General features: G+C 45.5%; 1 protein-coding gene across 1 annotated transcript; it reads right to left on the reverse strand.

Moving 5' to 3' along the window:
* Positions 1-8,678: 8,678 nt before the first annotated feature.
* LOC144484374 (NACHT, LRR and PYD domains-containing protein 3-like) lies at positions 8,679-51,883 on the reverse strand. The gene is made up of 7 exons (XM_078202896.1): positions 51,731-51,883; positions 46,528-46,623; positions 37,525-37,691; positions 25,685-25,856; positions 25,516-25,581; positions 19,625-20,818; positions 8,679-8,713 (listed from the first exon to the last, which is right to left on the reverse strand). The coding sequence occupies exons 2-7, from the start codon at positions 46,589-46,591 to the stop codon at positions 8,679-8,681; spliced, it is 1,698 nt and encodes a 565-aa protein (XP_078059022.1). The 5' UTR covers positions 46,592-46,623; positions 51,731-51,883.
* Positions 51,884-72,089: the final 20,206 nt, after the last annotated feature.

Below are 72,089 nucleotides of genomic sequence, written 5' to 3' on the forward strand. Positions count from 1 at the left end.
CCATCAATCCTTCACTAACAACAATCCCGCCCAGGCCCTATAACACTAACCCTACATATTAACTCTGCAAATCCCCCTGACATGAAGTGTCAATTTACCATCGCCGCTCAAACTAGCGTGCACATCTTTGGCATGTGGGAGGAAACTGGAGTAACTGAAGGAAACCTGCGCAGACACGGAGAGTACATGCAAACTCCACACAATCTGTCACCCAAGGCCGGAATTGACACGGGTCTCTGGCGCTCTGAGTCAGCAGTGCTAACAGCTCTACCACCCTGCCGACCATGATCAGCCGTGGTTCGTCCCAATTGCAGCGAGTATAGGACGAATAATTTCTATATTTTTTCATAAGATAAGCCTGGCATGCTATGAGAGACTCAAGCCAACATTTTCTCAAATGTTTATAAAATACGTTCATAAGGTGACCAAAACTATATACGTTACTTCAGCTGTGCTGTGACCACAAACCTATCAGATTTGTGACTGGCGACCTTTGCTCCCAGGCGAATTGTCCCTCATTGCCTTTTCTGTTGATTTGTCAAAGCTGTCGGATCTTATAATATGAAGTCATGTGAATGGATCAGGTTGGGGATTCTGAGAGTCAGCACACCCGAAGGTAGAAATTCAATACAGTTTGCAGTTGCCAATGACTGGACCTCAGAGGGTGAACCATAACATTATTCCCCCACTCCCTCAACATAAGGATCTGTGGGACTGACATCCCATTGCTCAGAGATCAGAGAGAGAAGCAACAGGAGTCAGAGGAAAAGCAGTTTTCCTGATTCATAACTGACGCCAATAGTAATGGGCAGTGTTTTTGATACAAATACCAGTGGTGAAATTATATTGTTGAATATTCAGTTATTATAAACACAATCTCACACAGTCTGCTACTTACGACAGTTCCTGTATTTTACATTCCGGATTCCTCAGAGCCACAGACAGCAGTTTCACTCCGGAATCTCCCAGTTTATTGTAACCCAGATTCAGATCTATCAGTGAGCGGTTTGTACTGAGAGCAGAGGCCAGGTCCTCGGCACAAGAATCGGTGAGATTGTTACCACGGAGACTGGAGATCAGAGAGAGAAAAATAACAGGAATCAGGGTAAATCCACAGTGTTTTTAAGAATAAGATCATTAACAATAATAATGTACAGCGCGGGACATTCAATGAGTCTTCTGAGTGCAGTTAGACAGGGACACCAGGAGATGGAGACAGTGAGTATTCTAACTGAGTGCAGTCAGACAGAGACACCAGGAGATGGGGACAGTGAGTATTCTAACTGAGTGCAGTTAGACAGAAACACCAGGAGATGGAGACAGTGAGTATTCTAACTGAGTGCAGTTAGACAGGGACACCAGGAGATGGAGACAATGAGGGGGTAACTGAGTGCAGTTAGGCAGAGACACCAGGAGATGGAGACAGTGAGGGGGAAATTGAGTGCAGTTAGACAGGGACACCAGGAGATGGAGACAGTGAGGGGGTAACTGAGTGCAGTTCGACAGGGACACCAGGGGATGGAGACAGTGGGTATTCTAACTGAGTGCAGTTAGACAGAGACACCAGGAGATGGAGACAGTGAGTATTCTAACTGAGTGCAGTTAGACAGGGACACCAGGAGATGGAGACAGTGAGGGGGGTAACTGAGTGCAGTTAGACAGAGACACCAGGAGATGGAGACAGTGAGTATTCTAACTGGGGCTCAGGAATGGAGTGTGTGGTGGGGTTGAAGATGATGCGACAGAAACCTTTCTCACACTGCCAGTGGTTCGGGTCTGGAATTCACAGCCGGGAAGTGTGGTGGAGGTCGGCTGCATCGAAGCAGTCAAAAAGGAATTAGATGATATTTTGAAGATAGGCAATGAGCTACGAAAATGGATACGACAAAAAGTCTGGAGAATGACACGAATTTCGAATGTCAATTTGGTGAGCTAGTGCAGACTCGATGGGCCAAATGGCCTCATTGTGCTCCGTAAGAATTCTGTGGAGACAGTGGTTGAAAATGTTATCGATATTTCAACTGGAAGTTGGTGATGTTGCCGTGTGGACAGTGTTAGTAGCCACAGTCCCCAATGAAATCTCTCCAATAGAAAGAGACACAATTTGGTACATGTCGCTTCAGGGATACAACTTAGTAAACGTGGGGATATGGGAAGAGTTGGGACTCCATTAACCCCACAGCCAGTACGAGGACCAAACCCTCAACAACAGCGTCATTCTACATCACGCTGGAGACACCGAACCAACTGCACACAGAGCCAGAACGGGCACAGTAAATGTCTGACAGGTTCGGGAAATCCGTCCACTCAGGCAGCACAGGCAGAATCACAGTATTGTTAGAGAGCAGAAGGAGGCCACTCGGCCCATCGTGTCTGCACTGACTCTCCGAATGAGCAATTCACTAAGTGGCATTCCCCCACCTTCCCCCAAATCCCTGTGCATTCCAGAGCTTAACCACTGGCTGCAGGGGACAGCACAATTCTGGCAATGCTGGCACCAGATTTAAAGGCAGCCAGCAGCACTTTTAAAGGCTCTGAAGGGAGCAGTGAGGGAGCCCTGGTTAATGAACAAAGGGCTGAAATGGCAGAAGGCAGATTAAACCCAATTCAATGACCCTACCCTGGAAATTCTGAAGGCTATTTCCGTTTGGAGGGAGGTTCTGTTCCCTCAGGACCGGAGAAGGAGACCTGTCACATCAACCCAAGCAAGTCTGGATAGACACTGCCAAGGGTCTGAGCAGTGGCTGCAATGAGGCAAAAGATGAATAATCTGATATGTTCTGACAAGGTGAGCGTTAAGCCTACAGGCTGATATGTGAATAAGGATGAAAGAGAAATTGTGGAAAGACCATCTCCACCCAGACACTGGCAATGTCCAGACAGCAGCATCAATCTTCAGGAACTGTGCTGTACTGTTCTATGTCCTTTGTTCCATGTAACCCTTCACAGAGAGGCTGACATGTCAGCCTCTCTGTGAAGGGTTACATGGAACAAAGGACATAGAACAGTACAGCACAGTACAGACCCTTCGGCCCACGATGTTGTGCCGAGCTTTGTCCAAAACCAAGATCAAGCTATCGCACTCCCTATCATTCTAGTGTGCTCCATCTGCCTATCCAATAACCGCTTGAAAGTTCCTAAAGTGTCCGACTTCACTATGACAGCAGGCAGTCCATTCCACACCCCAACCGCTCTCTGAGTAAAGAGTCAGTCAGAGATGGCTGCTGCACTGCCGACACTGAGTGACCATCCTGGTGGTCCCATGATGGGCAGTCTAAATTAGCGTCAGGTTTGTGTGTGTCTTTGATGGGTGAGTAACAATGGAAATTTATGTTCTTGTAGAAGAGGGCACAGAGCGTCAGAGAAGGAGCCAAGAGTGACAGTGTCTGGGTTGTGTCATCCTTATGCCAATGGAAGATGCAGTGCTGGAGCTGGGAGACCTGGAGGCTGGGTGGGCAATCGCTGATGGTGAGATGGGTTGTGGATCCAGAGAGAGTGAGTGAGTGAATGGATGGGTACAGGAGAGGCTCTGCTGCTGAGTCCAAAACCTGGTGCTTGTGTGTCTTCCATTGGTCACATGGAGCTCTGGGTTAGGAACAGTCTGCAGGACATGTTGGAATGTGTATTACCCTCTAACATTCTTCACTCTCTCACAAATCAACAGCTGCGGTGAGCGGGAGACAGGCGTGTAGCTCTGAAGATGGGGAGGGGTCAGAGGATGGATTGTCACATTATACTCTCTAACGTCCGCCAGAGCAGATAATGTCTCTCACGATTAGCAAAGGGGTTACAATCTGGCAGCACAGGAGAGCACACACAAACCCGAGCAGCTGATGGAGGCAGGAATAGCTGAGTTCACTCACACTCTCGAGGGGACAGGTCATTGTCAGCTTCAGGAAGATGAAATGTGACTGGAGTCTTTAACAATGCAGCAGATACTGGAGCTGCAGCGTCGGATACTTTAACATCCGGTGGAGTTTCCAAAGGCTGTGTGTATCCATACACAAAGGATGGAGGAGTCAATCCAGGCCAGCAGTGTTACCATGTCTCAGGTCTGAGCACAAATAGCATCCTCCACAGAGAGATTGGTGACCTTCATGGAGAGTCACATCCAGCCTATCACCCACAGGAAATACACATGAACCTGCATGTTCTCACCACCTCCATGAGCTCTGTGGAACACGGGCTGTGGGAGGGGTGGGAAAATGTGCCTGGAGTAACTGTCAGGACCTCCCCAGCTGAGCAGGGAGGGTCCAGTTTGCCCTGAATGGATAGAGGAGCGGCTGCCTGCAGTATTCGGGAGCTCCTCTCAGGATGCCTCTGGTGTGGGCAGTGGGTCCCCTTCTGCTCCGACTGTGACACAAGCACCTCACGAAGCTATGATGTCAGAGACAACTCCAGCATCTGTGCAGAGGACCCGCAGTTGGCCGGATCCTTCCAGGACTCAGGAAATCCGAGGACAAAGGCCACGGTCATCGAAATTCCCAGAGAGGAGAGGAGAGAGGTAAGATGCTGCCTGCAGCTCAGCGGAAAGTGCGGGGATGGCGGTGGTTGGCATGGTGGGGTTGCTTCCTTGGGTTTCACAGGATTATACTTTGTTGTTACTGGTCACTTTGTCTGTATTTTGAGTAAATTCAGAGATGGAGCACCACTAAAAAACTCCTTCACCATATTACTGGGTGTTTAACAGTTCACTGGGAATGTGAGATGGGAAATACAGCACTGAATCAGGTCAATACAATTCCAATACCTTTGTTTCATGTCGTGACGGCTCCAGGGAAATTATAAAACATTCACAGAAACAGCAACAGTGCTGGAGATGATGAAGATTTATTACACTGAATGGCTGAGAGAGTTAAGGTTCTTGGAAAACATGTCTGCATTACTGAATCTCCATCCTCCCTGACACATATCCCATGTCCCTGGCCTGTGGTCCATGGGGTTCCTCATCATGAAGCATCTGGTCAACATTGGCGGCACGGTAGCACAGTGGTTGGCACTGCTGCTTCACAGCTCCAGGGACCTGGGTTCGATTCCCGGCTTGGGTCACTGTCTGTGTGGAGTTTGCACATTCTCCTCGTGTCTGCGTGGGTTTCCTCCGGGTGCTCCGGTTTCCTCCCACAGTCCAAAGATGTGCGGGTTAGGTTGATTGACCATGCTAACATTGCCCCTTAGTGTCCTGGGATGCGTAGATTAGAGGGATTAGTGGGTAAAATACGTAGGGATATGGGGGTAGGGCCTGGGTGGGATTGTGGTCGGTGCAGACTCGATGGGCCGAATGGCCTCTTTCTGTACTGTAGGGTTTCTATGATTTCTATGATTGTATTGCATCTAATTTTCTTCAAAGCTTCTCCACTCTAGATCCAGGTTGTATGGAACACAGCACAACACCTGGACATTTGAGACCCTCGCTGAGTATATTAAATAGTTCCACCAGATCTATCTTTAGAATTCCTCTGGCCTGTGCAATGGTCACACTATTTGTCCTGTCGCAGCTGTTTTTTCTCTCTTCCGTGACTGTGTTTGGGTTACACACAGGCACAATTACCCATCCCTACAGTGGGTAGCGCTTGTCTTTATTAATTCTTTCAAGGGATGATGGTATCACTGGCAATGCAAACACTTGCAGCCCATCCCCAATTGCCCTTGAGAAGGAGGTGGTGAGCCATCTTCTTAAATTCTGCAGAGCATCTGGTACAAAACCGTTAGGAAGGGACAGCCGGGATTATGATCCCGCATCAGTGATGGAAAAGCAACATATTCCAAGTCAGAATGGCGTGTGGTTTGGAAAGAAATCTGAAGCTGGTTGGTGTTCCATCCTTCTGATATTCTTGGCCATCTCGGTGATGGATAGTGCCTGTTTGGATGATGCTGGCTCAGGAACCTTGGTGAGCTGCTACATTCCACCTTGTATGTGGTAAAATACTGCCACTGTGCGTCAGTGGTAGAGACAGCCAATGTTTAGTTTGGTGAATGGCCAGCTGATCCAGTGGCCTCCTTTTCCATGGATGAGCTTCTTCAGTGTTTTTGAAGCTGCAGACAATCCAGCAAGATGAGCGGATTCCATCACACTGCTGACTTGTGCCTTGGAGATGGTGGGAAAAATTTGGGAGACAGGAGGCGAGTTCCTCATCTCCGAATTCCCAGACTGTGATCTACCCTTGGAGCCATAGTGTTTACAGTTCAGTGTCTGTTCAATGGTCCCAGTGCGCCCCCACCACTCAGGATGTTGATGGTCGAGGATTCAGCGATGGTGCTGCCATTCAATGTAAAGGGAATGTGGTTAGATTCCCGTCTGTTGGAGATGGTCCTTGCCTGGCATTTGTGCAGTGAAACATTACTTGCCATTTATCAGGTTAAGCCTGAAAGTTCTTCAGAGCTTAAGACGCTCGCTCTGTCGAAGAGTCATCCAGATTCGAAGGGTTAGCTGTTCTCTCTCCACAGAAGCTGTCAGGCATGCTGAGCCTTTCCAGCATTTTCTGTTTTGTTCAGGTCTTGCTGTTTATGGACATGGACTGCTTCAGTCTCTGAGGAATTGTGAACAGTACTGAGCATTGTGCAATCATTAGTGAGCATCCTCACTACTGACATTATAATGGAAGGCAGGACATTGATAAAGCAATTGAAGGTGGTTGGGATTTGGACATCACCCTCAGGAACTCCTGCAGTGATGTTCATGAAGCACTGGAAGGATGACACTTTTCTGACGTTCAAGAGCAAACTGATGGAGCAGCAATTCATCAGATTGGATTTGCCCTGTTTTTTTCCACATTGTCCGTTAGATCCAGTGTTGCAGCTGTACTGGAACAGCTTGGCTAGGGGAATGGCTAGTTATGGAGCACAATTCTTCAGTACCATTGCTGGGGTACAGCCAGGCTGACAGAGTTTGCAGTACGCAGCGCCTTCAGTCATTTCTTTACCTCACATGCAGTGAATCAAATGGTCATCTGTAATGTTGGGGACCTCAGGAGGAGGCCGAGATTAATCATTCTACTCAGCACTTCTGGCTGAAGATGGCACTGATGCTCTGGGTTCCCTCATCAGTAATGATGGAATTCTTGTGGCATGTTTTTAGAATCATAGAATTCCCACAGTGTAGAAGGAGGCCCTTTGGCCCATCGAGTCTTCACCAATTCTTTGAAAGAATATCATATCCAGGCCCTATCTCTGTAACTCCACATATATGGCCCACTAATCCCCGTAACCTACACACCCTGAGATACCAAGGGACAACTGCGTATAGCCAATCAACCGAACCTGCACATCTTTGGACTGTGGGAGAAAATTGGAGCACCCAGAGGAAACCCACACAGACACTGGGAGAACGTGCAAACTCTACACATCAAGTCACCCAAGGCCGGAATTGAACCCTGGTCCCTGGCGCTGTGAGGCAGCAGTGCTGACCACTGTGCCACCTTGTTGCCTAATGTAACCGGCATGTCCAACATTTTGTGGCATGCCTAACACTAGTTATGACTGGATATGGCAAGACAGCAGATCTCTGATCTGATCCATTGGTTTTGGTGTGATTGAGCTCGGTCTATCATATGCTGCGTCCGCTCTGTGGTCTGGTGGCCGTGTGCTGAAGCTTCACATCTCATCTTTAGATAAACCCAAGTCTCATTTGGTAGTACACATAAAGAAAATTAGTCGGAGTAACACAGTACTGGTTGCTGGGGAAAGCCACTGTCAGCTTCCGATAAATGAAAAGGTACAGTTCACCTCTCCTGCCTGTTTCCTGTCACTCAGATAACTTCATATCCAGGCTGCCTTTGTCTCTTTTATTTCATGGTCTCCAACTTTGCTCCCAAGCTTATTTTGTGTCTACTAATAGCGAACAGTGTTTTTAATAACACAAATACTGACAGCAATGGTATATTTAGTATCATTATTTGTGTTCTTAAAAACAATGTCCATTATTAATAGGGACATCATTCAGACTATTCTGCACTGTGATTATTGCCAGCTGAGCTGTGCCTTGAACTGCTGGGCTGTAAGCTCTGGAATTCTCTTCATAACCCTCCCCACCTCCATCTCTGCATTCTCTTTTCAGATGCTCCTTAAGCTCCGTTTAACGTAAATTTGAGAGTGGATCCCTCGGGATAAAACTCATCAGAATTCCATGTAGTTTGTAATCTGCCTTACCGATATACAGCAGTTTTCTACGTTTAATCAAACTGAGAAGCCGACAGACATAAACATCTATAATCTGAATGACAAATTAAACTAAATTGAACATGCGACCAGCCATATCTGGGAATTCTATAAACATTTAATTGTTTTGTCCATCTTTTTTATTCTCATGAATGGATTTGAGAATAATTATAAATGATTAGTTAATTCTTTCACTCCTGAATCTCGCAGTTTATTGTAACTCAGGTTCAGACACATCACTGACGGGTTTGTACTGAGAGCAGAGGTGAGAATATCTGAGGCTGTTACTCTCCAAACTGGAGATCAGAGAGAGAAAGATTTCAGGAATCAGAGCGAATCCGTGGTGTTTAACACGAATACTGACAGGAATGATGTGGAATGGTTATTAATGACACGATTACTGACACTGATAATAATTTACAGTGTCAGACATCCACTGATTATTAACACAATCTCACAGTCTGATACTTACTCCAGTTTCTGTATTTTACATTCTGGATTCCTCAGAGCCGCAGACAATAGTTTCACTCCTGAATCTCCCACTTCATTGTGATGCAGACTAAATGGAGAAAGTGAGAAACACATTAAATTCAGATTAATGTTCAGCAGAAAAAATAGCTGGATCTATTTTTGTGTCAGAAACGAGTGTTGACCTGATTCAAGTTACGATCATAGAAATCATAGAAACCCTACAGTACAGAAGGAGGCCATTCGGCCCATCGAGTCTGCACCGACCACAATCCCACCCAGGCCCTACCCCCACATATTTTACCCGCTAATCCCTCTAACCTACGCATCCCAGGACTCTAAGGGGCAATTTTTTAACCTGGCCAATCAACCTAACCCGCAAATCTTTGGATATTGTATCTCATCCAAGTTGATCTTTCTCTGCACCCCAGCTGTGACTGTGACACTGCATTCTGGACTCTTTCCTTGCCTTCCCTATGTGCGGTATGCTTTGGCACGAATAAATGTGACAATATTAAATTAGATAATATCAAACCTTTTCTGTTGAATGGAAAAGGCAATAGTCAGCATTGAAAAATGATGAACAATTAACTCTTTTACACCTCTCAAAATGTATATTTTGTTTAATTGTCCATGGGATATGGGTGTCGCTGGCTAGACCAGCATTTATTTCCCACTGCTAATGGCCCCTAGAGGAGGTGATGCCCACATCCTGTGAACAAGCAAGTAACGTTTAAACATGTCCCACATTCTGGTCTCATTTCCTGATCATCAGAATTACCCTCCTGAATCTCACTGACCCTGCCAAGATTCCAAAAATTCAAATCATTTCTGCTGTTACATAAATCCAGGATTTTATGAGAATTGTACATTTCACAGAGGGTTAAATGATAACGATGTGAGAGTGGATCGCTCGGGATTCCCGGTGCTTCTTAACTATTGACATTGTATCATCTGTATAATATCTCAGGGCGAGTTAAAGTGTGAAACTGTGCTAACTGTTGCTTTAAGGTCCATCCCCTAAATTTTATACAACAAGGAAAGAATATTCTCCCATTAGAAAGTTGAAATATTTCTGTTTGATGAGTTTATAGGGGAGGGGTGTCGCCCGCTACATTCCACAGTAAACAGGCTCTACATTTTCTGCAGGTCTGGCTCGTGTTCTATCTCCGGGAATTACCATGAGTTCTTACTTCCAGTCGATCCTCACATTGAATCATAGAAACCCTACAGTGCAGAAGGAGGCCATTCAGCCCATCGAGTCTGCACCGACCACAACCCCACCCAGGCCCTACCCCCACATATTTACCTGCTAATCCCTCTAATCTACGCATCTCAGGACTCTAAGGGGCAATTTTTAAACTGGCCAATCAACCTAACCCGCACCTCTTTGGACCGTGGGAGGAAACCGGAGCACCCGGAGGAAACCCACGCAGACACGAGGAGAATGTGCAAACTCCGCACAGACAGTGACCCGAGCCAGGAATCGAACCCGGGACCGTGGAGCTGTGAAGCAGCAGTGCTAACCACTGTGCTACTGTGCCGCCCAGGGAAAGGGTTATCCGCAAACCCGGTTTCATATCACTGACAGTTTGACTGGAGATTTTCCAGCAGCAGGTTTCCTCATTCAGGAAATTCTGGTTTCCTCGGCTCAGATGTAAGCTCTGCAGTCCTGCCACATTTAGCTGTGAATGGTAGTGGATGATGAAACAACAGAAGGAGGAGGCTCCACAAATATCCCATGCTCATGACGGAGACGACTCATACATCGTTGCAAAAGATATGGCTCAAATATTCGTAACTAACTTCAGTGGCTAAACCGTTCAGAGGTCCCCAGCATCACAGATATTTATCAGCGAATTCGATTCACTCCACATGATGTCAAGAAATAGCTAAAGGTAATGGATAATGCAAAGACCACAGATCTTGACAATATTCCAGTAACTGTACTGAAGATTACTGCTCCAGAAGCTGCTCTGTTCCTCGCCAAGCTGTTCCAGTAGAGCTACAACACTGATGTTTACCTAAAATAGTGGGAAATTGCCCAGATATGACCGTAAACAAAAAGGAAAGAACAAATCCAATCTGTCCATTTACCACCCCATCAGTCTCCTCTCAATCACCAACAGAGGAAGGCGTCATCGAGACTATCAAGCAGCATTTAATTAGCAATGACCTGCTCGCTGACTCTGAGCTTGTGCTTACTCAGGGTCACTCAGTCCCCTACCTCATTACAGCCTTGATGCAAACACGGACAGCAGAGCTGAACTCAGGATGTGAGATGAGAGTGTCTGCCCTTGACATCATGGCAGAATATGACCACATGTAGCAAAAAGGAGCCAGAGAATAACTGAAGTCAATGGAAATGAGAGAAAAAAAACTATCTGCCGGTTGGAGCAACACCAGCACAAAGGAAGTTAGTTATGGTTGTTGGACCATCTGCATGATGCAGTGCAACAACTCACCATGGCTCGTTACACAGCACTGTCCAGTCTGTGATTTCTATCCCTGGAAGGACAAGGGCAGCAGATGAATGGAAACATCACCACCTGGAAGTTCCCTTCCAAGATACACACCATCCTGACTTGGAAATATATCACCGTTCCTTCACAGTGACCGGGTCAAAATCCTGGAACTCTCTTTCTCACAGCTCTGTGGGTGCACCTTCACCACAGGAGTCCCTAAATGCAATTCCAGTGATATAATTGTGAGCATAGTTGCTTTCCAAGCAGTTGATAGGGGTTTAATTCCCAGATATCTCAGTTTGTTGGGAGTGTGTGAAGAGAGGGTCATCTCAACTCCAGGAAATGACAGCAGGAAGTTCTCAGGAGAGTGCCCTCGTCCCAACCATCTTCAGCTACTTCATCAATTAAATTTCATCCATCATAAAGTCAGAAGTGGAGATGTTTGCTGATGTCTGTACAACGTTCAGCACCATTCTCGACTCCGCAAGATAGTAATGCAGGACCTGTCCATATTTAGCAAGGCTTGAAAAATATTCAAGGAAGGCTGACAAGTGCCAGGCGATGACCATCTCCACCAAGAATGAATACAATCAACTCCCTTCACATTCAATGGGATTATCATCACCTGAATCCTGAGTATCAGCACCTTCGATGCTACCATTGGCCAGAAACAGACTAGACATATCATTACTGTGGATTTTAGAGAAGATTGAAGGCCAGGAACTCTGCGCAGAGTAACTCCCCTCCTGACTTCCAAATACATTTCCACCATTGACAAGACACATGTCAGGAATTTAATTAAATACCATCCACTTGTCTGCATGAGCGCAGCTCAAGATTCAGGAAGCTCGCCACCATCCAGGATAACTCTGCTTGTTGACTGGTGCTCCACGTTCAACATTCATTCCATCCACCACAGAGGTACAGAGCGAGCAGTGTGTACCATCTACAAGATGCAGTGCAACAACTCCCAATGGCTCGTTACACAGCACCTTCCAATCTTGTGATTTCTATCCCTTGAAGGACAAGCAGATAAATGGAAACATCTCCACCTGGAAGTTCCCTTCAAGATACACATCATCCTGACTTGGAAAGATATCGCTGTTCCTGGGTCAAACTCCTGGGACTCTCTTTTTCACAGCACTGTGGGTGCACCTACACCACAGGAGTCCCTAAATGCAATGATGGTGATATCATAGCGAGCATAGTTGCTTTCCAAGCAGTTGATACAGGTTTAATTCCCAGCTATCTCAGTTTGTTGGAGTGGATGAAGAGAGGGCCAGGAGGCAGTAACCACAACCGAAAAGACTGGGTCAATCCAATTTAGTCAAGTCTGCGGCTCCAGCCTGGAGCAGTAGTGTTAAACTTAGCTGAGGGTTGGAGGGTCAGTTGATCATTCAGCTACTCTGAGCCGGCCCTCGCTGAGTTCAAAAGGGAAATGGTGAATCTAATAGCGACACAGAGGAAACTAAATTCATTGGTTGGTTAAAAAAAAATGCCGTTTGCGACTGGCTTTATATTGCTGTGAATTGGAGGAAGCAACTGAAAGGGTCAATGTTGGTTCTGCTGTTGATGTGGTGCACATGGATATTCAAAAATCATCTGATGCAGTGACACAACACACTTGTGGCATACGCTCATAAAATAAATGGGAAAGTAGCAACGTGGATACAAAATTGGATGAACAAAGAGTAATGGATATTTTTAAGGCTGGAGGATGTCGGTAATGGAGAACCCAAGCAGTTGGTATTGGGATGCTTGCTTTTCCCTGATATATGTGAATGATCTCGGTGTTTGGGCGGCACGGTAGCAGAGTGGTTAGCACTGCTGCTTCACAGCTCCAGGGTCCAGGGTTCGATTCCCGGCTCGGGTCACTGTCTGTGTGGAGTTTGCACATTCTCCTCGTGTCTGAGTGGGTTTCCTCCGGGTGCTCCGGTTTCCTCCCACAGTCCAAAGATGTGCGGGTTAGGTTGATTGGCCAGGTTAAAAAAATTGCCCCTTAGAGTCCTGGGATGCGTAGGTTAGAGGGATTAGCGGGTAAAATATGTGCGGGTAGGGCCTGGGTGGGATTGTGGTCGGTGCAGACTCGATGGGCCGAATGGCTTCCTTCTGCACTGTAGGGTTTCTATGATTCTATGATTTCAGGAATCAGAGCGAATCCGTGGTGTTTAACACGAATACTGACAGGAATGATGTGGAATGGTTATTAATGACACGATTACTGACACTGATAATAATTTACAGTGTCAGACCATCCACTGATTATTAACACAATCTCACACAGTCTGATACTTACTCCAGTTTCTGTATTTTACATTCTGGATTCCTCAGAGCCGCAGACAATAGTTTCACTCCTGAATCTCCCACTTTATTGAAACGCAGACTAAATGGAGAAAGTGAGAAACACATTAAATTCAGATTAATGTTCAGCAGAAAAAATAGCTGGATCTATTTTTGTGTCAGAAACTTAGCACGAGTGGTGAACTGATTCAAGTTACGATATTATATCTCATCCAAGTTGATCTTTCTCTGCACCCCAGCTGTGACTGTGACACTGCATTCTGGACTCTTTCCTTTCCTTCCCTATGTACGGTATGCTTTGGCACTAATAAATGTGACAATATTAAATCAAATAATATCAAGCCCTTTCTGTTGAATGGAAAAGGCAATAGTCAGCATTGAAAAATGATGAACAATTAACTCTTTTACACCTCTCAAAATGTATATTTTGTTTAATTGTCCATGGGATATGGGTGTCGCTGGCTAGACCAGCATTTATTTCCCACTGCTAATGGCCCCTAGAGGAAGTGATGCCCACATCCTGTGAACAAGCAAGTAATTTTTAAACATGTCCCACATTCTGGTCTCATTTCCTGATCATCAGAATTACCCTCCTGAATCTCACTGACCCTGCCAAGATTCCAAAAATTCAAATCATTTCTGCTGTTACATAAATCCAGGATTTTCTGAGAATTGTACATTTCACAGAGGGTTAAATGATAAAGCTGTGAGAGTGGATCGCTCGGGATTCCCGGTGCTTCTTAACTATTGACATTGTATCATCTGTATAATATCTCAGGGCGAGTTAAAGTTTGAAACTGTGCTAACTGTTGCTTTAAGATCCATCCCCGAGATTTGATACAAGGAATGATTATTCTCCCATTAGAAAGCTGAAATATTTCTGTTTGATGAGTTTATAGGGGAGGGGTGTCTCCCGCTACATTCCACAGTAAACAGGCTCTACATTTTCTGCAGGTCTGGCTCGTGTTCTATCTCCGGGAATTACCATGAGTTCTTACTTCCAGTCGATCCTCACATTGAATCATAGAATCATAGAAACCCTACAGTGCAGAAGGAGGCCATTCGGCCCATCGAGTCTGCACCGACCACAATCCCACCCAGGCCCTACCCCCACATATTTACCTGCTAATCCCTCTAATCTACGCATCTCAGGACTCTAAGGGGCAATTTTTAAACTGGCCAATCAACCTAACCCGCACATCTTTGGACCGTGGGAGGAAACCGGAGCACCCGGAGGAAACCCACGCAGACACGAGGAGAATGTGCAAACTCCGCACAGACAGTGACCCGAGCCGGGAATCGAACCCGGGACCCTGGAACTGTGAAGCAGCAGTGCTAACCACTGTGCTACTGTGCCGCCCAGGGAAAGGGTTATCCGCAAACCCGGTTTCATATCACTGACAGTTTGACTGGAGATTTTCCAGCAGCAGGTTTCCTCATTCAGGAAATTCTGGTTTCCTCGGCTCAGATGTAAGCTCTGCAGTCCTGCCACATTTAGCTGTGAATGGTAGTGGATGATGAAACAACAGAAGGAGGAGGCTCCACAAATATCCCATCCTCATGACGGAGACGACTAATACATCAGTGCAAAAGATATGGCTCAAATATTAGTAACTAACTTCAGTGGCTAAACCGTTCAGAGGTCCCCAGCATCACGGATATTTATCAGCGAATTCGATTCACTCCACATGATGTCAAGAAATAGCTAAAGGTAATGGATACTGCAAAGACCACAGATCTTGACAATATTCCAGTAACTGTACTGAAGATTACTGCTCCAGAAGCTGCTCTGTTCCTCGCCAAGCTGTTCCAGTAGAGCTACGACACTGATGTTTACCTAAAATAGTGGGAAATTGCCCAGATATGACAGTAAACAAAAAGGAAAGAACAAATCCAATCTGTCCATTTACCACCCCATCAGTCTCCTCTCAATCACCAACAGAGGAAGGCGTCATCGAGACTATCAAGCAGCATTTAATTAGCAATGACCTGCTCGCTGACTCTGAGCTTGTGCTTACTCAGGGTCACTCAGTCCCCTACCTCATTACAGCCTTGATGCAAACACGGACAGCAGAGCTGAACTCAGGATGTGAGATGAGAGTGTCTGCCCTTGACATCATGGCAGAATATGACCACATGTAGCAAAAAGGAACCAGAGAAAAACTGAAGTCAATGGAAATGAGAGAAAAAAAACTATCTGCCGGTTGGAGCAACACCAGCACAAAGGAAGTTAGTTATGGTTGTTGGACCATCTGCATGATGCAGTGCAACAACTCACCATGGCTCGTTACACAGCACTGCCCAGTCTGTGATTTCTATCCCTGGAAGGACAAGGGCAGCAGATGAATGGAAACATCATCACCTGGAAGTTCCCTTCCAAGATACACACCATCCTGACTTGGAAATATATCACCGTTCCTTCACAGTGACCGGGTCAAAATCCTGGAACTCTCTTTCTCACAGCTCTGTGGGTGCACCTACACCACAGGAGTCCCTAAATGCAATTCCAGTGATATAATTGTGAGCATAGTTGCTTTCCAAGCAGTTGATACAGGTTTAATTCCCAGATATCTCAGTTTGTTGGAGTGTGTGAAGAGAGGGTCATCTCAAATCCAGGAAATGACAGCAGGAAGTTCTCAGGAGAGTGCCCTCGTCCCAACCATCTTCAGCTACTTCATCAATTAAATTTCATCCATCATAAAGTCAGAAGTGGAGATGTTTGCTGATGTCTGTACAACGTTCAGCACCATTCTCGACTCCGCAAGATAGTAATGCAGGACCTGTCCATATTTAGCAAGGCTTGAACAATATTCATGGAAGGCTGACAAGTGCCAGGCGAAGACCATCTCCACCAAGAATGAATACAATCAACTCCCTTTACATTCAATGGGATTATCATCACCTGAATCCTGAGTATCAGCACCTTCGATGCTACCATTGGCCAGAAACAGACTTGACATATCAACACTCTGGATTTTAGAGAAGATTGAAGGCCAGGAACTCTGCGCAGAGTAACTCACCTCCTGACTTCCAAATACATTTCCACCATCTACAAGACACATGTCAGGAATTTAAATACCATCCACTTGTCTGCATGAGCACAGCTCAAGATTCAGGAAGCTCGCCACCATCCAGGATAACTCTGCTTGTTGACTGGTGCTCCACGTTCAACATTCATTCCATCCACCACAGAGGTACAGAGCGAGCAGTGTATACCATCTACAAGATGCAGTGCAACAACTCCCAATGGCTCGTTACACAGCACCTTCCAATCTTGTGATTTCTATCCCTAGAAGGACAAGCAGATAAATGGAAACATCTCCACCTGGAAGTTCCCTTCAAGATACACATCATCCTGACTTGGAAAGATATCGCTGTTCCTGGGTCAAACTCCTGGGACTCTCTTTTTCACAGCACTGTGGGTGCACCTACACCACAGGAGTCCCTAAATGCAATGATGGTGATATCATAGCGAGCATAGTTGCTTTCCAAGCGGTTGATACAGGTTTAAATCCCAGCTATCTCAGTTTGTTGGAGTGGATGAAGAGAGGACCAGGAGGTCGTAACCACAACCGAAAAGACTGGGTCAATCCAATTTAGTCAAGTCTGCGGCTCCAGCCTGGAGCAGTAGTGTTAAACTTAGCTGAGGGTTGGAGGGTCAGTTGATCATTCAGCTACTCTGAGCCGGCCCACGCTGAGTTCAAAAGGGAAATGGTGAATCTAATAGCGACACAGAGGAAACTAAATTCATTGGTTGGTTAAAAAAAAATGTCGTTTGCGACTGGCTTTATATTGCTGTGAATTGGAGGAAGCAACTGAAAGGGTCAATGATGGTTCTGCTGTTGATGTGGTGCACATGGATATTCAAAAATCATCTGATGCAGTGACACAACACACTTGTGGCATAAGCTCATAAAATAAATGGGAAAGTAGCAACGTGGATACAAAATTGGATGAACAAAGAGTAATGGATATTTTTAAAGCTGGAGGATGTCGGTAATGGAGAACCCAAGCAGTTGGTATTGGGATCCTTGCTTTTCCCTGATATATGTGAATGATCTCGGTGTTTGGGCGGCACGGTAGCACAGTGGTTAGCACTGCTGCTTCACAGCTCCAGGGACCTGGGTTCGATTCCCGGCTTGGGTCACTGTGTGTGTGGAGTTTGCACATTCTCCTCGTGTCTGAGTGGGTTTCCTCCGGGTGCTCCGGTTTCCTCCCAGTCTAAAGATGTGCGGGTTAGGTTGATTGGCCATGCTAAAATTGCTCCTTAGTGTCCTGAGATGTGTAGGTTACAGGGATTAGAGGGTAAAACATGTAGGGATATGGGGGTAGGGCCTGGGTGGGATTGTGGTCGGTGCAGACCCGATGGGCCGAATGGCCTCTTCCTGCACTGTAGGGTTTCTGTGGTTTGCAGTGTCGAGGAAAATTTCAAAGTTTGTTGATCACAGAACAGTTTGAGGCATTGTAAACTGTGAGGAGAAGAGCTTGGGACTGAAAAACAGACTATGGTGGAGTGTACAGATAGGTGGCAGATTAAGTTCAATGCAGAGACGGGTGAGGTGATACTTTCAGGAAACATGCACATGAGGAAGCAATATAAAATAATCGGTAGAATTGTTAACGGATTGCAGGATCAGAGGGACTGAACACATTGTGCATCGATCATTGCCATTGGCAGGGCAAGTGTAGGTAGCAATTAATAAAGAAAACAGCATCTTGGGCTTCACTGTTATGTAATAACATGTGTTTGTGGGCATTACACAGTAATTCATGAGTTTAAGTTTAATTTGTGTTTCTGTGCTTGTGAGCTCAGAAAGGGCCAAAACTTTAATTTCACTTCATGTTAAACAAAGCTGCCTGCCTGCGGGTTTTTTGTTTCAATTTAAACTGTCCCTACATTTTAATTTAAGGTTTACGACGTTGTAAGAGTTATAGAGGTTTAAAGAAATGGTTGCTTCTATTCAAAGGCCCACAATGAATGATAGAAGCTCTGAGTTTCAGTTACAACCAGTTAATCCAAGAAGCAAGACGGAGTTCACAGAGGCTGCCAGTAGAGGCAGCGCAACGCAGGCATTCAGAAAGCAACCCGAACTGATGATGTCACCAGTGATCACGTGACTTATAAAGGGACATTGTCCCAATATAACACACACCGACTGTAATACATAACACAGGTAGAGCGCAGTAAAATAATCCTGATCTTAATTAAACACAAACTGTAAGCTGTACCGAACAAGACAAACTAATTTCTGTATCGCATCGTACAGAATCAGATGGTTTCTGTTGGGAGAGGGAATGATCCTTTTTCAGATTTTGGAGGGAGGCCTTTACAGCTCTAATTATTTAAAATTCATCCCAATAATGTTATTATTCATTCAAGGAATGTGGGCATCGCTGGTTATGCCAGCATTTATTGCCCACGCCTATTCCAGGAGAATCTGCCTTCTTGAAACTATGTAGTTTTATCAGAGAATCTAGATTTATTACAGGTTCAGAAGGAGGCCAATCGGCCCATCATATCTGCATCTGCTCTCAAATGAGCATTATTACTTTGTGCCATTCTCCCACACTTTGTGACCATTGGACATTGTTTCTCTCTTGACGTCCTCGAATGAACATGCCTCTGTTTTATTAGAACAAAGGAAATGGCTTCTCAACAATGAAAATATCCGCTCTGAGACCAAACAGTTACCTCAACTCCTGACACTTGTGCAGAACGGGTCCCAGCCGCTGGAGCCCTTCACACTGAATGTAGCATTCCTCTAGATCGAGGTGTTTTATTGTGTCACAGAGTCCAATGACATGAGACAGGACCGCACAGTCAATCGGGGTCAGTCGCAATCCGCGAAATGAAAGTATTTCCATAGATCCCACTGTGTTCCGAGCCAGTGCTTTATTCTGAGTCTCAAACAGGTAGTGGAATGTGTTCAGGAGCTTCCTCTTCCCAGTTCCAGTCTGTGTGTCTCCAATCTGCCCTTCAACCTTCTCCTTCACCCAGTCAATCACTCGGCAGGTTGTTTGATGAAGAAATGGACCCAGAAACTCCACCAGGGGTCGAGCTGACTGTGGGGAGGACAGACCAGCAACAAAACGGAGAAATATCTCAAATCGCCCATCTTCCTCACTGTGGGCTTCACTGAGGAGTTTCCCGATCTCCCCAGGATCTGGAGTCAGGAATTGTGTGAGTGCAGCTACAAACTCTTGGATGGTGAGGTGTGGGAATGTGTAAACCACACTCGGGGCAGAATCATCTCTCTCCAAAAGTTCCATCAGGAACCCAGACAGGAACTGGGAAGATTGTAGATTGTACTCAATCAAATCTCCATTTCTAAACACAATCTTCTTCTTGGAGACTCCTGTGAAGGCCATCTCACCAAGCTTCAGTAACACATCACGGGGGTTTTCCATCTCTCGGCCATGGTTTTTCAGAATGTTGTAAATATAGTAGGAATATAGTTGGGTGATGGTCTTGGGAACTTGCTGCTGTTTCCTGTTTCTTTGTGTAAAGAAGGGACCCAGTGACAGACCGAGGATCCAGCAGTAGGAAGGGTTGTAACACATGGTGTACAGGATCTCGTTCTCCTCCACGTGTTTGAAAACAGCTGCTGCCACCGTCTGATCTTCAAAAAACTTGTTGAAATATTCCTTCCGTTCATCACCAACAAATCCCAGGATTTCAGCCCAGACACTGATCTCAGCCTTTTCCAATAAATGTAATGCAGTGGGGCGGCTGGTCACTAGCACTGAACATCCTGGGAGCAGCTTGTGCTGTATTAAACTGTACACAATGTCAGACACTTCACACCGGAATTCGGGATCTGTGCACATGGACTGAGGTTCTGTATTTCTCCGATTGTCAGCAAAATCAATACTGTCCTTGAATTCATCCAAACCATCGAATATAAACAGCAATCCCTCTGGGTTCTTCCAGAACTCTCCCAGAATATTCCCAAAGTAAGGATAGAAAAACAGTATCAGATTCTTCAGGTTTATTCTACAGTTAATAGTGTTCAAATCCCGGAATTTAAAACTGAAAACAAATTGAAAGTGTGGGTATATTTTCCCAGTGGCCCAGTCATAAACAATCTTTTGTACCATTGTTGTTTTTCCAATTCCCGGCACTCCGCTCACTGCTGCTGAATTCCCAGATTTGAATTTTCTCTGGGAAAAGCTGCTCTGGAACAATTGATCAGTTCGGATTTTTTCCAGTTCTCTCCGGAGATGTTTCTCTCTCCATTCTTCATGGTCTCGGCCTCTTGCCAGCAGTTCATGTTCGACAAGTGTCCGATCTCGAACAGTAGAAATAACCGTTAGCTCAGCGTATCGATCAACCAGCTGGAAAATCTTAACCTTCTCCTTTATGAGGATAGTGTTCACTCTCAGTGTTTCAGTTTGTACCCGGAGTGTCTCCTTGTGTTTCTGTTGGAGATCTTCAATAAGAACAGAGAGAAAATGTTAGTTGCATTAAGACACTGTCTTTGCTGAATTGAGAGATTTATTTTACAGTGTCAGTCAAGGTTTGAGTAGGATATAAAATTGAATTATTGAAAACCTCATTTGACAATGATTAATTTCCACTTAAAGTTTCAGGTCTTAATCATAGAATCATAGAAACCCTACAGTACAGAAAGAGGCCATTCGGCCCATCGAGTCTGCACCGACCACAATCCCACCCAGGCCCTACCCCCATATTCCTACACATTTACCCACTAATCCCTCTAATCTACGCACCCCAGGACACTAAGAGGCAATTTTAGCATGGCCAATCAACCTAACCCGCACATCTTTGGACTGTGGGAGGAAACCGGAGCACCCGGAGGAAACCCACGCAGACACGAGGAGAATGTGCAAACTCCACACAGACAGTGACCCAAGCCGGGAATCGAACCCAGGTCCCTGGAGCTGTGAAGCAGCAGTGCTAACCACTGTGCTACCGTGCCGCCCTAGGTCTTCACTTAATTCCAATATTTCTATCACATGTTGGGGACGATTCTCCCGAAAAGGAATCTCGGTGTCGAATTTGTGTAAAAACTGGAGTAAATCACGCTGGACTTTTCAGCGGGAGTTTCAAAATGAATCTCCCACAATCTCTGCAGAGCAGATTGCACGAGCGTGAATCCGGCTGGAGGGGCCGGCAGCATCGCGCTGAGCGGCCACTGTGCGTGCGATGATCTGTCAGCGCAGAGATCGGCGCATGCGTACTGGCCCCACAATGCCGGCGGCCAGCACTTCTCCCCCTCCTACACAGTCCCAACGCCCCCTCCCCTCCCCCTCCTACACAGTCCCAACGCCCCCTCCCCTCCCACACAGTCCCAACGCCCCCTCCCCCCCACCCCAACGGACTGACTCCGCCGTAATCTTGACACCCCCCCCGCAGAAGGCTGATCTCCTCCCCCCACCCTGGTGGCCAGCCCCAATCGCTGTCCTCCCTCCCTCCGTCACTCAGCCCGAATGCAGAGTGGAAGCAGGACTCCCCACCCCCACTGCTCACCCCCACAGGCCCGATCCCCATTAGGCCCTGTACTCTTGGCACTGCTCAATGCCCAGTAGGCAGTGCCAAGGTGTCCTGGACATTAGCACTTTGCCCCTTTGGAAGTGCCAGAGGCCCAGGCTGGCAATGCCCAGGGTACCCCAGCCACCTCCAACCCCATGGGGGCCTCGATGACATCCCCTTCACTCCAGTGGGGTCTGGTCGCCAGCTCCCTGCAAATGGGAAGTTGTACAAAACCCTGTTGGAGTGAACCACTCCTGACGTGAGGGGGTGGCGGGGCGAGAGGCTCGTGGGCCCGGAAATCTCAGTGCTGGGCCCGCTAATGACTTTTAAGCAGATTCAAATGCGCATTGTAATAATTTATACAGCTCCGCGCGGATCTCTGGCACGGAGCTGTCGGTGCCCGAAATCCAGCTGCCGGAGACGCAGGCAGGCTATGGCCCCCAGCGGGAAGCCTGTGAAACGGCTCTGCACCAGTCTCCTGGTCTGCTGCAGTACCAAAGCAGCACAGCGACCTGGGAGAATCGCCCCCATTGATTTTACAAAGGTGATGTTTTAACTCTGATGGTTAATACTTTCCACCCTGCCCTTATTATAGACATCTCATTGGTAGATCTTTATTATATAGCAGTCCACATAGTTTGTGAACTGGTCAGAGCTCCCAATCTGCTGCAGAAATGGTAAGTGGGATATTAGACGCTGCGTAGGAGCGGGAGAGACTGTAATTGTTCAGGAGTCTCACTGTTACTGTGCGTAAACTTCAGTATGTTCTCGTCATATTGTGTGCATTGGAAAAGCAACAGTTTTGAACATGGAAAGTTCTGCTATTCTATCAGGCTGTTACCACATTAAGCGAGTTATTGCGGAGCCGTTTGGATCAGTTGGGTGGACGCTTTATGTGGTTTATGTTATAACAACAGCCTGACGATCGATCCCTGTTCTTTCTAAGGTGAATTCAGGACCTCGCTCGTTGCCCTGCCCGTGTTGGAGATATAACCTGCCTTTAGACAGAGAACTCAAAACAAAAATAACCTTCCCCTTTTATAGTGTTTCAAGTCAAGTACTCGGGAACATAGGTTTAAGGTGCGTGGGGAGAAGTTTAGAGCAGATGTGTGAGACAAGTTTCTTTTACACAGAGGATGGTGAATGTCTGGGACGTGCTGTCTGGGGAGGTGGTGGGAACAGGTACGACAGCAGCATTTAAGGGGCAACTAGACGAATACATGAATAGGATGGGAATGGAAGGATACGGACTCTGTGTGTGCATACGGTTTTAGTTTAGGCAGGCATCATGGTCTGCGCAGGCTTCGTGTGCCAAAGATGCCTGTTCCTGCGCTGGATTTTACTTTGTTCTTTGTTTTTGAACGGACAGAGATATTTCCAAGTCAGGGTGGTGAGTGACTTGGTGGAAAACAGTGGTGTGCCCCTGTGACTGCTGCCCTTGATCTTCTGGATGGCAGCAGCCATGAGTTTGGAAAGTGCTGTCTCAGCAGCCTTGCTGTGTTCAGCAGTGCATCTTGTAGATGGTAAACACTGCTGCCATTTTTCGTCGGTGGTGGAGGGGATAAGTTTTGTGGGCGGGTATTAATCAAACAGTCTACTTTAAACTGGTATGTGAGGAATTCCACGCGTGTCGTTGAGCTGCACTTACCCAGGTGAGGGCAGAGAATTCCATCACACTTCTGACTTGTGCCTTGTGGATGGTGGAAAGTTTACAGGGAGCAAGAGATGACTTTAACGCTGTAGAATTCTTAGCAGCTGACTTGTTCTTGTCGTCACACTATTTATATATCGAGTCCAGTTCAGTTTCTGGTCAATGGTAACCCTCAGGTTGTTGACAGTGGGGGATACAGCAAACAGTGATGCCATCGATTGTCAAGGGGTGATGATTGAATCCACTCTTGTTGGAGATAGTTATAGCTTGGTACGTGTGTGGTGTGAAATTTACATGCAACCTTGTCAGATCAAACCTAGATTTTGTCCTGAACTTGTTGCATTTGGACAGGAATTGCTTCAGTGTCTGAGGAGTCATGAATGTTACGGAACATTGTACAGTCATCAGTGGACATCTCCCCTTCTGAACACTGAGCCCTGGTGGCCCGGGTTTGGCTTGATGGGCCATCTGGGATTTTGCTACTCACTAATTTGATATGTTTACGGTAGGAATGATTTCTCAGGTGCAGCGAACCCTTTACATCTGGCTCAAGGCCCGACTCTTTACTGTGAGCCCAGAACATGAGAACTAGGGGCAGGAATAGGCCATCTGGCCCCTCAAGCCTGCTCTACCATTCAATAAGATCATGGCTGATTTTTTTGTGGACTCAGCACCACTGACCCACCTGCTCACCATAACACTTAATTCCTTTCCTGTTCAAAAATGTAGCTATCATTGCTTTAAAAACATTTAATGAGGTAGCCTCAACTGCTTCACTGGGCAGGGAATTCCACAGATTCACAACACTTTGGTTGAAGAAGTTCCTCCTCAACTCAGTCCTAAATCTGCTCCCTCTTATTTTGAGGCCATGCCCCCAAGTTCTAATTTCACCTGCCAGTGGAAACAACTTCCCTGCTTCTATCTTATCTATTCCCTTCATAATCTTATATGTTTCTATAAGATCTCCCCTCATTCTTCTGAATTCCAATGAGTATAGCCCCAGTCCACTCAGTCTCTCCTCAAAAGCCAACCCTCTCAACTCCGGAATCAACCGAGCAAATCTCCTCTGCACCCCCTCCAGTGCCAGTATATCCTTTCTCAAGTAAGGAAACCAAAACTGTGCACAGTACTCCAGGTGTGGCCTGACCAGCACCCTATACAGCTGCAACATAACCTCGCTGTTTTTAAACTCCATCCGTCTATCAATGAAGGACAAAATTCCATTTGCCTTCTTAATTCCCTGCTACACCTACAAACACCTTGTGATTCTTGCACAAGGATACCCAGGTCTCTCTGCACAGCCGCATGCTGCAATTTTTTGCCACTTAAGTACTAGTCCATTTTGCTGTTACTCGTACCAAAATGGATGACCTCACATTTACCAACATTGTACTCCATCTGCCAGACCCTCGCCCACTCACAGACTATCTATATCCCTTTGTAGACTTTCAGCATCCTCTGCACACTTTGCTCTGCCACTCATCTTAGTGTCATCTGCTAATTTTGACACACTACACTTGATCTCCAACTCATCTGTGCAAATCGTAAACAATTGCGATCCCAACACTGATCCCTGAGGCACACCACTAGTCACTGATCGCCAACCAAAACAACCATTTACCCCACTCTTTGCTTTCTGTTAGAACACCTAGGCACGCAGGAGCTCTGTACTGAATTCACATTTGTTTATTGTTAGTCCGGACAGGTGTGACTTCAGAAGTAATAGCAATTAACAGCTAGGTTAAGTGAAAAGATGCAATGGTCACACATTTTTGGAAAAAAAAACGACAGATCATCTGAATTGTAATTTGAAGCTATGTATGGTCGAGCATTAATGACAAAACCGAATCATGCTCTACCCAATTTCCACAGTCTTTAATTTTCAGTATCCCAGATTTTCACAATCTCTTAAACAAAGGCTCCAACCAATCATTCAGATTCTCAGAAGTGAAATAGTTTATAATCTCCATTTCCTCTCTTACCTTTCAGGTGAATGGGTAATTCAGATAAACCATGTGCGATGTTGATATAATCAAACGAATCAGCACCTGTTTAAATAAATAAACTTCCATGAAACCAGCTCAGTGTAATATTACAGTGATATCGACAGTGTTTAAATGGGAAATTGAATTCACTGTGATTTTACCGTACCAAGCTCCTGTATTTCTTTCAGTATTTTATCCAGCTTTGGGACTCCGTGACGCATTCTCACAAAGGATTCCCACATCACCCTTCGAGCCCGAGATCCTTTTTCCATCACCAGATTGAGGAGAAGTTTGGAACTGTCCGCCCGGTTTCCCTTATCCACGAGATCAGTGACTTTCTATGAAGAATAGTAATGAAGAATAATGAGACGCAGAGTGAAAGATAAACACTGAGAATGAGATGGAAAGGATCTGCTCAGTGATGGGATTTCCCAGTTGTTTTCAGCTCAGAAATCAGTCACTGGGCCGGGTCCTGATCCATCATAAACATGGACTGAAAATGCTCCTGAAATCTCGATCCAATCACTAACAATAAACAAATGTGAATCAACTGAACTGGAAATCAAAAACACATTTCAACTCGTGTGAGGAATCACTGAGAATCTGCAATATTTACATGTGATTAGCTGTCTGTCCTTCAGTGTCCAACATGATGGGGCGGCACGGTAGCACAGTGGTTAGCACTGCCGCTTCACAGCTCCAGGGACCTGGGTTCGATTCCCGGCTTGGGTCACTGCCTGTGTGGAGTTTGCACATTCTTCCTGCGTTTGCGTGGGTTTCCTCCGGGTGCTCCGGTTTCCTCCCACAGTCTAAAGATGTGTGGGTTAGGTTGATTGGCCATACTAAAATTGCCTCTTAGTGTCCTGAGATGTTTAGGTTAAAGGGATTAGCAGGTAAATGTTTAGGGATATGGGGGTAGGGCCTGCGTGGGATTGTGGTCGGTGCAGACTCGATGGGCCAGATGGCCTCTTTCTGCACTGTAGGGTTTCTCTGAATCTATGACATTCGATTACTGATTGACAACATGATGCACTTTTTCCACACACTTAAATCACGCTGTGATTTACCAGGAAATCCTGATGAGATGTGGCTATGTTTTTTTTTCTCCGAAAGGGTAGTGTGTCTTTGAAATGCTCTTCCTGAAACGGCGGAAGGAACGGAGAGGTGGATGGCGTCTTGGTCAGCAAGGAGTTATGGGTATCGTGGATAGGCAGTCTGCAGATTGGAGGCGACAATCAAATCATGTCATTAAAGAGCAGGGCAGACTCAAGGGGCTGAACGGCCTACTCCTAGCAGCACAGTGGTTACCATTGCAGTCTCACAGGTTTGATCCTGGTGTTGGGTGACTGGCTGTGCGGAGTTTGCACATTCTTCCCATGTCTGTGTGGGTTCTCTGCAATGTCTAAAGATGGGCCTGGGTAAGCTGCTCTTTCAAAGAGTTGGTGCAGAATGATGGGCCTCCTTATGGACTGTAGGGATTCCTGCTCTCCATGTGTAAGTAAACTGAACAGCAGCGAATCAGAACTCAGATGGCAGGGAAATAATGAGTCTGATCCTTAAATTATTTAAATGGAAGTAATGTTAAAATGAAATTTGACTGACAAATTGCCATTGACTAATCCAAATACCGACTGCTAATTTAGGTCAGGAGAATGAGCCATTGACAATGGTGAAAAATCTAATGTAAACTTTACCGCTCAGTAACTCAAATTCCAGAAACAAAACATTTTTTGTTTTCAAATTACTAGTATGAAATCTCGGTGAAGAGGAGAGGGGAGTGAGATAGGATTCGAGAGATATTAACACAGTTACAAGTGGGGTGTGAAGGAGGGGCTGTGCAAGATGTCAGAGTCGTGCTAATGGAGAATTTCAGACTGGAGTTTACAGGAACGGTTCAAACTCATTGACTCGTAAACTAGAAGAATGGGAATTTTAAATCGAAGACATCTGAGGACTGGGGGCCATTGTGAGCACAAAGTGATATCTGGATTCTGACGGGGAACACAGTAAAGGCAGCAGAATCTGAGGAGCTGAAGATAAAGGGTGGTGAGGGATTGGAATGCCCTGCCAGCATCAGTAGTAAATGCGCCTAGTTTGGGGGCGTTTAAGAGATCCGTAGATAGGTTCATGGACGAAAAGAAATTGGTTTAGGTTGGAGGGTCACAGTTTTTTTTTAACTGGTCGGTGCAACATCGTGGGCCGAAGGGCCTGTTCTGCGCTGTAATGTTCTATGTTCTATGTTCTATGTTCTATGTGGGAGGCCCAACAGGAGAACATTGGAACAGACAAATCTGGGGGTAACAAAAATATAGATTTGGATTCAGCAGGAGCTGTGCTGAGGTGGGAGGAGAAATTTGCAGTGTTACATTCAGAGAATAAGGATATTTCTGCACTGACAATTATGCAGGAAATGGAGTTCAGCTTGATTCTGAACACTGAAGTCACAGATAGTCTGGCCAGGTCTCAGTCAGCGGCTGGGAATGGAATACAATCAGGTGGTGAGGAGATGGAGTTTGTGTCGGGGGGAGCAGACAATGGAGTTATTTTTTTCAATGTTTAAGAGAGGGAGTAAATTACTTTCCCAGAGCACAGGGGCAGAAATTCAATGATGTTATATTCCCCCGTGAAGACTGACTTTCCACAATGAAAAAAATAGGGACAGCATTCTTTTTAACATGATTCCAGCTTCTATTCTGTAAGATTCTGAGACTAAGGATCGAAAATTGATACGAGTCAGTGTCAGTTGCAGTAAACTAAGCGTTGTGGTGTATTATGAGGACAATATTGAGTCAAAGTGAGATAATCCAGCTCATTTCTAAAATCATTGATGAGACGACATTTAGAATATTGTATCCAGTTGTGGTTCCCTCAGTGCAACAAAATTATTGCAGCTTCTGAAAACAACTGGAATGGTTGAGATGATTGTGTGGTTGGACGAGGACCCATTGTGGAAAGTGGATCTGTCTTCACTGAAAACAAGTGTCAGAGGCGATATGATTACGGATTTCCATTGACTCCAGTTTTGTCGGAAGGTTTTGATGCTAATTGAGTTAGAATGCTGTCTTGATGTGAATGACAGACCCTTTCACCTCTCCCCTGTAATTCTTTCAACCATTTCTGAACCAAAGGAGCTCTGCAGCAGAGTGGTCCTGGCAGAACGCAAACTAAGCATCTGTGAGCAGGTTATTGCTGAGCAAGGACCACTACAAGAACTGTTGATGATCCCTTCCATCATTTTGATGACTGTGAATAGATTAATAGAATGGTAATTCCTGGAGTGGGTTTGTCCTGTTTATCATGGACAGGCTGTTGCTGGCAATATTTCCATATTGTCGGGTAGATGCCAGTGTTGTAGCTGCACTGAACAGCTTGGCTCACAGTGCAGCCTGTGCTGGAGCACAAAGCTTCAGTATCACAGCCAGGATGTTGTCAGTGTTCCTGCACACCAAGCACTAAGTTATTCCTTTAGATCATGTGGAGGGAATTGAATTGGTTTTTCTGTGATGATGGGGATCCCATGAAGAGGCTGAAATGAATAACTCAGTAACATGTCTGACTGAATATTATTGCGAATGCTTCAGCCGTGTCTTTTGCACTCATGAGCTGGACTCTGATGTTTTTGATGTGGAACTTTGCGAAATCCCCTCCACACGTTTGCTGTTTAATTATCCAGCATCATATTGCAGGCATGGCAGGATAGAAAAGCTTTATGCTGTGTCAGTTGTGGCTCAAGTTGCCTGTCTATCTATAGCATGGTGAGGGGTTGTAGATTCACCAGGTTAGCACATCATTTTTATGTATCCCTGCTGCTGTTCCTGCAATGCTCTCTGTAGTAATTCAGAAAAAGACAGTTTCCTCTCTCCAGAAACCCTTTAGTGGGACTAACAAGATGAGTTGAATCCTTCAGAGTAAAAAAGTCTGTAAACTTGGAACCTACAACAACAGTGTGGCTTAAAGCAAAAGGTTTTAAACTCCAATCGCTATCTTCCCATTGGACAAGTCTCCCTTTGCTTAATAAGTGACTTTGTACTCCACAAAGCCCCTGGGCAGATCTATCAACAATCCCCGTGTCCTTCATAACACTCGCACCACCCCTCCCCCCACCTCGAGTCAGTTTCTCCCCCAACACGAGGAGATAGTTTTGTAAGTGTGTATGTACCATGATTAAAAACATGGAACCCATAAAGGGCCCTGCCAAGTCCACATGTACTTGTACCCATGGACTGCCACATTATTCCCATGGGTGTAGGGAAGCTGAGGTGGGAAGCTTTTGATTTTCTTAGCACAAGTCACACTGCTTCTCCATGTCCGTAGTGACTGAGTCGAGGCCGGGCCAGCAGACGTAGCTCCTGGCCAGCATTTTCATCTCTGATACTCCAAGGTGGCCATTATGTAGTTCCACTAATATTGGATGTCATCCTGGGGGCGGAACGACACTCGAGACCCTCAATGATCCCATCCTCAACACTGCTAGTCTTTCTTAGCGAGGTAAGGTTGCATTTCTTCGCAGGGTCATCATTGGAATCCTCCATCTAGGATCAAATGCTGTAGATTGATCTTTCTATGTCCAGGCTCTAATCTGCCTTGCAGAGACTGGCAAACTCTCCAAATGATTCAGTGTCATCACGACCTGATGCAATGCTGGTAAAGGAGACAGGCTTGTGGGCAATGTGAGGTGACTCAGTGAATTGGCAATCTGGATTCCAGACTGATGCTCTGTACGATATTTGTAGGCGGACAGGAAAAAGGCCCAACGCTGTATCTGGATGGAGACAATAACGGGATGCCTTGTCCTGGTTGAAACATCCCAATAAGGATCTGTGGTTGGTAACGATTGGAAAACGTCTACCGTAGACATACCGATGGAACTTTGCCACACCAAATACACCGCCAACCCTTCTTCCTCAATCTGAGAATACCTTCACTCTACATCCAGAAATGTCCTGGATGCAGGCACGGTGGGCTTCTCCGTCCCATCTTTCCAGTGCTGTAAAAGCACCGGCCCATCCCTGTACAGGGAAACGTTGCGTGTCAGCACAAGTTATTTGTCGGCATCAAAATGGGCCAATAAGTTAGATTACAACATCCTTGGCGAAAGCCTCTGGCTGTGGAGCTTCCCAGGAGAATTTCTGTATTTTCTTAGTAGGGCCTGCAAGGGGGTCAGCATGGAAGGCAAATTCAGGATATTTTTTCCATAATAAGTAGCCAATCCCAGAAAAGATTTCAACCCTGTGGAGTTGATGCCTCCTTGATTGTTTTTAGCTTATCCTCTACTGAGTCTAATCTGCTGCCATCTACCGGGTAGCCCAAGTAGGTTACTTCAGCTGCTTGGAAGATGCATTTCTCCCTCATCAAACACACTCCCGTTTTTGAAAATCTCTGCAAGACCTTTTTGAAAGTATGCCAGGTGTTCCTGTTCCGAAGCCCCCATGACCAGGACGTCATCTATCTACACTGCTACTTGGGTTGCCCTTGAAGAACGTTCTCCATGACCCATTGGAAAATGGCACGCTGATGAGATCGAAGGACAAGCGAGTTTACTCCTATTGTCCCTTGTTCACATTTATCACATATTTCTGGGAGGACTCATCCAATACAAGCTGAAGATAGACGTGGCCCATGTCCAAGTTGGTGGACATCTGGCCACCTATTGAGTTAGCATAGAGGTCTTTGATTCTGAGCAGGGGTGCCTATCGAGTTTGGGAAACCGGCTGATTGTATAATCCCTGTGACAAACTGATTTTCTGGACTTAAAAAACAGCCACTACAGGCACTGCCCATTATGCAAATTGCACAGGCCTTATTCTACCTAAACTTTCAAGACACCCGAGTTCGGTTTCCAATTTCTCCAGAACGGAGTATAGAACTGGTCTTGCCCTAGGTTTAGCATCGGGATCGATGTAGATCTTGGCCTTGGCCCCTTGTATTTTTTTCAAGACTTTCTTGGAAACTTCCAGGGCATCGACTGGACTTTGTACAGACACCCAACGCCTAGCCTAAAGATCTCCAACCCCATCAGCCGGATCTTCTGGAGCCAATCTCTCCCCATGAAACTTGATCCTTTTGTGTGGGGTGAGTTGTTTGCTGCCTTGAAGTCACTGAGACCACGGTGGTGATTTTTACTTGTAAAGATTCCCGTGTGCAGGTGGCGAGCCTGGCCTTTGTGTCTTCCAAAGTTAGGAGTTGGATGCCAGGTTGGAGGTGTTTGTGTGTCTGTTCTATGACGGAGACCAGTTAGGGATGTATCAAATTCCCATTATGGGTATCCAATATGATGTCCAGCAGTAGTAAGGAAATTATTGGAGAGGAATCTTCGAGACAGGATTTATTCCCACTTGGAAATAAGTGGACGTATTTGTGAAGGGGAGGTCATGTCTCACTAACTTGATCGAGTTTTTCGAGGAAGCGACGAAGATGATTGATGAAGATAGGGCAGTGGATGTTGTCTACATGGACTTCAGTAAGGCGTTTGATAAGGTCCCTCATGGCAGACTGGTGCAGAAGGTGAAGTTGCATGGGATCAGAGGTGAGGTGGCAAGGTGGATACAAAACTGGCTCGGTCAAAGAAGACAAAGGGTAGCAGTGGAAGGGTACGTTTCTGAATGGAGGGCTGTGACAAGTGGCAGTAGTCAGAGATCAGTGCTGGGACCTTTGCTGTTTGTAATATATATGTAAATATATAAATGATTTGGAGGAAAATGTAACTGGTTTGATTAGTAAGTTTGCACACGACACAAAGATGGATAGATTTGCGGATAGCAATGAGGAACATCAGAGGATACAGCAGGACATAGATCGGTTAGAGACTTGGGCGGAGAGGTGGTAGATGGAGTTTAATCTGGACAAATGTGAGGTCATGCATTTTGGAGGTCTAATACAGAAAGGAAATATACAGTAAATGGCAGAACCCTTAAGAGTATTGATAGGCAGAGGGATCTGGGTGTACAGGTACACAGGTCACTGAAAGTGGCAATGCAGATGGAGAAGGCTGTCAAGAAGGCATACATCGGCCGGGGCACTGAGTTTAAAAATTGGTAAGTCATGTTGCAGCTTTATAGAAGCTTAGTAAGGCCGCACTTGGAATATAGTGTTCAATTCTGGTCGCCACACGACCAGAAGGATGTGGAGACTTTGGAGAGGTTACAGAAAAGATTTACCAGGATGTTGCCTGGTATGAAGGGCATTAGCTATGAGGAGAGGTTGGAGAAACTTGGTTTGTTCTCACTGGAGCGATGGAGGTTGAGTGGTGATCTGATAGAAGTTTACAAGATTATGAGGGGCATGGACAGAGTGAATCATCAGAAGCTTTTTTCCAGGGTGAAGAGTCAATTACTGGGGGGCACTGGTTTCAGGTGCGAGGGGCAAGGTTTAAAGGAGGTGTACGAGACAGATTTTGTTTTTTTTACACAGAGGGTGGTGGGTGCCTGTAACTCGCTGCTGGGGGAGGTAGTGGAAGCAGATACGACAGTGACTTTAAGGGGCATCTTGACAAATACCTGAATAGGATGGGAATGGAGGGATATGGTCCCCAGAACCGTAGAGGGTTTTAGTTAAGTCAGGCAGCATGGTCGGTGCAGGCTTGGAGGGCCTGTTCCTTTGTTCTTTGGGGTTAGCCATTTACCAGTAATTCTGCAATTGAGGGCAGCCTTTGTTGTGGTGATGTGATTCTGTTGTATATCCCTGACTCTGGAAGAAGGAATAGCAGCATGGTACGGTCAGGTATTGGCCATGGTTTCTTCACGAGGCGGCACGCGTTTTGCCTATTCCTAAAATTTCACCTTGGCTGTGCCCTTTGGCAGTACTTGTAAGAATTTATTGTGTTGCATCTGCAACTCTCTGGCCAATGTTCCCTAACACTCTTCGGGTCATTATTGCCTTTCGTTGACTGTTTCATGGTGTTTTAAAGCTCCGATCTTGCAAAGGGTCCTTTAACACCTGGTTTACACGAGCCCTCTCTATTGAAGACTGTTTACACAATGACACTCTCCCCAGTTGGATGACTTTGCTGGCTGATGCCCCCTGCAGCTCCTGAGCACCTCGTCTGCATTCTTCTGACATTAAGGTATTGGAACGATTTGTTGTAAATCCAGACTGAGTTATGCCAACAGCTTCTTTTGGCGAGTTAGGTTATTTACGCTGCATACCAATCTATATCGCCACAATTCATCCAGAGGCAGCCTGACTTCACAAATGTTCTGCTAATTTTCAGAATCCAGACAAGAATTGGGTGACAGGTTCCCTATAGGTTTCTCGGCCACGTTGAAGCAGTATCTGGAGTATCTGGAGTGTAACATATCTGGAGTATAATAAAGGGCTTCGGGTCACAGTGGTTTTTCCCCTAGGTCTACTAGTTCATCAAAAGTTTAAGTCAGGGGCGTGGGGCAAGGTCAAACTTTTAAAATCATACTGAATGTCAGGGCCTCGCATGCTGTCAACAATATTACATTTGTTTTTCATCTCCTTCAATGTTGCTAACATAAAATTAGTAATGCATGCACTCTGTACACTGCGATCATAGGGCTCAGGTTTCCCAAGAAGAAATACATTTGCTTTTCATTACTGAACAAGCTACTTGACGAATGGCGGTCGTCTGCAGAGGGGAAAAAATGTTCTTTTATTCACTCCTCATCGCCAATGCAGTCAGCCTCCAAATCCACTTTCCCATCACCAGAAACCGTTTACTGAAAACCAAATGGAAGAGCCGCAATCACGACTTACAGCAAGTCTGTATCCCAGGACCAGCAGTCTGATTAAAGCCTCTGCTCAAGCAGCAGGTTTGTACTTCAAAAAGCTGCTAGAGCGATCTAATAACTATTTCCCATGTCCTTTATGGCCGTCATAACACTCGTCTACACAACTCATTGAACCAGGGCTAGGCCTCTGGTTTGATTATAATGGTGGAGTGATGGGTGTGTCATGCTATTATTGAATAGATTGAGGTGATAAGCAATGCTGCACCTGATAAATCTATCACATTTCACGAGGGCAGAGCATCGCACAACACCACACCCACTCCTCAGTTTAAAGAGCTACTTCATCTCCAACACAGGCTGTGCGCTGAGTCTTACCAACACTGTCATGAACAAGTGAATCTGCCACAAGCTCAGCCTGGAAAGTTCAGTCAATAATCGTGTTGCCAAGACATTCCTGATTGGAGAAATTAAGCTGCTTTGCCTCTTTTTCTAGACTATTTCAGAGGGCAGTGAGTAGTCAACCACATTTCTGTGTGTCTGGAGCCACATACAGGCCAGCTTGAGTCAGGACAGCAGGTTTCCTCAGCTAAAGTCACAGGTAAGATGCCTGAAGATTGAAGGGTGGCAAATGTTGTGCGTTTGTTTAAGAAGGGTTGCAGGGAAAAGCCTGGGAACTACAGGGCGGTGAGCCTCACATCTGTAGTGGGTAAATTGTTGGAAGGTATTTTGAGAGACAGGATCTACAGGCATTTAGAGACGCAATGACTGACAGGGGACAGTCAGCGTGGTTTTGTGAGTGGAAAATCAGGTCTCTCAAATTTGATTGAGTTTTTGAAGGGGTAACCAAGAAGGTAGATGAGGGGAGTGCAGTTGATGTTGTCAATATGGACTTTAGCAAGGTCTTTGACAAGGTACCACATGGTAGGTTGTTGCATAGGGTTAAATCTCACAGGGTGAGGTAGCCAAATGGAGACACAATTGGCTTGATGACAGAAGACAGAGGGTGGTTGTATAGGGTTGTTTTTCAAACTGGAAGCCTGTGACGAGTGATGTGCCTCAGGGATCCGTGCTGGGTCTACTGTTATTTGTCATTCATATTAATGATTTGGATGAGGCATGGTTAGTAAGTTTGCAGATGACACCAAGATTGGTGGCATAGCGGATAGTGAAGACAGTTATCTAGCATTGCAACGGGATCTTGATCAACTGGGCCAGTGGACTGACGAATGGCAGATGGAGTTTAATTTAAATAAAAGCAAGGTGTTGCATTTTGGTGGATCAAACCAGGGCAAGACTTACTCAGTTAATGGTAGGGCGTTGGTGAGAGTTACAGAATAAAGACATCTCGGGGCACAAGTTCATAGCTCCTTGAAAAAGTGGACAGAGTGGTGAAGAAGGCATTCAGCATGCTTGGTTTCATTAGTCAGAACATTGAATACAGGAGTTGGGATGTCTTGAAGTTGTACAAGACATTGGTACGGCCACATTTGGAATACTGTGTACAGTTCTAGTCACCCTATTATAGAAAGTATATTAAACTAGAAAGAATGCAGAAAAGATTTACTAGGATGCTACCGGGACTTGATGGTTTGAGTTGTAAGGAGAGGCTGGATAGACTGGGATGTTTTCTCTGGAGCGTAGAAGGCTGAGGGGTGATCTTATAGAGGTCTATAAAATAGAGGTGCACAGATTAGCTAGATAGTCAATATCTTTTCCGAAATGTAGAGGAGACTAAACTAGAGTGCATAGGTTTAAGGTGAGAGGGAAGAGATACAAAAGGGTCCAGAGGGGCAATTTTTTCACACAGAGGATGGTGCGTGTCTGGAACAAGCTGCCAGAGGTAGTAGTAGATGCGGGTACAATTTTGTCTTTTAAAAGCATTTAGAGAGTTACATGAGATGGGTATAGAGGGATATGGGACAAAAAGGCACAATTGGGACTAGCTTAGGGGTTAGAAAATGGGTCTGCATGGACAAGTTGGACTGAAGCGTCTGTTTGCATGCTGTAAATCTCTATGACTCTATAAAGGGCCTTAGCAAAACAAATTGGTTTTGACGAAATATACAAACTGCCACAGTGAAATCAAAGCATGTTTCATGGGGCGGCACAGTAGCACAGTGGTTAGCACTGCTGCTTCACAGCTCCAGGAACCTGGGTTCAATTCCCGGCTTGGGTCACTGTCTGTGTGGAGGTTGCACATTCTCCTCGTGTCTGCGTGGGTTTCCTCCGGGTGCTCCGGTTTCCTCCCACAGTCCAAAGATGTGCGGGTTAGGTTGATTGGCCATGCTAAAATTGCCCTTAGTGTCCTGGGATGCGTAGGTTAGAGGGATTAGTGAGTAAATATGTAGGGATATGGGGGTAGGGTCTTGGTGGGATTGTGGTCGGTGCAGACTCGATGGGCCGAATGGCCTTTCTCTGGGCTGTAGGGTTTCTAAGATTTCTAAGAATGGTGTTTTAAAGCTCTGATCTCGCAAGGGCGCCTTTAACACTGGTTTACACAAGCACCTGAGTGGACCCAGTAATATCCCAATAAACTGCGTGGTGAGTGCAGCCAAGCTGCTGTCCCCGTGCCTGGTGAGTGCAGCCAAGCTGCTGCCCCCGTGCGTGGTGAGTGCAGCCAAGCTGCTGTCCCCGTGCGTGGTGAGTGCAGCCAAGCTGCTGCCCCCGTGCGTGGTGAGTGCAGCCAAGCTGCTGCCCCCGTGCGTGGTGAGTGCAGCCAAGCTGCTGTCCCCGTGCGTGGTGAGTGCAGCCAAGCTGCTGTCCCCGTGCGTGGTGAGTGCAGCCAAGCTGCTGTCTCCGTGCGTGGTGAGTGCAGCCAAGCTGCTGTCCCCGTGCGTGGTGAGTGCAGCCAAGCTGCTGTCCCCGTGCGTGGTGAGTGCAGCCAAGCTGCTGTCCCCGTGCGTGGTGAGTGCAGCCAAGCTGCTGTCCCCGTGCGTGGTGAGTGCAGCCAAGCTGCTGTCCCCGTGCGTGGTGAGTGCAGCCAAGCTGCTGTCCCCGTGCGTGGTGAGTGCAGTCGAGCTGCTGTCCCCGTGCGTGGTGAGTGCAGTCGAGCTGTGAAGTACCCAAAAGGATCTCCAGATCCCAAAATTCCCAAACTCTGAGGTTTCCCTCTCCTCATACTTGGGCCTGGTGTCGACTTAAAGACAGGAATATTATGAGTCAATAACTCCATTATCAGTGCAGGGTGTGATTCCTTGTCTGCTGGAAGATTATCTGGACAGAACCTGCTCTTTTACCATCATTTGTCAATATATCCTGAAAGTTGTGTACTGATAGGAATAATGCAAACTAATTCTGTATTCCTCCCACTTACCCCATGTTCTTGTCCAGTGAAAATCCTCTCGTATGTTAACGTTAAGCTGACTCCATCCACTCCCCCTTCCATCGCCTGCACTAGTCTGTCCCGGTAGAATTTTGTCAATTGGAACAACTGGTAATCATCACAGTTTGTCAGGAACTGAGGGATTGTGGAGTTTGGATCTGTGAACACAAATGGAGAAAAATAAACACGTCAATGAGTTTCTATCCATGTTGTTACACTTCACTTTACAAGAAGCAACTGAAGCCCCCTGTGAACCGTATTATCAAACACCTTCTGGGAACACAGAAACATGATGCCGGTGTTGGACTGGGGTAAACCCAGTAAGAAGTCTCACAACACCAGGTTAAAGTCCAACATTGTTGGACTTTAACTTGGTGTTGTGAGACTTCTTACTGTGTTTAACACAGAAACATTCAGTGAAAGCAAATTTGACCTTACCCCTGTAACGAACTTAGCCCCAAATCCATGAACATCCATTGTTAAAAGAGGCTATCAATTTTTTTTTTAATTGTTCACTGGATGTGGGGGTTGCTGGTAAGGCCTGAATTTGTTTTCTTTCCTAAATTTCCATTGGAGGGAAACTTGCAGACAGTGGTCTTCCCAAATATCTGCTGCCCTTGTCCCTCAAGGGTGACAGAGGTCGTGGATTAGGAAATGTTGAAGGAGCTTTGGTGAGTTGCTGCAGTTCTTCCTGTAAATGATGCATATTGCTATCACTGTGCATTGGTGGCTAAGGGATTGAGGTGCTGTTCAATTGGGCTATCTTGTCCTGGGTAGTGTAGAACTTCGAGTATTCATGGAGCCAGTCATCAAACAAGTTGCAAATTTTCCAGTTGTGCCTTGCAGATTGTGGACTTTGGTGAGACAGGTGATGACTTACTCTCCACAGAATGCCCCACATCTGACCTGTTGTCGTTGCTGCAACATGTATATGGCTGATCGAGGTCTCTTTCTGGTCAAAGTCACTGTGACCAACTATGACATAAGGAAATAACATACATTTGGCATTGGAATGGGTTGGGGACGGGTCGCCAATCCTGTAAGTGCTGGGGCAGGTGTATAGGTGTGAGGGAGTGTTGGGCGGGTCGCTTCCAGATGAGTCAAACACAGAAAGGCTGTGCCTGTGCTAATGCACACAGTGCATGTGCAAAATTTGAAACACAAAATTGCAGGACAACAAGCGTCCCAGCAAGAGACAACCCAGAGACTCATTCTTTGAGATAATTCCTTGCCATTTGATCAGCTGGCATAGCAGAGGCAGGAGATCCTTCCTGATGGCAGCTTAAGTCTTGCCGTTCAGTCCTATGGCCCTTATTTTGCTCAGAAAATTCCTTGTCATGTGAAGTTAGACACTTAAATTTTCAGCCGGAGTGGGGGACTGTGGGCCACCGCATCACCTCTAGGATGAGGTGGCTTAGTTAAAAATTCAAACTTTCACCTTTCAGGAGTGAATTCCGAAGAAACTTTTATACCTAAGAACTCTGATCCGTAAATGATGCAAGATGCGGGGGGGGGGGGCAGCTGCCTTTGACAGCAAGGGAATATTTGGCTGATTCTGGCATTCGGATATCCTGATAGAATTCAAAGCAATGAGAATCAGAGAAATCTCTCCACTGGCTGGAGTCGCACTGAGCAAAAAGGAAGATTGTTGTGAAGGTTGGAGGTGAATCATCTTTACTCCAGGGCATTGCAAGTGTTCAGCAGTGAGGGGCTAGGCCCAATCATCTTCATTTACTTCACCAATCATCTCCTTTTCATCATAAGGTCAGAAGTGGGGATGTGGGCTGATGATTGCACGATGTTCAGTTACATTCATAGAACATTACAGCGCAGTACAGGCCCTTCGGCCCTCGATGTTGCGCTGACCAGTGAAACCAATCTAAAGCCCATCTAATCTACACTATTCCAATATCATCAATATGTTTATCCAATGACCATTTAAATGCCCTTAATGTTGGCGAGTCCACTACTGCTGCAGGCTGGGCATGCCACGCCCTTACTACTCTCTGAGTAAAGAACCTCCCTCTGACATCTGTCCTATATCTATCACCCCTCAATTTAAAGCTATGTCCCCTCGTGCTAGCTATCCCCATCCGAGGAAAAAAGCTCTCACTATCCACCCGATCTAATCCTCTAATCATCTTGTATGGCTCTATTAAGTCACCTCTTAACCTTCTTCTTTCTAACTAAAACAACCTCAAGTCCCTCAGCCTTTCCTCATGAGACCTTCCCACCATACCAGGCAACATCCTAGTAAATCTCCTCTGCACCCTTACCAATGCTTCCACATCCATCCTATAATGCGGCAACCAGAACTGTACGTAATACTCCAAATGCGGCCGCACCAGAGTTTTGTACAGCTGCAACATGACCTCATGGCTCCGAAACTCAATCCCTCTACCAATAAAAGCTAACACTCCATACGCCTTCTTAACAACCCTATCAACCTGGGTGCCAACTTTCAGGGAACTATGCACATGGACACCGAGATCTCTCTGTTCATCCACACTACCAAATATCTTACCATTAGCCCAGTACTCTGTATTCCTGTTACTCCTTCCAAAGTGAATCACCTCACACTTTTCCGCATTAAACTCCATTTGCCACCTCTCAGCCCAGCTCTGCAGCTTACCTATGTCCCTCTGTAACCTGCAACAACCTTCTGCACTGTCCACAACTCCACCGACTTTAGTGTCATCCGCAAATTTACTAACCCATCCTTCCACGCCCTCATCCAGGTCATTTATAAAAATAACAAACAGCAGTGGCCCCAAAACAGATCCTTGTGGTACGCCACTAGTAACTGAACTCCAGGATGAATATTTCCCATCAACCACCACCCTCTGTCTTCTTACAGCTAGCCACTTTCTGACCCAAACTGCTAAATCACCCTCAATCCCATGCGTCCGTACTTTCTGCACTAGCTTACCGTGGGGAACCTTATCAAACGCTTTACTGAAATCCATATACACCACATCATCTGCTTTACCGAAATCCACCTCTTTGGTCACCTTCTCAAAGAACTCAATTCATGACTGTTTAAATACTGAAGCAATGCATGTCCCTATACAACACGAACAAGACTGTATCCAGGCATGGGCAGATATGTGGCAGGTAACATTAACACCAGACAACTGCCACACAATGAGCATTGCCAACAGCAGATAATCTAATCGCCTGCCCATGACATTCAACAAAATTACCATCACTGAATCTTCCACTGACAATGTTCCCTGGGTTACCATTGCGACAAAACTGAACTTGACAAGCAATATAAATTCTGTGACGACAAGGGCAGGTAAGAGGCTGGGAATTCTGCAGCAGATATTTCCAATTTCCTGATTCCCCAAAGCCTGTTCACTGTTTAAAATGCACAAGTCAGTAAAGTGATGGAATATTCATCGCTCGTCCAAAAGAAATCAGCTCCATTGACATGCAATAAGCTCAACACTATTAATGACAAAACAACATGCTTGATTGACAACCACTGTAGCAACTTCCAAGCCCTTGAACTCTACCCCCTAGCAGGGTGGCATATGTATGGGAACACGACCACATGAAAGTTCTCCTCCTCCCCATCCTGACTTCGAACCATATCCCACTTCTTTCATCAAAATCCCGGGACTCCCTTCCTAATATACTGTGGGTGTACCTGCACCACATGGACTGCAGAGGTTCAAGTCAGCGGTAGCTCATCACCAACTTTCAAGGGAAGATAGGATGGGTAATAAATGCTGGCCTCACCAACCAGGCTCAAATCTTTATAATGAATCTGAGAAAAATGCCTCAGCTACTAACATAAGAACTTGAGAACTAGGAGCAGGAGTAGGTCATCTGGCCCCTTGAGCTGCTCCGCCATTCAGTAAGATCATGGCTGATCTTTTCGTGGATTCAGCTCGCTCACCATAACCCTTAATTCCTTTACTGTTCAAACATTTATCTATCCCTGCCTTAAAAACATTCAATGAGGCAGCCTCAACTGCTTCACTGGGCAGGGAATTCCATAGATTCACAACCCTTTGTGTGAAGATGTTCCTCCTCAACTCAGTCCTAAATCTGCTTCCCCTTTCTTTGAGGCCATGCCCTGTAGTTCGAGTTTCAACTGCCAGTGGAAACAACATCCCTGCTTCTATCTTATCTATTCCCTTCATAATCGTATATGTTTCCATAAGATCTCCCCTCATTATCCTGAATTCTAATGAAGAGAGGCCCAGTCTACGCAGTCTCTCCTCATACGCCAACCCTCTCAACTCCGGAATCAACCTAGTCCATCTCCTGCAGTGCCAGTATATCCTTTCACAAGTAAGGAGACCAAAACTGTGTACAGTACTCTAGGTGTGGCCTCACCAGCACCTTAAAACGCTGGAATGAACCCTCTCCCTGATTTAGCATTAGTTTCCAGGAGATGTCTGGGATGTTGTTCTCTAATTTACTGTACATTCTGATGCAAAGTAAGTATTTGACATATCCCCATTTCCATATTTTCACTGACAATATCACGATTATCAGTTTTCACAGGGTTTACATTATTACTAACCACCCAAATGTAACTGAAAAAAATGTGTTGATTTAATATCACTCGCAAGTTTCATTCCATGCTCTGAAAATATGTGTTTTCACTCTTTGCTGTTCTTTCAAGGTAGCAGAATCTACACTAATTTTGTATTGTGTAAAAGGGGTGTGAGGAACAGGGAACTATGCCGGAGTAAGACAGAGACTGAGAGCAGCAAATTTGCTTCAAGTGGGATTTCAGTGCTGGGGAAAGAGGTGTGATACACACAGGAATGATTTGAAGTTAATTGAATGAGCAATTTAAATAACATAAGTACCAATGGCAGCTGTGGAAATGGGGGAGCATTTGGACACCAAGGTGATTCCTGACAAACACGTCTGCATGAAGTGTAAGCAGCTGGAGGAAATCCAGATCAGGATTATTGATCTGAAAGCTGAACAAAAGACAGCGTGCAACATCAGGCAGAGAGAGAAATAGCTGGACACTTTGTTCCAAAAGAATATAGTGAGGGGGATTGACACTGTTAACTGCAGTAAAAAGCAAGAGTGCAAAACATGTTGCCTGCCAAGTGCCAGGTTGAGGCAGAAGAATGTGTCTAAGACTTGTGTTCTCCATTTAAATGAACAGGTAGCAGGTAAAAATGGCAAAAGCTGACAGGAGGAATTTTTACAAGTATTCAAACAGGAAGAGAGCCGATACAGTTGGTGCTGGTCCTGTGGAGAGTGACAATGGGGAGAGACGAGCAGATAATAATGAACTAGCGGATGAAGTCAATACATAATTTGCTGCTGTCTACACTCTAGAGGATACAGAAGCATTCAGTAATAGTTGTAGGACAGCCAGAAGGAGAGGAGCTTGATAAAATTGCAATCGCGAGAAGGATTGGTACTGAGCAAACTGCTCGAGCTGCGGCTGACAGATCGAGATGGCATTCATCCTTGGATCTTAAAGAGGTGGCTAATGAGGTACTGGTGTTAATTTTCTAAAATTCTCTAGTTTGTGAAACGGTTCCATAAGGCTGAAAACCCGATAAATCTAACCCGCGTATTCAATAAGGAATGGAGGTTAAAAAACGATACTATAGGCCAGCTACTTTGACTTCTGTCACAGAGAAAGCATTCAAATCGATCATTAAGAAGGTTATACCTGGATATTCAGAGCAACTCAAGAAAATCTGGAAGAGTCAGCATGGAAGGGGAAATCGTGCTGAACTAATTTACTGGTGTTCTTTGAAGGATCAGTGACACCGTGGATAAAGAGGAGCCTGTAGACATGCTGCACTTGGATTCCAGAGGCCATTTGATGGGGTGCCACATCAAAGTTTTGTGGAAAATGAAAGATGACAGTGCAGGGAGTAACATAATAGTATTGATAGAAGATTGGCTGGCTGGTAGAAAACAGAGTATTGATGAATGGGTGCTGTATCCGATTGGCCGGCTGGGACCAGTGGAAAGCTGCAAGCGTCTATGCTGCGGCATCAACTTGTTACAATTTTTATGAATGAAATAGACGAGAGAAGCGAAGGCATCAAGGTTAAATTTACAAATGATACAAACATCGGTAGAAAAGGTTCTTGTGAAGAGGATATAAGGAGGTTGAGCATGGGTGAGTAAGTAAAACTGACAGATGGAGTATTATGTGGGAGAATGTGAATCTGTTTGCTTTGGCAGGGAGGATAAAAGAAAGAGTATTACTAAACAGGAGAATGGCTGCAGGATTCTGATGCATTTGGATTTGGGTGTTCTCGTGCATGAGTCAGAAAAAAATAATTTGCAGGTACAGCAAGTCATTGAAAGGCGAATGGAATATCGTCCTTTATTTTGAGAGGACTGGAAGATAAAAGGATATGATACTTCAGTTTTACAGGGAATTGGGAAGACCACGTCTCAAATGGCTGATGAACAGCAGTTGGAGTTTAATTTACATCAATGCGAGGTGATGCACTTTGGTAGATCGAACCAGGGAAGGACTTACTCAGTTAATGATAGGGCGTTGGTGAGAGTGACAGAACAAAGGGATCTTGGGAACAGGTTCATAGCTCCTTGGAAGTGGAGTCACAGGTGGGCAGAATGGTGAAGGCGGCATTTAGCATGTTTGGTTTCATTGGTCAGAACATTGAATAAAGGAGTTGGGACGTCTTGTTGAAGTTGTACAAGACATTGGTGAGGCCACACTTGGAATACTGTGTGCAGTTCTGGTCACCCTATTAGAGAAAGGATATTATTAAACAAGAAAGAGTGCAGAAAAGATTTACTCGGATGCTACTGGGACTTGATGGTTTGAGTTATAAGGCGAAGCTGAATAGACTGGGACTTTTTTCCCTGGACGGTAGGAGGCTTAGGGGACGTCTTAGAGTCTGTAAATTAATGAGGGGCATAGGTAAGGTAGACAGTCAACAACATTTCCCAAATGTAGGAGGGGGTCTAAAACTAGAGGGCATAGGTTTAGGTTGAGAGGGGAGAGATACAAAACAGACCAGAGGGGCAATTTTTTCCACAGAGGGTGGTGAGTGTCTGCAACAAGCTGCCAGAGATGGGAGTGGAGTCAGATACAATTTTGTCTTTTAAAAAGCATTCAGAAGTTACATGGGTAAGATGTGTATGGAGGGATATGGGCCAAACGCAGGCAATTGGGACTAGCTTACCGGTTAACAAAAAAGGGTGGCATGGACAAGTTGGGCTGAAGGGCCTCTTTCCATGCTGTAAACCTCTGTGACTTTATGAATATTGTGCCCAGTTAATGACTTCATTATTTAACAAAGATATTCGTGCATTAGATGCTATTGAGAGGGAGTTAACTGGACTGATACCCAGAAGAAGCGGGTTATCTTATGAGGAAACGCGAGAAAGACTGGGCTTGTTTCTTCCAGAGTCTAGAAAAGTGAGCAGTGACTTGATTGAAGCCTATAAAATCTGGTATTGACACCAAGGACATGGAAAGGATGTTTCCCCTTGTGGGTACGTCCAGAACTAGGGGACACTATTTTAAAACAAAGTTGTCTTTTTAGGTCAGAGATGATGAGATTTTTTCCTTCTTTCAGAGGGCTGTTGATTTCGAAACACAAATAGATCCGTGATGGTCCTATTGAATGGCAGAAGCGCTGAAGGGGCCGAATAGCCGACTTCTGCTCCTATTCCATATGTTCGTATCAATTATTTGTTCTCACTTTTCCACTTATCTTTCCATTGTCCTTGATAGGTTCATGGTACAGACGTTAGGGCCCTTTCTTCTGAAGCCGAGAATGAGAAACCCCACTCCTGTTCCAGCCTTGCAGTTTCACATTGACCAGCCTCTTATTCCCCTCCTGACCTGACCCAGCACAGAACAATCCAGATATCACTCACTCATGCTTTGTTTTTCACTCCAGTGCGTCAGTTTTAACAGCTCCTCTATGAACATCTTTCCATCTGTGTCACTACTTCAAAACATGCATCTTTTTGGTCTTTCCTCCTTCTCAAAGACGATCCCATCAGTTCCAGGATATTCTTTCCTCTGGTACGAGGGAGCTAATTTACCATTTGTGATGTGCCAGGGCTGTAGAAGAATCAGTCTATTCCCCTGACAACAGAATCTCCAACCATTATCACTCTTATTTCTGTGGCCCACGTCACACTGTTGCTCAGGAACACTCTGCTTGAGTCACCCTTACAATGCCCACTTCCAGTTGCCGATTGGACAGTCTGAGTACGTTGGGGCTCCCTCCACCTGTAAATGTGATCTCACTCTAGATCAGGCTTGTTCACCTTCACAACTTGAGGACTTATATACATTTTTAATCACTCAAGAGGCCAAATCTTGGAGAGATAACGGGAGGAAGGTCCTGATTGTTTTGTCTGAGACAGTGGGGACGAGTGTGAGTACATACGCTCAGTCTCAATTTTCTCTCTCACTCTCACCACCCCACACAGATACATGGTCACTCTTTCTCCCACACACCCTCATTCATTCACACATCCCTTTAGTCACTGTTCTCACGAAAATGACAAACATTCTGTCTTAAGCCCCGATTCGATTTTACCCGACTAGACTTCACCCACCCCAGCCCTGCCACGCCTGTTCCCTCCCACCGGGCTGCAGCCTCACTGCACTTTGCCCCACCCAGAGATACCTTTGCTCCTTTTTCACACCAGCCTTCAGCACGCTGTTCACTGCGTCACCAATCATGGATTGTTTCTCCTATTCACACTCGCTAGTCAGCCAATCAGCAGCAACGGGAGAGAGAAACAACCTCTGATTGGAGGAGCAGCTCCAAGCAGAATCTTGAATTCGAACCCAGCTGTTTGACAACAATTTGAAAACTGCCTCCGGGGCCGCGTAGAGGAGCTTCACAAGTCACACCCGGCCCCTGGGCTGAACTTTGGATAAACCCGCTCGAGATGGTGACTCACTCCCACTTTCTACTCAGTCCCTGTCCTGTTCCCTCTTCCTGTGTGAGCAGCAGACAAGACAGGAATTATATTTGTATTGTTTTGTGATCCTACCTGTGTCCATTCTCATTCTTTTTGAAGATGTTGAACATTCTCCCCTGTTTGAACCTTCAGCCATGATATTGACAGACGTTCCCCAATTCTGAGACTCTGTAATGAGGATAATATCAATGTCAGGATCAGATGTAAATATTAAAATCAGAAGCAGAGCGTTGAGATCTTGACTGATATGTAAAATATTTTTCAGAATATTACAATTGCACATGTTACCACGATATAGTGACAGCTGTTTCACAAAATACCAGTCACCCTCATCAAGTCCCTTGAAAAATCCATCCTTTATCCATGCAATCCTCTGCCCCATTTCCAGTTCCCACTTCCCTCTCCAAAGTTATTGAACATGTTGTTACCTCCCAAATCCAGCACCATTTTTGCAGGAGCTCCATACAGTTAAGTTTGCACCCTGCCTCTGCTGTTAAAATCACAAATACTATCCTATCCGACTCTGACAAAAGTCAATGAGGTATCTTCATTCACCCGTCTGCAACCTTTAACGTGCTTGACCATGTCATCCTTCTCAACTCCTGCCTCTTGTCGTGCAGCTGAGTGGAAATGCATCAAAGGCCCCTGGTTCAATTCTTATCTATTACTTTCCATCCAGAGAATCAGTGACATTGCTTTCTCTTGCCACTCCCACATCATTATCTCTATCATTGGCCCTCTTCTATTCCTCATCAACATGCTGCCCCTCGGTAACCTGGCAGCAGGTTCAACATGCAAGCTGCTGATTTCCAGCTCGACATTCTCACTGCTCTGAAACTCTGCTTCCTGAATCCTGACTAACTCACACCACGTCTCAGTTCATTCACCTGAGTTCACCAACTCTCACTGTCTCACAGCCTGACAACACCTCAATTTTAAAATGCTCAAACTAGCTTTTCAATCTCTCCATGGCCCCTCTCTTCCTATTCATGTAGCCTACAGCAGCCCCAGAAGCCAGCGACATCTCTACCTTGCCCAGTCTGACAAGTTGTGTATCTTGAGGATAATTTATCCACAATTCAGGCCAAGTCCTGAGCTCCGGAATTCCCTCCCGAAGCCTCTCGGCTGCTTTACTTTTCCCTCTTCTCAGATTCACCTTAAAAAGATTAACAATCTGACAAAAATTCGTCACCTGCCCAGCGACCCCTTCGAATGTTTTATGTATTTGTTTTCCCACTGAATTGTTCTCTTGTTGAGTGTTTTGGGATGTTTTGCTACGTTAAAGGTGCTATACAAATGCACGTGGCTCCATATTCTCCACTCGTGTGGATGTGTCAGTGTCTGTGTCCCTATACCTGTACACCTAATCAAACCCAGCTATTGTCCTCTCCTTTCTCCAATATGGAAATGGAAAAGTGATTCAGACATTCAATTTCTTCAAATTAAAATTGGAAGTTATTCAACAGCAATAATTTACAACCAAGGTTTAAAACCAGCAATGTAAAATGCAGTTACCCGTTTCACTCTTAATCTCAGAACAACTCAGATTTCCAGTGTGTCTGACTTTGTGAAAAAAATATCCCAAAGTACAAATTCATTCTCCCTTATGGGTCTCTTCAATTTAACACGAAATTTACAATATCATTCTAGCGAGGCTCTGTAATACACATCTGGTCATCTGAACAGATCCGGGTTTATTCCTCATCAACCCCAATGACCCGGCCTCGCCCACACCGAGCCAGCATCAGTTATTGGGTGAAGCCACACTGACTTTCAAGAGGGCCGCAGAAATTTCTCAGTGCATGGAAATGGCTGCAATGCAAAAGATATCCAGAAAACCAATGGTGGTGCGCAGGAGGGGGCACTGCATCAAGTAACAAAAGAGGCAGCAAGAAGAAAGGTGAAAGCAATAGAATGTGTCAGGTGTTGAGGGACACACTATGTGGATCATTGCAAATGTTTTGATGCTGTTTCTCACCACTGCAACAAAAAAGGGGCGTTTAACAAAGAGCTGCAAAGATGCTAAGAGCAAGTCGAAGGTGGAGCAAGGGAATTCAAATTTGAAAAAGCATCAGTCAGCTACACATCACCTGGAGAGCTCAGAGCAGATACAGGAGCAAAGGATTCCATATAATTCCATAAGACTTCGGGTAGTAATGGATAAGGACAAGAGTGGCCCTCGGTTCTATTGGACGCGGGACAAATACATCCAAATTAGACAGGAACAGGGGAATGCGGATTGGGAGCGGCTCTTTGAGGGCAAATCCACGTCTGGCATCTGGGAAGCTTTTAAAGGCCAATTGACTGAAATGCAGGAAATGCCTGACACGGAAAAATGAAGGATGGAAATGCCAGAATTCGGGAACCTTGGATGACAAGGAAAATTGTAAGCTCAGTCAAAAGGAAAACATACAATAGGTCGAGACAACTAAAAAACTGACAAAGTCCCTGAGGAGTAGAGAGAAAATAGGAAGTAACTTAAACGCCAAATTAGGAGGGCTAAAAGGGGCCATAAAACATTTTTAGCAAACAGGGAGAAGGAGAATCCCAAGACTTTTATGCATGTATTCGGAGTAAGAGGGTAGCCCAAGAAAGAATAGGCCCACTCATGGGCAATAGAGGGAAGTTATGCGTGGAGTCACAGGAAGGCGGTGAGATCCTTAATGAGTACTTTGTATCCGTATTCATCAAGGAGATGGGCGTGAAGGATGTTGAGGCCAAGGATAGGTGTGTGAACACTCTAGGGAATGTCAATATATCAAAGAAGGCAGTGGTAGGTATCCTAAATTACATTAAGGTAGACAAGTCCCCGGGGCCAGATGGGATCAACCCCAGTTTACTGTGGGAGGACAGAAATAGGGGAGTAAAAATATATCTTCACATCCACTTTAACCACAGGCGAGGTTCCAGAGGACTGGAGAATAGCCATTGTTGATCCCTTGTTTCAGAAAGAATGCAGGCATAATCCAGGAAATCAGGGGTTGGTGAGCCTAACGTCTGTGGTGGAGAAGCGTTTGGTGAGGATCTGTGCACATTTGGAAGAAATTGACGAGTTTGTGTCAGGCAGCATGGTTTTGTAGGGGGAAGTCATGTCTCACCAACTTGATTGAGGTTTTTGAAGAGGTGACAAAGATAATTGATGAGGGAAGGGCTGTGGATGTCGTTTATATGGACTGTAGTAAGGTGTTTGACAAGATCCCACATGGCAGACTGGTACAACAACCGAAATCACAAGGAATCGGGTGGGCTGGCTGGATGGAAACAGAACTGGCTTGGTGACAGAAGACAGACGGCAGGATGTTACGCTGCGCTCCTCCCAAGACTGTAAAATCCAACCCAAGGTCAACGGACCTTTCCATGGTCCACCCCTCGGCTTTCCGATTCCCATGGTGGGCGGAACGGGAAAATTCACCCCAGGGAACAGCAGGGAAAGGGTATTTTTTCAGAATGGTGACCTGTAGCTCGTAGTGTTCTGCAGGGATCAGTGCTGGGACCTATTTTGTTTGGAGGAAACGTGGGTGGTCTGATTAGTAAGTTTGTGGGTGACACGAAGATTGGTGGAGAGCGTAATAGTGCTGAGTTTACAACAGGATATAGAAAGATTGGAGATTTGGGCACAAATGGCAAATGAAATTTAATCTGGACGAATGCGAGGCAGTGCATTTTGGAGGATCACGTTTGTGTGTGAATTGTCCTGGAAATGGCAGAACCCTTTGGAACATTAAGACACAGAGGGATCTGGGCGTGCAGGCCCACAGTTCCCTAAAAGTGGCAACATAGGTGGCCATAGTTATTGAGAAGACATATGGCCGGGGCATTGAGTACAAGTGTTGGCAAATCATGTTGCAGCTATAAAAAACCTTGGTTAGGCGGCATTTGGAGTATTGCACACAGTTCTGGTCGCCACACTACCAGAAGAATGTGGAAGCTTTGCAGAGCACAAATAAGGTTCAGCAGGCTGTTGCCTGGTCTCAAGGGTGTTGGCTGTGGTGAGAGGTTGAATAAACGAGGATTGTTTTCATTGGACAGCCAGAGGTTCAGTGGAGACCTGATAGAGGTTTAGAAACTTATGAGATGCATCGACATGGTGCAAATTCAGCAGCGTTTTCCCAGGGTGCAAGTGTCAATAAAAGGGTTCAATGTGAGAGAGGGTAAGTTTAAGGGAGATGTGCAGGGGAAGTTTTTCACGCAGATTGGTTGGCACCTGGAACATGCTGCCAGAGGCGGTGGTTGATGCAGGTACATTAGCAACATTTAAGAGGCATCTGGATGGGTTCATGAATAGGGAGGGAATAGAGGGATACAGACCGAGTAGGGGCAGAAGTGTTTTTCAGTTCATTTAGCGCATCATAATTGGCACAGGCTTGGAGCGCCGAAGTGCGTGTTCTTGTGTTGTACTTTTCTTTGCTCGAGGAGCACTCTTACAACATGTTTAATGCGATTGAGGGACATGTGAAACCTATCTATGCAATAGCAGAGGTCGGTGGAAAGCAAACCAAGATGGTGATGGACATGGGAGCCTCTGCATCGGTGATCAGTGAAAAGACCAACAAGACAACTTGGGACTCGAACAAGCGCCAGCCCTTACTCAGACAGGGGTCAAACTGCAGATGTACACCGGAGAGCCCATCTCATTGCTTCCCGTGTGAGAAATGGACATTGCACACAACAGAAAAGAAGAACACATGTCCGTGTGGTAAAAGGGAAGGAGCCTTATCTATAGGGCATGGCTGGCTCAGTGAAGTTCTGTCGAACTGGGATGAAATAAAGCACACAAAGGTGACAGAGGATGCCATTCAGAAATATTCTGATGAACTGGGCACATTGCGTGGCTCTATAGTGAAGATATTTGTTGATCCACAGGCTATCCTCCTCGCTTTTTCAAGTACAGGACAGGGCCCTACACCATGAAAGGTAAAGTGGGGGAGGAGTTTGATTCCAAGCCTTTGCAGCCACTCGATGAGTCCATTCAGTTGGGGAGCATCAAATATTCCTGTTATTAAAAATGATGATACTGTGCGTACACGTGATTACCTGGAGTTTCTGATTTCAAACGTTCTGGGAACAATGGATAATCTGTTACAAGATTTTCCTCCTGGAGCAGTTCATTTTTATAACATCTAATTACAGGGAAAACTGAGGAGGAACACCTCAGCACCCTGAATCGAGTGTTAGAGTCTTCAGAGGCAGGATTGCGGCCTAACTAATGTTTTATATAGCTGCAACATGATTTCCCACTGTCTACAGGACCGGAATAAATGCAACTTTCTCTCACCTTCCTCTCCAGAAAATATATGGAAGTTCTTTCAATCTCAAGGTCTCTCTCTGGTTGGCACTCTCACAATCCTGTGCTGGTTCACCTCTTAGTCCCGCAGTCCACACTCCTTGCTTACTTCCAGCTGTGGACTTTCTCAATCAATCCAGCATTCACCGGAGATCTGATTAAAGCAGGAATGAAAAAAAAAGTGACGAATAGTGCCAGGTGAACGAGAACGACAATTTTCTCACTCCCAGGTCAGCCCATAAACCAGAACTGAAAGAAAGATTCAATAAGACGGTTGGAAATGTTTCAATTAGAATGGCAATTTCCTCAATCCTGGGACAGTCCATCCAGTGAAGTGAACAGGGAATTTCAATAGGAGTGTTGGAAATGTTTAAATTACTGTATTTTCATTGGACACATTAATGAAGGTTACAAAATGTCTCATCAGACTATCCTAATTTTCAATCTGGGGTTTCATAAAATCCCGAGGTTGAAGAAGGGGTTTATTTGACCCATCGAGTCTGCCCCGATGACAATCCCACCCCAACCGTATTCCAGTAACCCCACATATTTACTCTGCTCATCCCCTGACATTCAGGTCAATTTAGCATGGCCAATCAACCTGGCAAGGAAGGTGGAGTCCCAAAAGAAGACCCAGAAGAAGAACCAGGATTCTGTGCAAACAGAAAGAGCATTTAAGACCGATGATCCAGTCCATGTGAGGAACTTCAAGGACGGCAACCATTGGACCCCCAAGATTATAACAGAAAAGACAGGGCTCATGTTGTACAAAGTCCAAGTGCAGGTCAAGATTATCAGGAAGCACCTGAACCATCACAGAATAGAGAACCTGTGTCAGTACAGGCCACAGTACCAGTCACAGGCATGGCCACTGCCAGCGACGAGCCATAAATGGAGATCGAACACACGCTGGCCCCTCCAAGTGATTTGATTTGTTATTGTCATATGTATTCAGATACAGTGAATAGTATTGTTTCTTGCTCGCTATACAGACAAAGCATATTGTTCATAGAGAATGAAAGGAAAGAGTGCAGAATGTACTGTTACAGACATAGCGAGGGTGTAGAGAAAGATCAACTTAATGCGAGGTCGGTCCATTCAAATGTCTGATGGCAGCAGGGAAGAAGCTGTTTTTGAATCGGTTGGTACATGTCCTCAGACTTTTATATACTTTTCCCAACGGAAGAAGGGGGAAGAGGGAATGTCTGGGGTGCGTCGTGTCCTTTATTATGCTGACTGCTTTGCCGACGCAGCGTGAAGCGTAGACAGTGTCAGTGGCTGGTTTGCGTGATGGGATTGGGCTACATTCCCGACTCTTTGCAGTTTATTGCAGTCTTGGACAACGTAGGAGCCATACCAAGCTGTGATACAACCAGAAAGAATGCTTTCTATGGTGCATCGGTAAAGGTTGGTGAGAGTTGTAGCGGATATGCCAGATTTCCTTAGTCTCCTGCTACGGACTCCGACATGGAAGTGCAGAAGTCCAGTGGCCCTGGTGAAGCGGGGCCTCAAAAGGAACCAGATCGGTGACTTTGCCACACTTTCTCCAGAAGCAAAGGTCCCCCATCCACTTCACACCCACTGATCTGGTCCGACCTCCAGCTGACCCAAGGCCGGTCACTAAGCAGCAGAAAGGATGCTTGCTGGTGGGGGTGCAGGGAATAAATTGAATTGCGGGGGGAGAGAGGGATGTTATGATGGCCATGGGGAATCATCAATAGATCTCTGCTGGACCTCTTTTCCTCTGAGTATCAGCTCCCCTAGGGAAGGAGCAGCTGGTGGGGGAGGGGGGAGGTGAGGGAAGGGGGCGTTAAAATCAGTTGGCTCCACACAGGCCAGCAGTTGTTGACTCAGGGCTTATTTACACTCTACAGCAGTCGAATGGCACTCAACTGCCGCTGTAAATAAATGGGTGTATGGTGATGGAAAACTGGCCTTGGTAAGATTACTCCACCTTGATATTATTTATTTTCATGGATATTAAAATAGTTTAAAACTCAATCAGCAGGCTCTGATATCTGCACTGGCTTTTTGTGAGAACAAGGTTCAATTTTTCTCACTCTGACATCTTCTTCCTACAATCATTTATCTAATTCCCTTCAAGGATGTCGGGGTCTGTTCTGAACCAGAAAAGATTCAAACCATCCCCTCCCAGTTTAACGCACTGTTTGATCTAACAATTCAATCCTGATGGTACCACAAGTAACCCGCTGTATTACTGAACGGGTATTTGTTTCCTACCCATCAATCTTTCAGAACATGAACAGTGCTTTCTTTCCTTTAACAGGATTTATTATCATTTTAATGAATGGAATTGACAGGATCTTACAGAGTAAGATAAAAAAATGGGGGCAGAATATTAAATTATACCCAATGCTAATTCATCCTCAGAAATATAACCAGTTGAACTAGTCTATCAGCAGCTCAGTCGCTGCACCTCAGGTATTAACCTAACAATTACAGCTCAGCTCCACCTGGAGCCATTGTGGGCGCTTGGAATGGAATTCAAAGCTGAACACACTGAGCTCCAACTAACCTCATTATAGCGACCTGTAAAAACTTATTCAAACTGAATCCAACATATACTGATTTCTGTATCAAGAATCAGTCTCAGCCTGACCATCTGTCATTCATTTCCTACTCCATTCAAATCTGTCGCTTTTAAATCCAAAGAGTATTATCTCACATTGTGCCCCAAGAAGGTCCTCCCACAATCTCTTCACTGTCTGTGGAGACCCTGTGCTCCCTGTCCCTGGTTAATCGCATCACCTCTTATTCAAAATGAGAGGGATGGTGGGGAATAGAAACAAGTTGAGCTGTGAGGGTCCCAGTGTTGAATAAACTGTTTCTCAGTTACTGCCTGAGCTCACAGTGAGATAATAGCTACAGCCGCAAAGGATGGATTCACTGCGGGAGCTCACAGTTAGATAATAGCTACAGCCGCAAAGGATGGATTCACTGCGGGGAGCTCCCAGTTAGATAATAGCTACAGCCACAAAGGATGGATTCACTGCGGGGAGCTCACAGTTAGATAATAGCTACAGCCACAAAGGATGTATTCACTGCGGGGAGCTCACAGTTAAATAATAGCTACAGCCGCAAAGGATGGATTCACTGCGGGGAGCTCACAGTGAGATAATAGCTACAGCTGCAAAGGATGGATTCACTGCGGGGAGCTCACAGTTAGATAATAGCTACAGCCGCAAAGGATGGATTCATTGCAGGGAGTGGAGGAGAATAATCTCCCTGGGAGGCGACACATTTAAATGGAAGGAAGAAAGAGATACTTCACAATCAGTTCAGAAACTACATTCCCACTTGACCTCAACCACACCGGCTTTACTGTCACTGTGCAGGTCCTGCCTTTGTCAATTCAATGCAGCCTGGTTATCTTAGTAGAAATCATACCAATCATCTGAGCTGACCCTGTTTATAATACCCGTGTCTGAGTTTCACCCTCTGGTAAAAGTTATGAGATTATTTCGAGGTTTCTATTTATAGGAGAGAGTAACCAATTGAACCAGTTTGACAAGTCTGCACCCAATTCAGCTAGAAACAATGTTTGAGGCTGATTAGAGAGGTTATCATTTCCAATTCAGTATGTGCAGTGAATTTCTATCTGTAACATTACAAAAAGTCACAGTGTACATCTGATATTTTGACTTTTAACCAAACACTTGAGAGTGCGGTCATTACCCGAGTATTGGTTGGAGCAGGGAAATGCAGACTGTGCAGCTAAACTCTGTATGTTGAGGGCATGATGTGGAGATGCCGGCGTTGGACTGGGGTAAACACTGTAAGACGTCTCACAACACCAGGTTAATGTCCAACAGGTTTATTTGGTAGCACAAGCCACTAGCTTTCGGAGCGCTGCTCTTTCGCCAGGTAAGTTGGAGTTCTGTTTGCAAACAGGGCATATCAAGACACAAACTCAATTTACAAAATAATGATTGGAATGCGAGTTTTTACAGTTAATCAAGTCTTAAAGGTACAGACAATGTGAGTGGAGACAGGGTTAAGCACATATGAAAGAGGTGTGTATTGTCTCCTGCCAGGACAGTTAGTGAGATTTTGCAAGCCCAGGCGAGTCGTGGGGGTTACAGATAGTGTGACATGAACCCAAGATCCCGGTTGAGGCCATCCTCATGTGTGCGGAACTTGGCTATCAGTTTCTGCTCAGCGACTCTGCGTTGTCGTGTGTCGTGAAGGCTGCCTTGGAGAACGCTTACCTGAAGATCAGAGGTGAATGCCCGTGACCGCTGAAGTGTTCCCCAACAGAAAGAGAACACTCTTGCCTGATAATTGTCGAGCAGTGTTCATTCATCCGTTGTCGTAGCATTGAGGGCGCCAGAGCTCTAAAATTAATTCCCTGTAATTACAAAAACCCATATCGAGGAAGGTCCAGGGCCCAGCCCGGTCTGAACTGGGATGTGGGAATGCTCTGATTCACCTCATTCCATCCCTCTTAAAAATGAAAATAATGGTGTGGAACAGGAGTGGTCTGATTCTGGGAGCCTCACTGTTAAACAGATCACCTTCATCACTGCTCCAGCTCAGTCACTGTATAAAACCTCATGGAAGGGGAATGGCTACAACAGCCCATGTAAAATAATCTGACTGAGAAAATGGTTTAAAATAAAGAAATACATAAAGTACAGGAGCAGACAAATCTTACCTTGACCTGCAGATTCTCTGCTTCCGTGTGGAGTCTGCTAGTTTTCTCTTTGTAAACTCTTTGCTACCAAACGTAATGTTGTTCCTGGTTTTCTTTCAGCAAATCACAGTTCAGTAATTGGATCTGATCTCTGTAATTTGAGATTTGTATTACATCTCGATGGGTTGAATGGTTCCTGCTGTGCTGAAACGACTCTGTCTCTGTCCTCCGACTGGAAGTTGCTGTTCAGAAAACACATCATTGAGCCAATTTAAAAACTCTTTGAACTGTGAACAAAGTTAGTTACAAACAATTTGTAATTAATTGCTGTCACACAGTGAGTTCAATCGGAGTCATGCCTCCAGAACGAATCACTGGGTTTCAACCTGAAACTGTTTAAAAACTCCATCGATTTTCTTATGTTTAGACTTTCAAACAAAGGGCCAGTGTCAGATGTTTCAATGCAGGATCTGATAACTTTAAAGGTGAACACATTAACTGTTTAACTGCTGAATGGAAGTGGGGCTGCACAGTGAGAAATGTATTTCCCCATGCTCAGTCATAGACCATAAGACCATAAGACATAGGAGCGGAAGTAAGGCCATTCGGCCCATCGAGTCCACTCCACCATTCAATCATGGTTGATTTCAACTCCATTTACCCGCTCTCTCCCCATAGCCCTTAATTCCTCGAGAAATCAAGAATTTATCAATTTCTGTCTTGAAGACGCTCAACGTCTCGGCCTCCACAGCCCTCTGTGGCAATGAATTCCACAGACCCACCACTCTCTGGCTGAAGAAATTTCTCCTCATCTCTGTTCTAAAGTGACTCCCTTTTATTCTAAGGCTGTGCCCCCGCGTCCTAGTCTCCCCTGTTAATGGAAACAACTTCCCTACATCCATCCTATCTAAGCCGTTCATTATCTTGTAAGTTTCTATCAGATCTCCCCTCAACCTCCTAAACTCCAATGAATATAATCCCACGATCCTCAGACGTTCATCGTATGTCAGGCCTACCATTCCTGGGATCATCCGTGTGAATCTCCGCTGGACCCGCTCTAGTGCCAGTATGTCCTTCCTGAGGTGTGGGGCCCAAAATTGCTCACAGTACTCCAAATGGGGCCTAACCAGTGCTTTATAAAGCCTCAGAAGTACATCCCTGCTTTTGTATTCCAAGCCTCTTGAGATAAATGACAACATTACATTTGCTTTCTTAATTACGGACTCAACCTGCAAGTTTACCTTTAGAGAATCCTGGACTAGGACTCCCAAGTCCCTTTGCACTTTAGCATTATGAATTTTGTCACCGTTTAGAAAATAGTCCATGCCTCTATTCTTTTTTCCAAAGTGTACGACCTCGCACTTGCCCACGTTGAATTTCATCAGCCACTTCTTGGACCACTCTCCTAAACTGTCTAAATCTTTCTGCAGCCTCCCCACCTCCTCAATACTACCTGCCCCTCCACCTATCTTTGTATCATCGGCAAACCTGGCCAGAATGCTCCCAGTCCCGTCATCTAGATCGTTAATATATAAAGAGAACAGCTGTGGCCCAAACACTGAACCCTGCGGGACACCACTTGTCACCGGTTGCCATTCTGAGAAAGAACCTTTTATCCCAACTCTCTGCCTTCTGTCTGACAGCCAATCGTCAATCCATGTGAGTACCTTGCCTCGAATACCATGGGCCCTTATTTTACTCAGCAGTCTCCCGTGAGGCACCTTGTCAAAGGCCTTTTGGAAGTCAAGATAGATAACATCCATTGGCTCTCCTTGGTCTAACCTATTTGTTATCTCTTCAAAGAACTCTAACAGGTTTGTCAGGCACGACCTCCCCTTACTAAATCCATGCTGACTTGTCTTAATCCGACCCTGCACTTCCAAGAATTTAGAAATCTCATCCTTAACGATGGATTCTAGAATTTTGCCAACAACTGAGGTTAGGCTAATTGGCCTATAATTTTCCATCTTTTTTCTTGTTCCCTTCTTGAACAGTGGGGTTACAACAGCGATTTTCCAATCCTCTGGGACTTTCCCTGACTCCAGTGACTTTTGAAAGATCATAACTAACGCCTCCACTATTTCTTCAGCTATCTTCTTTAGAACTCTAGGATGTAGCCCATCTGGGCCCGGAGATTTATCAATTTTCAGACCTTTTAGTTTCTCTAGCACTTTCTCCTTTGTGATGGCAACCATATTCAACTCTGCCCCCTGACTTTCCTGAATTGTTGGGATATTACTCATGTCTTCTACTGTGAAGACTGACGCAAAGTACTTATTAAGTTCCTCAGCTATTTCCTTGTCTCCCATCACTAGATTACCAGCGTCATTTTGGAGCGGCCCAATGTCTACTTTTGCCTCCCGTTTGTTTTTAATGTATTTAAAGAAACTTTTACTATCATTCCTAATGTTACTGGCTAGCCTACCTTCATATTTGATCCTCTCCTTCCTTATTTCTCTCTTTATTATCCTCTGTTTGTTTTTATAGCCTTCCCAATCTTCTGACTTCCCACTACTCTTTGCCACATTATAGGCTCTCTCTTTTGCCTTGATGCATTCCCTGACTTCCTTTGTCAGCCATGGCTGCCTAATCCCCCCTCTGATAACCTTTCTTTTGTTTGGGATGAACCTCTGCACTGTGTCCTCAATTACTCCCAGAAACTCCTGCCATTGCTGTTCTACTGTCTTTCCCACTAGGCTCTGCTTCCAGTTGATTTTTGTCAGTTCCTCCCTCATGCGCCTGTAATTACCTGTACATAACTCCCATTATGGTTTTTTTGCCTTTGTGGTTCCTCAGCTCTACCCACACAGACTCCACATCGTCTGACCCTATGTCGTTTAGTGCTATTGATTTAATTTCATTTCTAATTAACAAGGCAACCCCGCCCCCTCTACCCACCTCTCTGTCTTTTCGATAGGTTGTGAATCCCTGGATGTTTAACTGCCAGTCCTGAACCCCCTGCAACCACGTCTCTGTGATGCCTACCACATCATACCTGCCAGTCACAATCTGGGCCACAAGCTCATCTACCTTGTTCCGGACACTGCGGGCATTTAAATATAGCACCTTTAATTCCCTATTGACCGTCCCTTTTTGTTTTCGTAGTGTGGTGGACCTTGGTTTACTGAGCCTTTCCAGACACTGTGTCATATTTTGTGAGATGGGGACGATCGGAACCTCTCCTGAGTGCTGTCTTTTCGTGATTTTTTGTAACCCTAAGCAGCTACGCTTCCCACTGATTCCTTCACCTCTTGGTTCCCTGACTTTCCCTTCCCCCCCAATCTCTAGTTTAAAGTCCTATTGACCACCCCATTTACTCTCTTCGCCAGAACACTGATCCCAGCTCGGTCCAGGTGGAGACCATCCCAACGGTATAGGTCCCCCCTGCCCCAAAACTGATGCCAGTGTCCCATGAAAAGGAACCCCTCTTTCCCACACCACTCTTTCAGCCAAGTGTTAACTTCCCTTATTCTTGCCTCCCTATGCCAATTTGCACGTGGCTCGGGCAGTAATCCGGAGATTATGACCCTTGAGGACCTGTTTTTTAATTTGAATCCTAGCTCTTTATAATCTCTAAACAGGTCCTCTTTCCTAGACTTGCCTATGTTGTTGGTACCAACATGGACCACAACAACTGGATCCTCCCCCTCCCTCTCCAGTATCCTTTCAAGCCGGTCAGAGATGTCCCGCACCCTAGCACCGGGCAGGCAACATACCATGCGGGACACTCTATCCTGCTCACAAAGGATACTATCTATCCCCCTGATAATAGAATCCCCTACAACTACAACTTGCCTATTTACTTCCTCCCCTTGAATGGCCTGCTGAACCATGGTGCCTTGGTCAGCTGACTCATCCTTCCTGCAGCCCTGTTTGCCATCCACACAGGGAGCAAGTGCCTCGTACCTGTTGGACAGGGTCAAGGGCTGAGGCTCCTGAGTTCCTGACTGCTGGTTCCCTTTACCTGCCTGACTTGCAGTCACACCCTGCTGTCCCTGGCCACTGGCAGGATTTAAAACTGGATCTTATTCACTCCAGGCTGCCTGTCGACCCTGCCCCCTGTGTTCACTGACCGACATTGGGATTCAGTCCAGAAATGCCTTGATTTTAAAGTTCTCATTCCCATCTTCAATTTTCTGAACGATTTCATCCCTTCCGATATCTTTAACATTCTCCAACGCTGGAACCATCCAAAGTTTCAGCGTTCTTTCAATTCTGCGTCCCTCATTTCTTTCATCCCTCCATTGTCAGCCGTGCCTTCATCTGCCTGGGTCCAGAGCTCCAGAATTTACTCCCATCTGTCCCTTAGAAATCTTTTACAAATCTGCCTCTTTTATCAAGCTTTTACTCTCCTGTCCAGTAAGGACAGTAAAACAATAAACTTGCCTCATTTTGCTCCAGTGAAGGACTTTGGAATATTTTATAGCATTAAAGGAGCTATAAGAATGCAAATCGCTTTTGTTGAAATCAAAGCAAAATACTGTGAATATTGGAATCTGAACCAAAGGGTGGGATGGGTGGCCCAGTGGTTAGCACCGGTGACTCTCAGTGCGAGAGACCCGTGTTCGATTCCCGGCTTGGATCACTGTGTGTGGACTTTGGACGTTCAACCCTTGTTGACCTGGGTTTCCTCCGTTGCTCCGGTTTCCTCCCACAGTCCGAAAGACGTGCTGCTTAGGTGCATTGGCCACGCTAAATTCTCCCTCAGTGTAACCTGAACAGGCGCCGGAGTGTGGCGACTTGGGGATTTTCACAGTAACTTCATTGCAGTGTTAATGTAAGCCTACTTGTGACACGAATAAATAAACATAAACAGAAAACACTGGAAAATCTCAGCAGGTTTGACAGCATCTGTGGAGAGTGAATAGAGCCAACAGCCCTCAGCAGAGCTGACCATGGTCCTTGCGGGCATTCCCCTCGGTGAAATGGAGCTCGTGGCAACAGGCTCTGAACTTTTGCACAAGACAAACACTTCGCTGCTCTCTCCTCGATTTGGGTATCGAGCCCTGACCACCAAAAATAACTTCTTTAATAACTCAGCTTCCCTCTGGAAACTTGACTGACGATATTTTATGGTATGTCCGGCTGACTGTGAGAAATGGAATCCTCGTATGAGGCCCAAAAAACATTGTTAGTGACTGATTATCCATTAATTCAGTACATTTCCTTCCACATCGGTGTTGCCCTGATTCTGAAAATGATTCCTGGAGCTTCCTTTTGTTTGTGTGCAGAGTTCATTCCTGCTCTGTTCAAGGTCTTGGTGCAAAAACTATCGGCTTCTCTTTCCCATCGGGCATTGCGTGAGAAACTGCTGCCTCCATCCCATAAGGCGATGCGTTATGTGCCAGTTGCAAAGGTAAATTTGGATTAAAGTGTGTCAGGATTTCTGACTTTACTAGTACCTCTTTAGCTTGTACGAAGGCTTTCTCACACACATCCACCCATTTCCATTTCTGTTTCCTCTTATGACACAAAAAGTTGTGTAAATGTTTAAGAATAGTTGCTAGATTAGTGACAAACCTTTCATGAAAAATACTTTAATAAGCCCAAAGGAGAATTAAGATGATTGATGTTGAGGTGCAGGTGCGTCAGAAATGGCTTTGACTTTTGAAGGCAATTTGTGCAGTCTCTTTGCATCTATAGAAGATTGGAAATCTTCCGTATTTATCTTTCCGTAATCTTAATCCATGATCTTCTAGTCTCTGGAGTGTGGCATCTAGGTTGTGGAGATGTTCTTCCTCATTCTTTCCAGTAACTTAGATATGGCCTATGAAACACTGGACTCTTTCTAATCCGCTTAGAATTTGATCCATGGCACATTGGAACAGCACAGGTGCAGACATGATGCCAGATGGAAGTCTTGTCTATCTGAATAGCCCTTGGTGTGTCACAATCGTCAAATATTGTTGTGAATCTGGATCCACATTCATCTGGAGATAAACACGATTAAGATCAATTTGACTGAAGTGTTGCCTTTAGCCGAACCAGTGAATAAATCCACCTTTCCATCATACAACATCTGTTAGCTCTGGGATCAGGCATTTCCCAAGAGTAATCATTAACTCTCCACAGCCGGTGTGACACAGACAGCAGCCCAGTGAAATCCAGAGAGTCCCACTGGTCTCCACAACCTGGTTACAGGTGGGATCCTGTTCACTGAGACTCCACACTGGGAAATCCCATTGGTTAAAGATTTAGTCCCAGTGCAGGATGAAACCAGACTAATTCCCATGGCAGAGAATATTCTCAAGGGAAATGTGGAGTTTGGTGATCAATGGTGAATTAAATGATCCTTCACTTGGTTTCTAACAGCCTGGCAGGGTTGTACTATGTTAACATTTATGTTTGATGTGTTTGATTTGATGGAGTTTTGATATTAAGCTCTGGTAATGTATGAATTATATCTCTGCACTTATACATTATAAGTGGATATGATTCCTCTGGACAGTGACAATCTCCATGAGATGAGTGCCCTGGTTGAAGCTCTAACTTGAATACAGTGACCAAATTTCTCATTGTGTCAGCAGTTGACCAATGAACACTGTAGGAGGTGAAAGTAGTTACCACTCTTCTACTAATATTAACATCAATGTATAATATTTTCATTCGTAAAGGTATCATCAAATAAGGTCATATGGATTGAACTGAAGAACAAGAAAGGGACACTGACAGTTCTGGGAGTATAACATCTACCCCAGACAGTCAAAAGGAAGTCAAAGAGCAAATATGTAGTGACATTGCTGAGAAGAATGTACTCAAGAGGCGGCTGGATAGAGCATTTGGGGCAAATGGGATCAAAGGTTCTGGGGAGAAAGCAGGATGAGGCGATTGAGTTGGACGATCAGCCATGATCGTAGTGAATGGTGGAGCAGCTCAAAGGGCTAAATGGCCTCCTCCTGCTCCTATCTTCTATGTTTCTCTGCATAGAACATAGCACAGGAAACGGCCCTTCAGCCCACGATTTTGTGCTGAACATGATGCCAAATTAAACTAATCCCTTCTGCCTGTCCCTGGTCCGTATAACTCTCTTTTTTGCATATTCATGTGCTTCTCTAAAAGCCTATTAAATTCCCCTATCGTATCACCGCTGGCAACGCGTTCCAGACACCAACCACCGCCACCCCTGGCACCGCGGTCCAGACACCTATCACCACCACCCCTGGCACTGCGGTCCAGACACCTACCACCACCACCCCTGGCACCGCGTTCCAGACACCAACCACCGCCACCCCTGGCAACGCGTTCCAGACACCTACCACCACCACCCCTGGCACCGCGGTCCAGACACCTATCACCACCACCCCTGGCACTGCGGTCCAGACACCTACCACCACCACCCCTGGCACTGCGGTCCAGACACCTACCACCACCACCCCTGGCACCGCGGTCCAGACACCTACCACCACCACCCCTGGCACCGCGGTCCAGACACCTACCACCACCACCCCTGGCACCGCGGTCCAGGCACCTACCACCACTGGCACCGCGGTCCAGACACCTACCACCACCACCCCTGGCACCGCGGTCCAGACACCTACCACCACTGGCACCGCGGTCCAGACACCTACCACCACCACCCCTGGCACCGCGTTCCAGACACCTACCACCACCACCCCTGGCAACGCGTTTCAGACAACTACCACCGCCACCCCTGGCAACGCGCTCCAGACACCTACACTGGCAACCCTGCCAACGCGTTCCAGACACCTACCACTCTGAGTAAAAAATATGCCTCTCACATCTCTGTTGAACAATCCCCCTCTCACGTTAAGTGCAGGCCTCTTAGTAGTAACTCTCGGTAGAAAATCTTCTAGTAAATGTCAACCCTATGATCATTTTATAGATTCCTTTCAGGTCTCCCCTCAGCCTCTGCCACTGCAGAGAAAAGAACCCGAGTTTGTCCATCCTCTCCTTATAGCTCATATCCCCTAATCTAGGCAGCATTCTGGTAAACCTCTTCTGCACCCTCTCCAAAGCCTCCACACCCCTCCTGCAACGTGGCAACCAGAATTGAACACAATACTCGAAGTGCAGCCGAACCGAAGTTTTATAAAGCTGCAACATGACATCCGAACTCTTAAACTCAATGCCCCGACCAATAAAGACAAGCATGCCGTACACTTTCTTTACGACCATATCTACTTGTATAGCCCCTTTCAGGGAGCTATGGACTTGAACCCCAAGATCCCTCTGTCCATCAATGCTATCCAGGGTCCTGCCATTGACTGTATACTTACCCTTAACATTTGACCTTCCAAAGTGCAGCACTTCACACTTGCCCGGATTAAACTCCATCTGCTATCTCTCTGCAAATATCTGCAACTGATCTATATCCCGCTGTATCCTTTGACAACCTTCTATACTATCCACAACTCCACATACCTAGAGTTGTCTGCAAATTTACTGACCCATCCATGTTATCATCCAAGTCATTTATATATATCCCAAAGCAATAGGTCCCAGTGCGTATCCCTGTGGAACATAACTAGTCACCGACCTCCAGCCAGAAAAACACCCTTCTACCACAACTCTGACTTCTTTGGGCAAGTCAATTCGGAATCCAAGTGGCCAAGTCACCGTGGATCCCATGCTTGTAAATCTTTTGGATGAGCCTAACATAAGGGGCCTTGTCAAAAGCCTTACTAAAGTCCATGTAGACTAAATCCACTACTCTACCCTCATCGATCACCTTCATCACCCCTCAAAAAAACCAATCAAGTTAGTAAGACATAACCTGCCCCACACAGGCACATGCTGACTTTCCCGAATAGGCCTGGCCTTTCCAAGTGCAGAAACAAAATGGCAGCGATCAAAGTGGATTTCAACTGTCCCAGAATTAACTGAGATGAATTGAGGTTGGGGGGCAAAGAGCAATCAAAATGCATTTGTCCAACAATATACTCTACACATGAAGTTTACAAAAGTATATTACAAGACTACTCAAAGCTGACAGCACACAAAGTGCAAAACAAATAAGTTTCTCCCAATTCTGTATGTTATTTACTCCATTCACAATCACAGTTAACATTTAGCGTGAACATACGTCAAACGTGTAGCCTGAGGGTTTATTTTGAGTTTTCATTCTCTCGCTGAGGGGTCTTAAAAAGCAGCCTTTTCCCTTTGTGGGAGCTGCCCCAGATTTTACTGTGGCCCCAGTACGTTATCCTGAACCTGGGAATGTGTCAGTCTGCGATTACAGAGCTGGAATTAAAAAGGAACTCGCAAAAGCAAAGAGAGGGCAGGAAACAATAAGGGGGCTGTAAAAAGGAAAGACAAAATATATTTTATAAAGACAAAAAATGCAAACAGATAACTCAGACAAGAATACCAAGCATTAAAAAACAAAATGGTAACTTGTGGATGGAGAGAGACGAAATGCACATGGTTCTTAATGATCTGTGTGTCTGTTTTCACAAAACAGGGAAGCGAAGCAGACCTCTCAGTTAAAGATGAGGGTTGTGAAATATTGAATGTGTTAAACTTAGTGAGGGATGAAGTGTTGAGATGTTCACCATCTTTGAAAGATTTGGATGAAATGCATCCCAGGCTGCCAAGATGAGTAAGGGAATAAAAAGAAGAAGCTTTAACCATCACTTTCCAGTGCTCTTTGGCTACAGCGTGATGTTGTCAGATTGGGGAACTGCTAATGTTGTACAGTTATTTAAAAAGCAGCAAGGGGTAATTACAGGTCAGTCAGTTTGATCTTGGTGGACAAATTATTCAAAGACCTTCGGACAGTTATTATAAATGCTCCTTTGGAAAGGCATCAATTGGTAAAAGAAAGGTGATGTCTGACTATCCTCACTGAATTTTTTTCAGATGAGAGAGACACTTGTTTGATGCAGTCTACGTGGGTTTTAGTGAGGTTTTTCTGACAACTGGTCAGAAAAGTAAAAGCCATTGGATCCAAGGGAAAGAAAGTGGTCATTTGGATCCAAAACTGGCTCAGTGGCTAGAATCAAATTGTAATGGTGGATGGATATTTTTTGTAATTGAATGACTATCCAGTGAGGACTCCGTACTCGGCGCCTTGCTGTTTGTGGTAAATATCAATAATTCAGTCCTAAATATAGCAGTGATCGGCACAAGGAAGGTCCTCTGCTTATTTCTCCACTCTTCACAGTTCTGAACATTCCTCTGTAGTTATTCGTCAGAGCGTCCCATTTCCAACTTCAACGAGCAATAATCCGAGCGAAAGGCGTGAAGAAGTTTCCTGACTTCCTGTAAACTAAACACAAGTCCTCTTCCTGAAGAGTGCTCCACCCGTAAGCAGCCATTGTACCTCAGGGTTCCAGCACTTCCAATATTGCGAACAAACATTTACTGGTTCCATCACCATTGGCCAGGCCTCATAAACCCCACATGGGAGACTTAATTGGGGCTGGAGTGAATTGCAGAAGCAAAACCTTCCTGAGGTTGGAAATGATCCTCCGACACTGACTTAAATATAGGAGCCATGATTAAGAAGTTTGCAAGTTATATGAAAATTGGTTGAGTCGTTAACAGTGAGACAGAAAGCTTTAGAATGAAGGAAGATGTCTGTGGACTGAACAGCTGGGCAGAAAAGTGTCAAATAAAATTAATCCAGAGTAGTGTGAGGTAATGCATTTAGAAAAGGCAAATAAGCCGATGAAATACACAATAAATGGATGGATTGGGGAAAGAGAGACCAAAGAAACAGAGATATGTTGGAATCCAGGACAAGCTGCATGTACAGAATATTGGTCAAGGCATTAAATGTAAGAAGTTACATTAATCTTATCTTCTGTCTGCAAAACATCCCTGTCTCTTCATTTCCGTGTAGTGTGTGTCAGTTCTATCCCTGATCCTCTGCATCAATGAGATAGAAATTTCTTGCAACTTGCTGAAATGAAACAAATTGGAAATGTGATTGTATCCCTTTTCAGTGAGGCTCACAGCTTTACCCTCTGTGTGAAAGCTGCTGCCCATCCTCGGCATGGAATTCAATTTAAACATTCCCCACTTACTGCAGAGAAGGGAGCGGCCCCATTCCAGGCATCAAATTCAACCTGTTTGACAACCTGCGGCTAATTCAACTGTCAACAAGTTTCATTTGAAATTTTACTTTCACTCTTCTTGTTCCAGAGATGTTCAGTAAATCAGTCAAATGATAAGAAACAAATTCCAACTGGGACTTTGGAACTTTGAGCAAACATTGATTTCCTGATATTTGTGGTTTCACCCCAGAGCCCAGGAGCCAGTTCCTTGTCAATGAGCTGAGAGAAGGGCTGTTTCTCTACATGGAGATTCACCATTTAACTTCCAAACTGAATGATCTCTGAGCAACAATGGCTGCAGCTGTTGGGCAATGAGCACTAACACTCCAGTTACATTTATTATTGTAAACCAGCAACTGAGACACCAGATTCTGGCCCAATGGAGTTATTCAAGAAGATGCTCAGAATTTCACTAACTCAGGATGACAAGTGAAGTGAATCTATGGCAGGTCATCGTCAACTGTCCTTATCGAGGATGACATCTACTCAGGGTAAATGGAGTTAAGATGCAGAATAGGCAACATTTAATTAAATAGAGGAAGAGGCTCAAGGGGCGGAATAATTTCATCCTGTTACTGTATTTAAATGTTGGTTGAATAATGAAGTGTGAAACTTCTGGAGGATTTGCACCTCCCTTTTAATCAGTTGATCTTGGATTGTTTATTTCAGATGGTGCAACATTTTTATTCAGAGAATGATCAGATAATCGGTTTCAAAGGGCAAACTTTAGAAACGATAGTTTAGCAAAAACACTTTCAATGTTCCATCCTGTGCCAGTTATAGAATCAGGCCCCTAAACTTACTGATAGTTTTATTCTGGGTTCAACCAAATCTCTGAACAAAAGATTTGCTATCGAGTGATTTTAAATATACAGATTTGGAAATTACTGATTTATAACCTGATCCAACATGCTGAGGATTCTAGATCGGATCCACGAGGTTAAATATCAATTTTGATGTTAAATTGATAAGAGTAAGACAGGTGAGAGCAGTGTGCACTCTAACACTGCTTCCAACTCTCCATCTCTGTTGGGTGAGGTCCACTGGTTCTCCTGCACCCACTTGGCAGGACAAGACAACAATTCAGGTTGTTGTTTTACTGTGTGTAAATTACAGACAGTGTGGGCCTCCAAATGAAAAGAGAGAATCGAGCCAAAGTTTTGAGTCAAGATGACCCTTCATCTGAACTTGTATTTTAGCTCATTCTTTAAGTTTCCTAACCTACTAGCTGTAATTGAATCAGAATTTGACCGTATTTAATTCCTAGAAATCGGGAACACAGAGGGACTAAGTGAGTTGGTAAAGCTACAGCATAAAAAAACTGGAAATCTATGAATAGGCAGTGTGAGGCCATCCACTTCAGTTCTGAGTATTTTCTCTGTGGGAAGCTGGATGAAAAAGTGATTACCATCTCCAGGTAAAAGACATAAAAGCAAAGAGTTCAGGGAAGGAATTTCAGAGCTGCAGGTCAAAGGGAGTGGAGATACACAGGAGGCCAAACGTGGAGGAATGCTGAGATCTCAGAGGGGAAAAACCATAGACCTATGTGAACAGGAGGTTGAAAATTCTCGGTCTGGAAGAAGACACAGTGCTAAAGAGAAATGAGGCCTCAAAGGGATATGAAATGCAGGATGAGATAGTTCTCTTCGGATGACAAACGGAATAATTTTGGCTTATACACTGAGTTGAGAGGAATAAGCGGTGATTGCGCTGAAACATACAAGTATCTGAAAGGGCTGGGCAATGTAGACACTAAGTAATTGTTTTCCACTCGTTTGGAAATTGAAAACAGCAGTGCAGGATCTCAGGATAAGCCATGGATTGTTTAGAATTGGGGTGAGGAGAAATGTTTTCACTCAGAGGGTTGTGAATCTTTGGAATTCTCTACCCCAGAGAAGGTGGATGATCCAGCACTGAAAATATTCAGGACTGAGATTTCTGATCTCTTATCGAGTGAAGGGATATGAGGAGCAGCTGGGAAAGTGGAGTTGGGGCAGAAGAGCAGCCACGATTATATTCAATGCAGAGCAGGGGCAAGGGGCCATGCAGTCTACAACTGACACTATTTCTGATGTGTTTAAATTAAAAGCCAGACATTTGCCAACTGGGGACCAAGGCAGTAATATACAAATTAACACTTTCAGTTCACTGCCTGGCAGACAGTAAAAGAAGATATTAATGTCCATGGAGAAGTAGTCAGGGTCAAAGCGGCAGTCAAGTTCACACATTTAGCCAATTAGGAATGGCTGGAACAGAAAAGAGAAAGATCTTACAGTGGAGCGTGGACAGTCTTAACAACCATCACCTTGTCTGAATCCGCAATCACCAGCTTCCCCTTTCCCAAAATACAAATGAAGAACGTATCCACCCGCTGCTCTCCATTTATTCAATTGCAGCTCCCAGCTTCACTTCCAGCTGAAATCCTTCATGATCATTTGTGGTGCAATTTGAAAGGGAGCCCAAAAACAGAGAGACTTGGGGAAAAGGGCAGAGATTTTTAAAGACAACACTGTTTAAAAAGCTGGGAAAAATTCCAAATGCCGAATTCGCGTAAAAACTGGAGTAATTCCCGCTGGGGTTTATTTTGGTGGGATTTTCAAATCTCCCACACTGTGCGCACTGCAGAATGCACTCGCGTGAATCTCCTTCAAAACCCAGGGCGGAGCCTATTCCAGCCGGAGAGGCCGGTGGCAGAGCACTGAGCGGGTCACTGTGCAGACGCTGCTTTGTCAGAGCAGAGACTGGGGCTGGCGCAGTAATCCACACTGCCAGCCTCCCGATTGCTGTCCAGCCCCGCGACCCCACACACATTACTGACCGTGCGACCCCCACCCCTCCCCCACACACCCTGATCACTGGTCTCGCAGACATGTCTGGGCCAGCCATGACCTCTCTACCCCCCACCCAACCTCCCCCACCGGCCTGGAGGGGGACTGGGGGGAGATGCTTGCGGCCCCAAAGACTTCAGTCCCAGGCCCTCTATGCAAATGGTCATCAGTATAATTTATACAGCTCCGCACCGATTTCTGGCACAAAGCTGACTGCGCCAAAAATCTGGCCAGTGACACACGGAGGCCGTGGCACCCAGCGGGAAGCCCGCTACACGGTCTTCGCTTGCGTCTCTTGGCTCACTGCACTGCTAGTGGACTGGGGGAAACACCCCCATAAACTACAAAAGGAGAGAGAAGGTTATGTTTATCATTCACCAGTTCAGCCTCAGCTTCAGCACTGCACCCAATTTGAGGTCTCTGGAAAGAATGTAAAGCAGCATTTCTGGCACAGCTCCAAGAATCAGGATCTTTACCAAATGACTGCAAAGGTTCATGAAGGTGGCTCATCGCCACCTTCTTATCGACAATTAGGGATCAGCAACAAATGCCGGTGATGTCCCGATTCCATTGACAGAGAAGAAAAACTTCAGTTTTGTAGACCATGGAGAAACTGGCACTATTCTCCGAGAGCAAAGAATAAAGAGCGTCTGAACAGGGGAGTTCAAAATGAGGAGGCTTTGATAATGAGAAGTGTTTCCACTGACAAAAGGGTCAGAAGCAGATAAGGACAGATTTATGGCGTTCTGTAATTGGTAAAGGAACCAGAAGGGAGATGAGCTATCTTTTAAACAGCAAGTTCTGATCTGGAAAGAACTATCTGAAAAAGTGAGGCCGCAAATAACCTCCCCTCCTGTTCTCCCTCCAACTGCTCTAACTGAGGATTTTAGGGTTTTGAATGGAATTATCAGTTGACAGAAATTTTACTCACTGGTGTGAGAGTCGCCGGGTCCGGATGGGATGTACCCCAGGTTACTGTGGGAGGCGAGGGAAGAGATTGCAGAGCCTCTGGTGACGATCTTTGCGTCGTCGATGGAGACGGGAGAGGTGCCGGAGGATTGCGGATGTGGTTCCTATTTTCAAGAAGGGGAATAGGGATAGCCCAGGAAATTACTGACCGGTGAGTCTAACCTCAGTAGTTGGTAAGCTGAGGGACAAGATTTATGAGCATTTAGAGAGGTTTAGTATGCTCAAGAATACTCAGCATGGCTTTGTCAAAGGCAGATCGTGCCTTATGAGCCTGATGGAGCTCTTCGAAAATGTGACGAAACACATTGACGAAGGGAAAGCAGTAGATGTGGTTTATATGGATTTTAGCAAGGCGTTCGATAAGGTCCCCCATGCAAGGCTTCTAGAAAAGGTGAGAGGGCATGGGATCCAAAGGGCTGCTGCCCTGAGAATCCAGAACTGGCTTGACCAAAGGAGGCAGAGTGTGTGCATGGATGGGTCTTTTTCTAAATGGAGGTCGGTCACCAGTGGTGTGCCCCAGGAACCTTGCTGTTTGTCACTTTCATAAATGACTGGATGAGGAAGTGGAGGGATGGGTTGGTAAGTTTGCCGAAGGTTGGTGGGGTTGTGGATAGTCTGGAGGGATGTCAGAAGTTACAAAGGGACATAGATAGGATGCAAGACTGGGCGGAGAAGTGGCAGATGGACTTCAACCCAGATAAATGCGTAGTGGTCCATTTTGGCAGGTCAAATGGGATGAAGGAGTACAATATAAAGGGAAATAGTCTTAGTACTGTAGAGGATCAGAAAGACCTTGGGGTCTGGGTCCATAGGACTCTAAAATCGGCCCCGCAGGTGGAGGAGATGGTTAAGAAGGCGTATGGTGTGCTGGCCTTTATCAA

The sequence above is a fragment of the Mustelus asterias genome, unplaced genomic scaffold (genome assembly GCF_964213995.1).
Source record: "Mustelus asterias unplaced genomic scaffold, sMusAst1.hap1.1 HAP1_SCAFFOLD_102, whole genome shotgun sequence".
NCBI lineage: Eukaryota > Metazoa > Chordata > Chondrichthyes > Carcharhiniformes > Triakidae > Mustelus > Mustelus asterias.

Excerpts from the sequence above, each read along its gene's own strand:
- LOC144484374 (XM_078202896.1), bottom strand. The coding sequence starts at position 46,591 with ATGGCTGAAGGTTCAAACAGGGGAGAATGTTCAACATCTTCAAAAAGA. Across the intron at positions 25,857-37,524 it reads TCACTGGACAAGAACATGGG|AAAGTCACTGATCTCGTGGA; the intron begins GTAAGTGGGAGG and ends TATTCTTCATAG. Across the intron at positions 25,582-25,684 it reads GAAAGAAATACAGGAGCTTG|GTGCTGATTCGTTTGATTAT; the intron begins GTACGGTAAAAT and ends TTATTTAAACAG.